At 38.3% G+C, this 72,089-nt stretch overlaps 1 protein-coding gene across 1 annotated transcript; it reads right to left on the reverse strand.

Moving 5' to 3' along the window:
* Positions 1–6,251: 6,251 nt before the first annotated feature.
* LOC105187975 (protein kinase C-binding protein NELL1) lies at positions 6,252–60,083 on the reverse strand. Its single transcript, XM_019843541.2, has 13 exons — positions 59,813–60,083; positions 41,789–41,939; positions 36,544–36,826; positions 35,913–36,068; positions 35,532–35,754; positions 34,641–34,832; positions 31,899–32,018; positions 29,085–29,345; positions 27,016–27,396; positions 25,326–25,585; positions 24,135–24,359; positions 15,627–15,647; positions 6,252–7,372 (listed from the first exon to the last, which is right to left on the reverse strand). Exons 1-13 carry the CDS (start codon positions 60,081–60,083, stop codon positions 6,662–6,664), a joined length of 3,255 nt encoding a protein of 1,084 aa, XP_019699100.1. The 3' UTR covers positions 6,252–6,661.
* Positions 60,084–72,089: the final 12,006 nt, after the last annotated feature.

Here is a 72,089-nt window from a genome sequence, read left to right on the forward strand (position 1 = left end):
GTATATATACAAATACATATGCGTGTGCTTTTCTCATTAGTGCCTACTTATTGTTAGTTGAGGAGGAATGTAGAGTCGTAGTGGTCGTGTCGGGTTGAGCGAGATAAAGAATCGTTCGAGCTAGCTGGCACGTTCGTCGTCCAGGGAGATGTCTGATTGATAACAGGAGGCCCTAATTATGGCACAGCAAGGGAGTCGTAAATCTCCCTATACGTCGTTCAGAGTTTGATGATTATGATAGCTAGGCCCTTCATCGCGAGGCTAAGATGTCCTTCTTTAGATGAATGTGTGTGTGTACGTTGTGTCTATGTATGTGTGTGCGTGTGTGTGTATGGCTACGTGGCATGCTGTGTGGACTCAGTTTATGTTATCGCATTCTCGATCGTCTCTCAGTGTAATTAACATCGTTTAGGCTACTGTCGTTTAGGCGAGATTAAACGCTTAACTTCTGATCTGATCTGATTATTAATAGACTTCGGTGCTATGCTCGGTTTACGAATGCGCTTCGAGTGTCCATCGGGCGGCAGTGGCGTCGATGACCGCACGTGCCATCGGTGATTGCTCCGCGTTCGCGCGCACACGTCCACGTCCTGGAATCGTGGACGTTTGTTCGTTCATTTGTACGCGGTGGGACTTCGACTGGATATATCATCAGGCCTGTCCTTTTGAGTCAAACTAGTTATTTCTAGTGTCGCTCACTGGAACATCATTCCTTTCCCCTTCAACACTAGGCTACACACTAATGTCGCTCTAAAGGCAAAAAGCGCAACTTGGAAAGTGAAACTTGATCCAGCTGAAAAGAACAGACCTCTTATACGTTAATTTCGAAATTCGTGACGACGGTCATACGGTAGTACATTTGCGAGCGAGTCACTGGAAAGAAAGAGGAAAATGCTCAAATAACACACGCTCAAAGGAGAATCGATGCTTGTAATATCTTGACAATATTGACTCGTTATGTTAAATAAATAGCGGTAACAAAACTTAACCTCTTAAGGAGAATACTCATACATCTCACCGACTTCGCGCGCCATCTCGCGACGACGATTCGAATTCACATTTCGCGTTCCGTACTCGGGAAATCGCCCGTCTCGCGTAACTCCAGCTCCGCGAGAACCGACGACTTCTGTAATGACGACTGACCGTCGTTACACAAGTGCATGATGACAATTTTGTAAGCGGATGAAATACCAAGGAACTACCGGATGTGCGCATTTTCGTGATTGTGAATTCGCGCTCTTCGACGTTCACTGAAACTCGAAACTTCCCTAGTAGCACACTTCATTGGCGTTACATTGGCTACGGTGACATGAATTGGGGTTACATTGGCCCAATGTATCCCAATATACAGCCAATATTAGTTAAATATTAAATTACAATATATCACCAATATTGCATAGCATTATTATACCAATATTGACTTACATTTGGGCTACATTGACCCAATGTATCCCAATATACAACTAATATTGGTTAGACATTAAATTACAATATATCGCCAATAGTGCATAGCATTGTTATATCAATATTGACTTACATTGGAGTTACATTGGCCAATATTGGGAGCCCAATTTGTAGCCAATATTGGCCCAACAATATGTGCTATTAGGATCAGCGCTCAGACGGAAGATCGAGATCCGTCGATGTCGTGTGAGATTTCAACAGGTATGTTCGACGATTTCAGCCAATTTATGTGCACGAGGGCGGAGAAGAACGCGAAGCCAAGTCCTTCTCGGTACGACGGCTTTCTAAGTACAATGTACGCACAAAATGTACATCTTCTATACGAAAATACATTCTTCCAACTACCGTTGATTGCGCTCAGTGAAGAGAGACGACTATTGCACACCACTGGAAAATGACACAACGTATCCCGGCGACGTTGATACAAACTGCAATCACTCGGCTATTTCTACCGACCCCGCGGAGCAGAGACGCGCCGAGTACTCTCTAAAATGTATTTCGAGGGAAACTCCGCTCGAAAAACGGAGTGTCGACCGAGTAACTTGAATTCGAGTAATTTTCCGCCTATGCAGAGTGAATTCTTCGCTCTGAATCGTCGAGTGAACATTTCCATCCGAAGTTGAAAGATGAATTTTACACTCGTTTGCAAAACGGTTCCAACATTTTTTCTCCGAATTTTCCATGGGAGAAAAGGAAGTGTTCAAACTGTTTTGTCAATAAGTGTGCAAGCACAAATTCGTTCTATTGCACTGACTTCGTACAATTTGCTCGATTGATAAAAAGGAAAACCATCCACCCACTCGTGTGGATCAAGAATCCACCGCAAGTCTGAATTAAATGTTTACTCTTGCGATTCGGAGAGGTGATATTTTCAATATCGTTTCAAGTGAATTTTCACTGGCTTCGCGCGCGCGAGTGAGATTCGATTTCGCGAAGAAATTTAGAGAGCAGGACACTACTACGCTCTATTATCCGTGATCGTCATGCGTGGTGAATGGCTTCTAAATTCCGCGGCGAAATTCTTCGCGACACGTTGTACCGGCGACATACACACGTACGCGCACATACACACATACACACACATGCACGCACACACATACACGTACGCACGCTCATACGCATGCATACATATACAGACTGTGAGTTTCAAAGTCACTGTGTCCCTCGATAGCGCGGTCCGACGCCTCGTCCGAGCGCCGTGAATCGAGCATAGGTCCTTGCAGGATGGCTGAGGATAACGCGAGGGAACCGGACCGAGCCCAGCCGAGCAGAGCATGAATCCTCGGATCCCCGATGGATCGGAATTCTTCCGGAGGTAAGGTCGTGCCTATATCTTACTACCCTTAAAAGTTATTCTCTCAAGCGTAACTATTTTATCGTCGGACACGCGCTACGATGATTGTATATGCTCCGGGGCTTCACGTCGCTTATATTGTCGCGAGATATGATCCTCCATAATGGCAGATACTTGGTTGCGTCAATGACCGCATTGTCGACCAGCGCTAGCGATCGACAGTCGGGGTATCTGCAGAGATCACCGTTTTGTTGGTGCATTCATGAGAATCATTCGTATATCGTACACGGTAGAATATAATACATACATTCTTTTTTACTTCTATACATATATATATATATATATATATGTATATGTACGTATATATGTATACATACACACACATACGTACGTGTATATATATACTTTGTATATACTTTGTATATACACAGAATGACTCATTTTAATTTATCTACTCAAATATCTCGAGAAATATAAAAGATACGGAGAAAAATTTCAGATAAAAGTTGTTTGGCTTAAAGGAGGACATAAGATAGCGACATCATTTTGTTTATAAATGGCGTCACTTTCGAAATATTTACTGATCATTACTATTCTTAAATGGAAATGTCAATTTCTTATTATATTATCTTTTTTATCAATTAATTTGAACAACTCCTGTGTGAAACATTCTTTTTATTTGTTTAATATTTTTTCAGATGTTTGAGGAAAATTTGGTAACTTTTTTAATATTTGACTTATGATATCTCAGTAATTATTTGTCAGAAGAAATAGTAGTACTAGAGACCTTTTTTACTGTATTTGATCTCAAGAATAAACTGTTGTAATAGTGCATTAACTTTTGTTAACTTGATGATTTTGTAATTTCCAAAGATCAACAAGTTAACAAGAGTTGGAACACTATTGTAACAATATATTTTTGAGACCAAATAGGGTAAAAAAGTTTAGTACCATTTTTCCTTTCGACAAGTAGTTAGCGAGATATCATAAGCTAAATATTGGAAAAGTTACAAAGTTTTCCTTAAATATCAAAAAATATTAGGCAAACAAAAAGATATGTCAGACAAAAATTGTTCAAATTAATTGATAGAGAAAGATGATATAATAAAAAATTGGGGTTTCTATTTAAGGAGAATGATCATCAATGAATATCTAAAAATGGCGCCATCTATAAACAAAATGATATTTTTGCCTTATGTTTCTCTTCAAGTCAAATAACTTTTGTCCGAAACGTTTCTCCGTATTTTTTATATTTTTCGAGATATTTGAGTAGATAAAATAAAATGAGCCACTCCTTACATACATGCGTATACATACATGTGTGTATGTGTATATACATATGTATATGTGTATATATATATATGTATATACATGTGTATGTATATGTATATATGTGTATGTATATACTATATACACATCTATATACATATGTATATATATATATATAGATGTTACAATTTGTATCCTCCCCTAGTCGGGAATCAATTCCTTACGACACATACATATCGCCCCTGCTTCGCCGCCGCTTACGTACAGTACATACAAGTTACGTGTTTAGCGGAACATCAACAATTTATACTTTATAAGGCCCAAATATTGTGCGCTACTTGTTCAATCAAATACGCGAAAGGAGTTCTGCGGAAGCGAATCTGCGTTCTCGGTTCATTCGATCATGCTCGATCCACGGAGGACGCGCGATAATTTCGATCGACAATCGATGCTGAGGAAAGTAGACTCCTTGGCTCAGAATTTCCAAATATCTTATACCAAGCAATTTATCATGCCATCTGCTCCTCGTGGTGTAATCATTCATTGACGAGTCGTATTATTAATTGCACAATTGCATTCGTCGCATTCATCGCACAAGTGTTTGCGATTTTTTTAATTTTCATACCATAGAAGTGTACAGTAAGCTTTATAAATACATTCCTATTCTTTAGCATAGCGGCATTTGAAATTTTTAGTCACGTGCATCATATTTAAATATTTATACGTCATGATTATTGATTATTAATCAATTATTATTAATCAAAAGTAATATATAAATTTTTGAATATGGTGGCCTGACCGATAATTTCAAATGTCTCTACGCTAGAAAATAGAATTACATTGATGTGAAGTTTGATGTACAATCACGTCTGTAAAGTTTGCGACATTATTTTTACGATTTATTTTTACGGGTTTATGAACATGCGAAGTTAATGAGACTACAAAATTGTGCACTGAGAGATTTGAAAGTCGTCACATTTTTAAATATGAGATATACAAAAGCAATTTATAAACAGAAATGTCAAAATATTGTCGCATATTTGATCATTATTACATTATGTGTGAAAGTACCGTCTGTAGTATGTGTAATGTAAATTATTGTGTAATGTAAATTTATTGATTTTATCAAAATATTTACTGGAATGTTACTGGACATTAGAACTAATGCGATAAAATACACAGAATAACAATGAATGTGATAATGAGATTTTTAAAGTCCATGATAATTTCTGTACACCGACATACCGATCGTAAATTATTTTATATTTTCTTTTTAGATAATAACGTTTTTGTTTTCATCACTAAAATGTCTCGTGAATATTGTGCAATAATAATATTATAAACTCGTGTCATAATCACAAAAACATAGCTTTCAACTGTTCGACGCATTATTTCAAATCTACCCTCCAAAAATTCTACGCATATGTATTAAATTGTATAAAGCAACAACCAAATTTTTTCACTGTATACTCGAAGAAGTGGGAAAATGGATCACTCAAAAATCGATATATGAACTATACAATTACAAACAGAAAGGTTATCCGCTATTTTCTGTGTGGATTTCTGAATACATTAATTTAGTCCAATGGGAGATTTCTCCCATTGCATTCTGAAACTCGCATTAAAAATAATAAAACCTTCCTGTCCACATTTATAAACGTATGATAATAAAATGACACTAAAAGTTGGTCTCGAAGTTTCAAGCGCATCTCGTAATTGATAATAAACTTTTAAACTTGCATATATTGACTTTTCCGGATTCAAATTCACTGATCTGAAAAAGTGAGTCGTTTATAAAATACTCAATTCCACCTCGCGATTCAAATCGCATCGCACAATGTGTCGCTTATTATCTTTCTTTCCGTCTTCCTTCCTCCCTCGCAGCGATTGTCTCCCGAAGCGCGATCGGCGTCGCGTCTCGACGCTCTTCTCGCAATGGCGATCAAGGCGCAGATCACCGCAACTCGAGCGAGCGATTCAAGCGGAAAAGCGAACGCATCTGGACGCGCACACACTCACCGTCTTTACAACCGAAAATCAGGCTCGTAAAGCTGCTTAAAGTCCAGACAGATCTCGACGTGCGTCAATTTACAGCGAGTACGTGACCTCGCCCGCGACTCGATCGCAAATGGCGCGAGCTCGACAGCATCGGCGTTCTTGATCTTAGGGGTAATATCTAGAGCCTAGGGACTAGGGCCAAAGTCACAGCGACGATGGTTGGATCTAGCTCCGTCGATGAGGTGATCGTCGCTCCTTGAGGTTACCGGGCACAGGTTCCGGGAAACGAACTCCGGAAGCAGGAACGAGTCTCCCTCGTGGCAGCGTAGCGGACGTCAACCCTCCGCAAGCGTCGATTGTCCTGTCGATTTCTTCCCTCCCCGTTCTCCTCCTCCTCTCGTGCTTCTGCTGCTTCTTCTTCCTCCTTCTCCTCCTCTTACTGCTCCTCCTTGTAAACTGTCGATCTCGCTTCTCACTCTCCCCGCCGACGACACAGACGGACGACGCGCGTCGGGCGACATTGGGAGAGCCGATGGGTCACCCTTATGCGGGACGATATCCCTCTTCCACGCACTCTAGAATGCCTTGCCAAGTGTCGGGTTCTTCCTTTTCTATCTTCCTCTAGATCCACGGCCCTCAAGTGGCGCTGTCGAGGACAACGGACTTCCTGCTACCTTTGCGACGACGGTCAACCAGTTGGCGCACTTGCGCGGCGACGTTCGCAGTTGACAGGCCGGACTCGTCGATCGCCGAAGTGGCCAAGAGCATCGCGAAGGTTGGTGACGACGATGAAGAGGAGAAAGTGTCACCGCGGCGGCCGATGGCGCTCCTTGATTGGCGTCGCGACCTGCCCTTGGTGAACGCCGCGTACGGTGTCCTCGTCGTCGTCGCCGACGTCGCCGAGGACCGCTTTGACGCCGTCGACGACGTCGACGAGTCCCCGACAGACTGCTGGTGTCTCGTGCTTGATGACACTTGTTGCTGCTGATACAACCTGGCGTGATGCTCGTCTCCCTGCTGAACTCGTAGCGTGCCGTACGAGATGTACGAGCTCGCGCGAGCTTTCCTGAGGTTATCGTTGTTGATGCTGGAGGATGACGGGTACGGGAACGACGAGACGGTGGAGGTGGTGCTCGTGGCGGTGGTGTCGGTGGTGCGTGTGGTGCCGGATGTGCCGAGGACCGCTGATAAATCTGTTTCCGGTGCACTGTGGACCAGCGGCAACCCCACAGGGTCCGGTGGATGGCGTACGTAAGACTCAGGAGTAACGACTGGAGAACGTTGTTGCTTGTTGTTGCCCACACCGCTAGCGCAACCGTAATCGTAGCTGCAGCATAGCTGCCCGTCCTACGGAGAGGTTCGTGGGACACTGGGTTAGCCACGGCGGAGGGAACTGGGGGTGCGTTTTGGTTTATGGTCGTCTTGGTTCATCGACTCCGGGTCGAAAAGTCTCGAATGGCATGATATACATGAGAGATACGCGCATCAGCGTGATAAACTCGATCTATATGGCACATTATGGATGAAAATATGCTACGTGAGTGCAATGTCGCTCCTTCGGACGGTGGCAGCTGGTTCGTGATATTGCAAGCTGATACGGAAGAATATTTCTTGATCATCGTTTAACCCCAAAACATGATGGAAGTGTAGCAAATCTTTTTAGCCTTTTGTTCTAAGCCCGAAACTGTAACTTCATTCTTCTTAAAAAGTGTTCCTCACATTGCCAGAAATCGCAATCATTATTTTTATATATTAATTGGACTTTTATACATATTAATTGGAGTACTAACTCTAGAGGATGGGATGATGATGAAGAATAGGCGTAATTTTAGTTTGAATGTGCATAGTACATGCATTATCTGTATGTATTTACGATTACTTTGATCATGAAAATATTGTGTTTTATGTTTTGTTTTATTAAAATCACAGATATTTGTTTTTCATATTTGTTTTCATATTTCGTTTTCTTCTTTTATATACTTTGGATATTGTCTATCGATATATATATACTATTTATTTGATGCTTTCAAATGTTTAATTATATTATGCGTTATATAGAATGTACCAAAAATCTGGAAACGGTAAAATATTTCATAAAATATGCATTTTAGAAAGAAATATTTCAGACAAAAGTTATTTGGTTTGAGAGGGGACATAAGGTGGTATCATTGGATTAACCTTGAATGAATATTCCAAGGTCATACGGAGTTCAACTTTATTTTTCTAAATAGAACTCCCTATTTTTCATTACATATTCTTATAGCTCATCTCGAGAGCTTTCCAAAACACTATAAATAAGTTATGTTTTGTTGAGTATTTTCCGAGTTATGGGGCTTAAAAGTTACCGCCGGCATTAGCCAAGGTGTACCGTGGAGGTTGCACGATCGGATTTACACCTCTTGTGTATGTGTATGTATATGTGTGTCACAGCAAAGATTAGGACCCCACAATTCGTCACTCCCGTAGTATTTAATGACTCCAAATCCTCTCTGCTGTGTGTGTGCGTATGTGTGTGCGCACGTGCGTGCGTGTGTGTATGTGTGTGTAGGGGTGTGTGGTTTAGTTGAGTAAGTGTTCAAATTAACCTCCGTTTGCTGCTTGACAATGGCCTAGCCGTAGATAAAAATTATTTAAAAAATTTCGTCTCATCTCTGCCGAAATAAAATCGACTTGGTGTATTATACGTTCCTTAAGGTCCGCAGGATTGGCAGGTTTTGTTTCATATACATTATTTTTAAGATATCCCCCAAAAAAATAATCGATAGGAGAAAGATCTGATGATCTAGCAAGCCACTCTATTTCACCACGTCTTCCTATCCATTGATTTGGAAAAGTATTATCTAAAAATTACCGTACTGCTACTGCATAATGTGAGCCTGCACCATCTTGTTGGAACCAAATATTTTCTATGTTCCCATCAAACATATTTTCAAGAGCGGGTATGACTTCATTTTGCAATAGCTCCTGATAGATCGCCGCGTTCAAATTCCCATTATGAAGAATGGTCCGACAATACCACGTTCGCAAAAACCCGCTCAAACGTTAAGTTTTTGGAAATACTGCATGCGGATATCATGTATCCATTGAGGATTTTCATCATTCCAAAATCGGCAGTTATGCGGATTTCCTGCTCCATTCAATTCAAAAGAAGCTTCGTCGAAAAAAATTATGTGATCGAAAAAGTTATTATTATCATCTTATCGACATATCATTTCGTCACAGAATTCATTTCTTCGATCAAAATCATCTTCCGATAGCTCCTGAGTGACTTTAATTTTAAAAGGATGCCATTTCTCTTTCACAAAAATACATTGAATGGACATTGTACTAATCTCATGTGCTGCCTTCCTCAAAGCAGAATGAGGATTTTCAACGAATGTTTGTATCACTTCGAAATTCTTATCCAAATTTGTCGCTAATTTTGGTTTGCCAATGCGTTGTCGGTCGTTGACGGATCTTGTTTCAAATCGTCTGACCGTTTTCTGGATTGTAGACTTCGAAATCGGTTCACGATCCAGATAAATATTATATGGTTAAATAAAGCAGCTACTTGTTCACAGAATCTAACGCGGTTACCATTTCCTCGCATCATCAGTAAAGTAATTCTTTCTCTTTCAAACAATACCATTCTGGATGCCACTGAAATTTTACTCAGTTGCTTGATAGTGTGTCGTAATACGAAGAGCTGAATGTATCCAGGATAGGAAAACTTTCGACTACAGGTCAAATCAAGATGATTAATGTAGCAAGGCTTTTATTGGAAAAGAACTATGAAAAGTATAATAATTTCGATATTTGAATCTTCGTCTAGTCTACCGCATTCATTGAATCTTCTGTCGATTCTTTTCAGAAAGAATTATTGCGAATGATACGAGGATATGGTGACCACGTTAGATCCTTTGAACAAGTAGCTGCTTATCTCTGCTGTAACACACACATATACACACACACACACACACACACACACGCACACACACACACACACACACACACACACACTCACATACACAAATACACACACACATACACAAGAGATGTAAATCCGATCGTGCAATCTCCACGCGGTATACCTTGGCTAATGCCGGCAGTATTGTAACTTTCAAACCCCATAACTCGGAAAATGCTCAATAAAACATAACTTATTTATAGTGTTTTGGAAAGCTCTCGAGATAAGCTACAAGAATATGTAATGAAAAATAGGGAGTTCTATTTAAAAAAACAAAGTTGAACTCCGTATGACCTTGGAATGCTCACTCAAGGTCAATCCAGTGACACCATCTTATGTCCCCCCTCGAATCAAATAACTTCTGTCTGAAATATTTCTTTCTAAAATGCATAGTTTATGAAATATTCGACCGTTTCCAAACTTTTGGTACATCCTATATACATATATATATATGTATATACAGGGTGCACGATTTATCTGAAGACATTGAAATATCTCGAGAACTATGCATTGGATAAAAAAAAGTGGTTAATGAAAGTTGTTAATCTCGAAGGGGGACATCCAATGATACCAAACTCGACCTCCCACCCCACTCCCTGGGGGTGGGGGTTGGGGGCAACTTTGAAATCTTAAATGGAAACCCCCATTTTTTATTGCAGATACGGATTCTACGCCAAATACAAAATACATAAATTTTGTCCGAAACTTTTTTTTTGATTCGTGATAGATGGCGCTGTAATCGCAAAAAATTATATTTTCCGCAATTCTCCAGAAATGATCATTGGATTGAGAAATAAAAAATACCTGTTCAATATTTTGAAAGAACATAATAAAAGTTATTCCCCCCCCATCCTCTCGGGGTAGGGTGGGTGATAACGTTCAAATCTCAAATGAGGACCCACATTTTTCATTGCAGAATTAGATTGTACGTGAAATTTTTATTGAAACAATTTTTTTCATTCGTGATAGATAGCGTTGAATTTTTCCGAGAAACTACTTTTAGCGTTACACAGGAACAACGACGAGGACGTAGTAGTTTTATGTTCCCTTCGGGTGCTTTTTTAATGTGAGTCCCCTTGCCTCTCACAGATCGGGGTGCTTTTTTAATGTGAGTCCCCTTGCCTCTCACTGTTCAATTAATTAGAGTAAGTGTTCAAAATTTTTACCTTCAACTTCAATACACTTATTGATCCTTTTTTCAAATGACTGTACACAGGATAGAAGCATATCTGCGGGAGTTTCAGCGCAAGTGTTTCTTATGCGTTCTACCATGTTTTCACGAGTTGTTGGCACTTGTTGATTTAAAAATATTGAACAGGTATTTTTATTTCTCAATCCAATGATCATTTCTGGAGAATTGCGGAAAATATAATTTTTTGCGATTACAGCGCCATCTATCACGAATCAAAAAAAAAGTTTCGGACAAAATTTACGTATTTTGTGACGTAGAATCCATATCTGCAATAAAAAATCGGGGTTTCCATTTAAGATTTCAAAGTTGCCTCCAACCCCCACCCCCAGAGGGTGGGGTGGGAGGTCGAGTTTGGTATCATTGGATGTCCCCCTTCGAGACTAACAACTTTCATTAACCACTTTTTTTTATCCAATGCATAGTTCTCGAGATATTTCAATGTCTTCAGATAAATCGTGCACCCTATATACACATATACAGGGTGTATCATTTTTAATGAGCCAGGCAATAATCTCGAAAAATATGAAAGAAGAAACGTTGATATGAACTAAGAAACGTTTCAGACAAAAATTGTATTCAAGTGAAGCATAAAACAACTATATCATTTACAGATGACCACTTTCAAGATATTCACTGATCATTACTTTTCTTTTTTTCATTATATCATCTTTTTCTAAAAATTAATTGTAGTAACTTTTGTCTAAAGTATTTTTTTATTTGCCCAATATTTTTTTAGATATTTAAGGAAAACTTGATAACTTTTTCAATATTTAACTTACTTTATCTTTAATAGTACTAGACTTTTTGTACTCTATTTAATCTCAAGAATATATTTTACAATAATGCCCTAACTTTTGTTAACTTATCGACCTTTGAAAATTTCAAAATTACCAAATTAACAAAAGTCAAGGCATATCTTAAATATTGTATCTTAAATATCGTAAATTAAATATGGAAAGAGTTTTCAAGTTTTCCTTAAATATCTTAACAAATATTAGGCAAATAAAAAAATGTTTCAAATAAGAGTTGTTGAAATTAATTAGTAGAAAAAAATGATATAATAAAAAATTGGGCTTTCCGTTTAAAAAAAGTAATGATTAGTAAATATCTCGAACGTGGCGTCATCTGTAAACAAAATGATATAGTTTTGTTTTATGTTTTCTTTAAAATATAATCCCACACAGCACACCTTATCTCAAGGATATTCGATGGATATCATTTTGGGATACTGCAATATCTTGGGGATGTCCGCTGATTTAGATATCCTACGGATATTGTTTTTAGTAACTTTTAATTACTTTTTAGAAACTTTTAATTTCTAAAAATTGTTACTAAAAGAGATATCCGTAGGATATATGTAGGATCTAAAATGGAAGACATTTGTACATCCCCAGGATATTGTTGTAGGACATCCTTGGGATAACGTGTATTGTGTGGTGTGTAGTGTGTGGGATATATTCCATACAACTTTTGTCTGAAACGTTTTTCTGTATCTTGTATATTTTTCAAGATTTTTGCCTGGCTCATTTAAAATAGGACACCCTGTATTATGTTATATATATATATATTTTTTTTTTTATTAATTTCAACAGTAATTGTCAGTATGATTTATACATGTATGAGTAAACTCAAAATAATATGACATCTCACATTCTCTCCACTTAGTACACATTATACAAAAAAGACAATAGTCTAGTTAATATATATTCGTAGAAATCTGTAGTAATAATACTTAAAGCTTAGAAATTGCAACGTTTGATGGCGTGAGAAATATCTTTGCCAGAAATTAGGTTATAGTTTCGCGCGAGCTCAGAGAAAAAGGTTAAGGCTTACTATATATTCATTATGTTTCGAGACTTTGCACTAATGGAATGACAGTATGCTCGATGAATCTGTTTTCTACAATGCACGAATGTACAGACTTCAATTGTAATTGAATGGATTTTCCGTAATAACGCTGAACTTCCTCTTTGGCTTTTAACACGACGTTACAGAAGAGTTCTTTAAACGTATCTACTTGGAATAATGACGGGATGTTTTGATTCTTATTTGACAAGTCTTTCCTCAAATATATACCGTGAAATGTCAAGGTCTATGGCGCTCTAATCATTCGGCGATTACGCTCGCGATCGATTATCCAGCACGCCAAGACTTTCCGACCTGCAGTGGAGAGAAGCAGGTACTTGTCCACATAGTATGTAATTCATTGTTTCGTAGAACAATACCGTAATCATTCCGCCGTGGCGATAATAAATCAACGTGCAAATCCGACCCCCCTCACTGTTTTACTTCCCTTGAAACTTCCCTTGCCGGCGTCCCACGTTACGCCCACGTCGGCGGCGACCTTTTCTCTCGGTCAAGAAGACGACTTGTAAGTGGTCATGATCACAATTACAATAACTGTAAGGACACTCATGCTGACATTCGAGGGGGGCAAAACAATGAATTTCCATAGTATGTCTTCCATACCTGGCGACAAATTTCTAAGTTTCTACTACTTTCTTGCTACGATCCTGGCGAGGCTTGTTACATCACGGTGTTTGCTCAATCCCAAAGTTTATATCGCAACTTGTAGCAGTGCGGAACGACGTTTGAACGATGAAACATTCAACCTTGTAGCCGAAGACAACTACAAGCCACAATGAAAAGTTGCCTCGCCAGAATCGTCGCTTGACCAATCGATAGATAGAGAGAGAAAGAAACCATTTGGTGCTTCTATCGAATCTCGAATGCAGATCAGAGGAGGGTGCAGTGGAGGTGCGACAACTCGATTGAAAAGGAAAAAAAAGAAGAAAGAAGAGAAAGACACAAATGTACATAATTGCGAATTAACGGCACACGGTTCGTGTGTCTGTGTTTTCTTTTCCATGTGTGTGCATCTTGCCCATGCTACGTGTACACATGTGCGCGCACGCGTGCGTGACATTTGTGTGTATTTGTGTGTGGCTGTCGCCTCGTACGCCATGCTCCTCGATCGACATCGAGCAGAAGAAAGACCCGCCGGCCGAACGGATCGCCTTCTCTTTTATCTTTTTGCATGAACGACCGTGCGTCTCATAAGTGTGCGTAAATCATAAGATGAATACAAAGGATAGTGCTCAACATGGTCGGGTGGAAAGTGCATAGGAGGAGTACATGAGAGGTGCGTCAACGCATGCGGATTTCAGTCTAACGTGCAATCGGCAGTCACACGGGCGAGTTAACAGAGAACACATAATTGTCTTCTCGTCCGATCGGTCCATGAGTTTCGTATCGGGGTTCACCGCAACATTAAGTGACAAGAAACCCGTAAGGAATTATTTCTCGCGATATCAAGTGCATTCTAAATTCCTTGGAGTGGAATATCACTCGAAACGAGTGAAACACAGCGATAGTTTCACTCGATGCAACAGTAAAAACATTGCCACTCGAAATTGTGAGCGAATGTTTCATTCAATTCAAAGTGGACTTTGAGACTCCACACTGTCGAACGTTTTGTTCGATTAAAGTAGAAATACTTCTTTGACGGTGAAGTATGTATCAGGTCCACTCTTTAACTTTGAATAAAAGTATTCACTCGGCGATTCTGAATGAAGGAATTTATTCCAAGTGAATGGAAGCATCATTCGAATTTGAGAAACTCGGTGGTCACTCCATTTTCTGAATGAGATATCGCTCCAAGAAATTTAAAGAATATCGTGTGCAACGTATTTACTACTTTTATTGACAAAGATATCCGTCTGCTTGAAAGAAAAAAAAGTTAAAATATTGTTTGTACGTTTGGGGTGCGATTATATCATCTTTTTTAATTTATGCTTTTTTATACGCTTAGTTATGTCATTTGTAAGTCCCCTTGTCACTCTTACGTTAAGTCTACATTAAGTTCTCTTAATATTGATGCTTAAAGTTAAAGCAATATAAAACGAATCTTCGAGGGTGAAGCCACTTTTACTCACTTGCCGATATGGTCATGGACGTCACGTCGAGAACACTCCATCTTCGAGTGCGACGTACATGCTCCGTGCTCGCAATACATTTCATATCAATTATCAAAAGAAGAAAGAGAGATTGAGAAAGATGATGAAGCTTCCAGTGACAAAACGTGCAGCGATTAACGTAACGAAAACCAGTCTTGACGTGTAGGTCATCGAAGAGAAAAAATGGGCCGACAAAACTACAATATTGAGCATGTGTGCGATAACTTCGAAAGAGTGAGAGAGAGAAAGAGGAAAAGGTAAGAGGTGAGAAAGAGGGGGGGGGCGGTAAAGAAAAGAAGAGAAAAAAGAGACATCAAGCCGGGACTAAAAAAAGAAGCAGCTGTCTAAAACAGGCAGGATAGGGACGAAGAAAGCACTCGAGCACTCCGTTTAGTCATAATACATTAATCAACAAGAAAGACAGAAGAGAAGAGGCAGGTAGTACAGATTATAGGTGAGGTAGAAGTGACGTGATTACCGATGCACACAACACGCGCTATTGCTCACCAATTGGGCGCAGTACGGCACCTGCAAGGATACCCATTGTTAGGCTATGAGGTTAGTTATCACGGACAAGATGGCGGGATTAATTTACAGCATACGATCACAGGCAGACAATGCTTTCCCCCGTTTATCCTCCTCACTCCTCTCCCACCCACCCCCTGCAGCTCACCCTATCTCTACCTACGTGACCAGGAGCTCCCGCCGTCCTCACCGTCGCGATCCGCGATCGTGTCATGACTTAAAGTAGATTCATCTAATAATTTATTATCTAGCCATAATTTATTCATGTAATGATTCACATAATGATCATCTCATTGGTGCCAACGGAATCAGCCGGACTCGACTACGGTGCTTTCCGGATCAATCGTCGCCCAATGTCATCCGCCGATGAAATCGCGCCACCGGTATTCGGGCGAAATCCATTAGGTGTGCTTTATAGGCTCCAAAGCGGTTTTTATACACGGGATTGAGCGCCATTATTATTAGCTAGAATGAAGCGTGTAATAAATCCTACCCTTGAACTGAACGCTCTTGACGGCATGGCTCTCCAGACAAAGGTCAGGCGATCGGGAAATCGCGGATCGGATCAGATCGGCGGAGTCAAGGCCGCGATGCACGCTCGATCGCTATGAGGTTAGGTATGCTTTCAATTAATTATGCCGTCGCTCGGTGAACATTAATAAAATGATCCATGCAGGGCCGACCCAAAGCACGCGCGATCGTGAGATCTCGTCTCGGTCTCTTGGTTAGGTGTTGTACGAATGTGTCCGGCTACGTCGCACCTTCTTCAGCCGGAGGGCGAAAGATAAAAAAGAGACAAAGGGAGAAAGAAAGAGAGAGAAAAAGAGAGTTCCACGGAGAGAATACCATTTCCAATTTTTCTCATACGAATTTTTTTAATTACTTATTTATTTACTCTATTATTTACAGAGAAAATGTGTTTCCAAGAAAAGTGTAAGATTTTATACGACATACACAATTAATATTTAGTTCCATTATCAAAAATGTTACCATGATTTCTAATGCAATAAATTGACAATAGAGTTTGTCTCGCTGAGAAATATGGTAAATTTTTATAACGGGATATTTCAGTTCTTAAAATAAAGTCCATTCAGTTTTTACCGGGAAATTCTCTCTGTGTACATATGCTTCGGTGGAGATACATAAGAATAAGAGGCTGAAAGTTCTTTAGTTGAAAAGTTCTTTAGTCGATGTCGAGGAAATTTCAATTAAGCGGACATTTAACGTTGAAAGCTAGAACGTCCAAACAAATGCTGGTTTCGGGTTCGATTTATTATTCCACAAAAACGAATTCGGATTGTTCACGGATTGAGAAACGGCGCAGTAAGTAACGAAGAAAACATCCCATTCGACATCCTTCTACCGTCACCCTGATCGTGAATGCGGAAACATTCTTCAGCGTAGCGTAGTTGTATATAAAGGGTGTCCCAAAATTCACGCAAGAAGTAATTTTGATAGAAAGCACAGTTTTATAATTAAAAATTGTAAATTTTTTATTGATTCATAAAGTATACAGTATAGGGTTATGTATGGAATAGCATATCGTGTAAATGGCCTCCACGGCTTTGTTGGCACATATGCACTCTTGTTGAAATTTTCCATGACCGTTTTGCATAAATGTGGCTGAATTTCATTGATACAGCGCTCAATTTCCTCCTTCAAGGCGTGGGTGGTCGTGGACTTGTTGGCATAAATCTTAGACTTCAAAAAACCCCAAAGAAAAAAGTCAAACGGCGTTAAATCGCATGATGGGCGGCCAAATCTAATCACCAAAACGGGAAATTACACGACCAGGAAATGATTCATGTAGTAATTGAATTCTTTCTCGGGCTGTATGGCATGTGGCACCATCTTGTTGAAATCACATGTCGTCCACATCCATATCTTGCAATTTAGGCACAAAAAACTGGATTATCATGTCGCGATAGCGAGCACCATTAACTGTTATTGCCTGACCAGCCGGATTTTCGAAGAAGAATGGTCCGATGATGCCTCCAGCCCAAAATCCGTACCAAACAGTGACACGTTGTGAATGCATTTGTTTCTCAACAATCACTCGTGCATTTTCTGAACCCAAATGCGACAATTTTGTCGATTAACCAAGCCATCAAGATGAAAATGAGCCTCATCGCTGAAGATGATTTTGTTCGAAAAATCAGCATCCACCTGTTGTTGTTCCATAATCCATTCAACGAACTCTCTTCGCTGTGGCCGTTTACCCGATATGCTATTCCATACATAACCCTATACTGTATACTTTATGAATCAGTAAAAGATGTACAATTTTTAATTATAAACCTGTGTTTTCTATCAAAATTACTTCTTGCGTGAATCTTGGGACACCCTTTATTAGGTCATTAAATATGAAATGTCCGATTTCCTTAAGTACTAAGTTCGACAGTCGATATCTCTGACATTTCACCTTTACACCTTTCACCTTTACAGTTTTTGGTCTTTTTTTTTTGTTGTGAAGGTACATCATCATTCTTTCAAATGCATGTTTTGGTTTGTGATTATTTTTCGAATTGTCTTTGTTACAGCAATTTTTGTGTAACCATGGATAAGTTAAAAATTCATGTTATTTTCGATGAGTTCCGTCGTGAAACCAATGCAGCACAGACAACTCGAAATATTAACGAAGTGTTTGGTGAAGATGTGGCTAATGAACGTACAATACGTCGATGGTTTGAGAAGTTTCGTTCTGGCGATTTTAATCTTGAAAATGAGCCACGTTAGTGACCCAAGACCAAGATGGATAATAATGAGCTGAAAGCTGTAGTGGAAGCAGATACATTTCAAACTACGCGTGAATTAGCAGCAAGGTTTAACGTTACTATTCCAACAATATTGGATCACTTGAAACAAATCAACAAGATAAAGAAGCTGGATAAATGGGTTCCGCATAAATTAAACGGGCGTCAGAAGAGAAGTTGTCTCGAAGCTTGCCTTTCTTCACTATCACGACGTAAAAGCGAACCATTTTTACATCGTATTGTTACGTGTGATGAACAGCGGATTCTTTTCGACAATTGCAAGTGTTCGGCACAATTATTGGATATGGAAGTGCCGAAATACAGTCCGAAACCGAATATTCACAGAAGAAAGCTAATAGTGTCTGTTTGATGGTCCAGCGTTGATATTATCCATTACAGCTTCATGAAACCTGGTCAATCGATTACAGCGGATGTCCACTGTAACCAACTAAGCGAAATGATGAAAATACTTGCAATCAAGCAGCCGAGATTGATCAATAATTAGGTTGTCTAAAAAGTATTGATCCTTTGAAGATCAAAATTGACAATACATTTATTGTTATTTGAAAATAACATTATGAAACCACATATGCACCATTTTGTTCGATGACCTTCTGCCATTTTTCCAGCAACACCATAATCTCGTCACTATAAAACTTCTGTGGTTTCTGGTCAAAAAATTGTGACATGTGGTTTTCACAGACCTCTTTTGAAACTATTATAACTTAACACCATTTAAGGAGTTCTGCAGAAACCAAAACAAATGATAGTCTGACGGTGCCAGGTCTGGGCTATACAGTGGATGCATTAAAACCTCCCAGCCAAGTTTTCTCAATTTCTGACGGATCGTTAAAGATGTATGCGGTCTGGCGTTGTCGGTATGGTATAATACACCCTTTTTGTTGACTAGTTCCGGCCGTTTCTTTTGAATTGCTAGGTGCAATCGCGCTAATTGTCGACGGTACAGGTCCGAATCTATCATTCTACCTGGCGGTAGCAGCTTGTGATGCACGATGCCCTTCCAATCTCACCCAACATGTAGCATAACCTTCTTGGGCGTTATTGTGAGCATTTGTGAGTATCACAGACTGTGGAGCTTCTCCTCGCTTCGACCACGATCTTTTTCGCACATTGTTGTCGTAGGCTATCTACTTTTCAACACTCGTGAACAACCGCTTCAAAAATGGCTCGATTTCGTTACGTTTCAGTAGAGATTCGCAGATAGAAATTCGATCGAGTAAATTTTTTTAAGCCGGATCATGTAGCACCCAAACATCGAGCTTCCTTTTGTAGCCAGCTTTCTCCAAATTGTTTAACACTGTTTGGTGATGGATGTATAGGTCATTGGCGATGTCATTACTACTTATGTACCAGTCTTGCTCGGCTTTTGCCAGAATATCATCCGCTTTTTCTGTGATTGGTCGCCCACTGCGAGGAGTATCTTGGACATCGAAATTTCCAAAATGAAAGCGACTAAACCATCTTTTGGCTGTTGCTTTTGATAACGTATCTTGCCCATAAACAGCACAAATTTCTTCACGGGCCTGCGCAGCATTTGCGCCTTTATCGAAATAAAATTGTAAAATTTAGCGCAATTTTGCGGAACGTTCACTCATCTTCACGGCACAATACCTTACGTCTGATTATAAGAATTCCAACACTTTTTGTACGTCTACTAGCTTCAACTGTCAGCTGTCAAATGACGTTAGGCCTGACCTGCGACTCATATACCCTGAAATTTGGGACACTAACGCTATCTCGTGCGCTCAAAAAGGCTCCAATACTTTTTAGACAATCTGATAGACACAGGTAATCCTCTTGCAAAACAACGTTCGACCATGTGGTGGACATGTTGCACAAGCAACGTTGCTCAACTTACAGGAGCTGAGCCTGGAAACTCTCTGTCACCCACCGTATTCACCAGACCTTGTACCAACTGACTATCACTTCTTCCAGGCACTGGACCATTTCTTGCAAGGAAAAATATTCAATTCTCAACAAGCTGTGGAAAACGTCTTCCACAATTTCACCTGCTCTTCAGGCTTCTTCGCTGCTGGCATAAATAAGCTACCGTAAGATGGCAGAACTGTGCCGATAATTTAGGCGCATACTTGGATTAATTGTACTATTTCTAGTTTGAGATATAATAAACCAAACTTTTGATTCGAGATCGGACATTTCATACTTAACGACCTAATATATATGTGCTCCGCGGATAATCCGCGGAGATTCGAGCAGTGAATCTTCTAAGCATTCTAAGTTCGGCTATAGTCCAGTGTCTGACATTCAGAGCTTGCTGATCTTACACTCAGGTGACGATAACAGGATGACGATGATGACAATGAAGCGAAGCGCTTGGCGAAGAAGCGAGACGGACGGCGAGCTCTCTCGGGATTCTCTCTGAAACTCGGTAATACGTACGAGCCGAGATTCTCACGGACGTGGCAGTGTTCGATCGCGTTCTATGCCTACGGTTTCCAGGCAATGTTTTGTTACACAGATCAGGATAGAGGCACGAGTAAACCTTATGAATCATGCTGGGGCTCGTTCGTGAATTCAATTCAACTCTTCTCTCTCTTTCACGCGCACGAGCGCGAGGGAACGACAAGAACGAGCGACAAACACTGCCACGTGCAAGGCAGGCAACGAAAAATAAATAACATCTAGTTTAGGCTAGCTCGGGGACGCCCCTGGATGTATTTGACGGATCAATGCGAGATATGCGCGACCGGAGGTCTTGAGTATATCTTACAATGGTGAATACGCTCTGGGCTTCAAAGAAGTTTGAACACTTTTCTTTGACTACAATCCGAAACGTAATAGATATCCAATGACAGAACTTGAGTTTCACGAATTTTTCTTCAGCAAGAAATCCTCTCATTGGGCTATCGGTTGCGTCCTCAATTGCATCCAGGAAAAGTGCTTATAACGTTTTGAAACTCAGTTTCTACGCAATGGCGGAGAGAAAAGTTGTGCGTCATTTTTCGTGCAAGTTTCGGAAATTATCCAATAAGAGAAATCTCCCATTGGACAAGGCCGATGCGTTCGAAAACTCACATGAAAAATAATCAACAATCTTCCTGTCCGTGATTTTTTAATTGCAATCTCGTCGTGACGAGATTAGCGCAGTGCGCGCCATAGCGCACACCGAGAGAAGACGCGCGCTGAGAATCGGCTGTTATGTTAGTGTTGCATATTAACGTTAATATATTAATTTTGCTACAATAGCGGAAGAGAGAAATGTTCAATTATCATCCAGCAGATTGTTAGGCAAAGCGTCGTGTATCGCTTTGATCTGGCGGCGGTTATGAGATTCTCCGATTCGTGAAAGCGCGAAGATGCATTTCGATGCGTCACGTTTCCCGAAGTGCAATATGTATTTTCTGTCGGAGGGCGGAAATTCTTCTCTCAGCGTACAGTTAATCAAATTTCAGCGTTTAGCTTTGCAGAAGAGACTCGCGTTAGTACACAACGCAGAGACAAACGACATACTGCACGAAAGAAGAAGAAAGAACAGTCAGTATATACCTTGTATTGTTTGAGGACTGTCTACTGATGACGAAACGGAAAGATAGAGAACGGAAGGAGCGAAAGAGACAAATTAATATATATGGATGCTCGTGTATGTGTGATTTTATGCATACATGGCGGATAATTTGATCGGATCCGAAAAACGATGAAGGCTGTCTGTGAGGTATCTGCAGGCAAATATTTTTCACGATTCGGTTGCAATTCCAATAAAATGAACATTTTACATCGCTCCTGAAGAAATCTGTTTGCTTGAAAAAGAAAAAATCTATTCGTTTCAAAGGAAGTTAGTAAACAGCGTTGGTATATGCAACCATATCTACAAGTATCGTATTAAATTTTGATATTCGAGACTTTTGCAGTGTGAAGAAAGAAAATTCGATTCAGCTTCCAAGTTGATAGCACGTTCTTCATGGTTTTTTTTTTCGACGTTTCGCAAACATTTTAGTTTATTTCTTGAGAAAAAGGAATATTTGAAACTGAGTCGCTCCTTGGCAGGAGTCTTCTTTATAAATGCGTAGAGGATGATATAGGTCAGGAGAAGAAAGGATGAGAGAGAGACGAGATAAGGAAATAAAGAGATTTTGAACTTAATCAAGTAAAGATTTTTATAAAACTTTATAAAACCAGGAAGATATATTGCCGAATTAAACTGATTTTAAACTGGAAGTAGACATTAGTTTACGTAATTAAAACTATATGAGGAAAAGTTAATTAATCAATTGATTGATTTTGTGTTTCGCCTTTATATGGTTTTCTGATAGAGTTGTTCTTAGCTCGTCTAATTTTTCCTATGTAACTTTTTACCGCTTGAGCAAAGAATTTTGTAAATTTCTGATGTGTTTAATAAGAGTTTTTTCTTTCTTTTTTTTTGAGAACTTTTTTCATAAAAACCTTTCTTTCTTTCTTTTAGGTTGCTGAGTTGTCCTTATTTTACAGATAGTTCTTATGTTAGATTTATTTAGAATTCTGTCGATTTCATCTGTGACTTATTACTGAGTTATGAGACATTCTGTATAAAAAGAAATCGAGGATGGATCTTTTGTCTATCGGTCGATTTGTGTGTCGGCAACTATTATAGTTTGGTGTTTTAGAATCGTCATGTCTCTCTGTCCGGATATCCATTTAATTGGAACATGTTATTTAATTCTCTACGGTTGTTTTGGAGGCTATTCTGATTGCAAATGATAGAAATTCTATATCTTAGGAAATTAAGAATTGATAATTTTTGGAGTAAGTAACGGTATAATATAGATATCGGCTACATAGAAACATTGAGACTTGGATCATAAATCTTTCCCTATAATGTGAATTCATCAAAAATGAAAACTTTTTTACTTGAAAGCATTTAGAAATTTTCACCTTCTATAAAGTCACACTACAGAAAAAAATTGATGATTATTTCATGATGGCTTGAAGAATAATCCGTTTCTTCTTTTTTCTTTTTTGGGGTAGGACATTCATATATAGGAAAGGAAGTTTACAGTTTTATTTTTGGAAATGTAATTTCTCTTAAAAACCTAACGAAATTTTTTTTATATAAAACTGACAATATCAACAGGATAGTGGAATGAACATTAAATGTCGAACTAAATCGAATGTGAAGCGTTTCATGCGGAAACTAAATTGACTGGCACGATTTTCACCTCGATGCTCCGCCATATATATGTGTGTGTATGTGGATGTGTGTATTTATATATATATATATATCTATCTATCTATCTATCTATCTATCTATCTATCCATCTATCTATCTATCTATTCCGTATACACATTCTGCGATGGACGTTCGTCACACAGCAACTGGTCGTACGTTGGCATCATACAGCAAACGCAATTGAGAGTAGGCACACGACAGATTCATGGCTAAATTGAGACGATATTTCGTTTCACTTACTGACCTTGAGCTATTGAATTCGCGAAAAAAGATGGGCGCGCGATGAGAACGCGAGGTCTCGGTCGGAATGGCCTCGCTTCGCTTCGAGGCGAAAGCGATAACCGTAAAAGAAAGAGAGAGGAAACGATCATTTCCGTTCGTTATTTATACACGACCTCCGTCCACGCATTCTCTCCCTCTTCGTGCCCATGGCGCCGTCCTTTTCTGGCGAAACCCCCCTCTTATCCTATCCATATCCGTCAGGTTTCGCACAGGACCGGGTGAAGGATCGACAATCGCGGATCCTGCGACGTAGTTGATCCTCCTCCTTACCTTGCACTCGCATGTGGTGCACTTGTCCTGCCAAGAGCTGCCTCCGTCGTGGATAATGCCGCCGTAGCTGCACGGCCTAGGAACCGTGAGCGAGGTACCGTTCACTGGCACCTCTCGACCGCAGGGGTCATCCTCGCAGCGCGGGCAACAGTCGCCCTCCTCCGTCACAGGATTTGAGCAGGTCACCGGTGGACACTCCATCTGCCAGCAGTCTATATCGCCGTACTGCAACATTTTGGCAGGTTAGATTTAATCGCGTGACGACCGAGTCAAGAGAATTCGAAGCGATGGAGTCACCGGAGAATAAAAGCGGCGTAACGTTCTCAACATGCGAGAAATTCAAGATTAACCCAAAATCCATAATTATATTTCATAGGCGTTTTCTTAATTGAAGGATCGCTGTATTTTTATCTTCTAGAGGTCTCAGGTTAGTGTTAGAATTATTCTCACTGCTAGCACAAACAGCTATAACTAAAAATTAGATACTGAGGACCAAGATTGGATAAACTTTTGTTTCGACTAAGATAAATTTAAAGTTAAGAAATTATAAAATTAGCTTGTTTAACTTAAAAGCTTAAAAGTTATTTAAGTTAAATGTTACTTAAACGAAACTAATTTAATTATGCAATAAGTTAGAATTAAATTAACTTAACTGATTCGAGTTGAAAGTTAATTACACAAAGCAATATTTCCGCGGATTTTAGTACAATTAACGTTTGAATCGTAGATCAAACAGTGAATTGATTTCATATAAAAAAATATTAATAAGTTAACGTAAATGTATTTTAAAATAACTAACTCAAGTTTAAAAAGTTAGCTCGTTTTAAATCGACCGAATTAAGTTAAAAATGAATTAAGTTAAAAATGATTAACTTTTTAATTCCGCTTTTAATTAACTAGTTATTATTCAACCTTGATGGAAACATGAGGATAAAATTATTCTATCAATCTGATAATTTTTTTTTATTCACAATATAAACTCGTGTCCCATGAGTTGAATGCCGGCTGCTAATGGGTTAAATATCTTTATCTGCCTCGAAGAAGTATGTTTCGCAATGTGATTATGACAAGCATGTGATTTGCAACTCGAAGGATCGAGTTTTCGTTCGAATCGGTTATTATGATCGGTATGTTATCGAGCGGACGACAAACGCGCAATCATCGCACAACCGCTTCGATCGGGCTAATTACCAGGCACTCGCAAGTCTGACACTGGTATATCCAACGTTCTCCGCTTCTGAAAACTAGGTGATGAAGTTCCTGATGCTTGCAGGACGCCTTGGGATTGCACTGAGGACAACACGCGTCACTTTGGCTGTCCGGAGCGCTGCAGTCACATATAGGATCCTTGCAAGTGATCACGCCATCTTGGCATGTGCACCTCCTGCAGGTATTTTCGGCCGGAGTGAAAGTGTCGCCATTGTTGACCTCGCGTCCTTCGAACCAGCAGCCTGTAAAATCACGCGTATATGAAAGAATGCGAATTAACGCAACGGCGTCTCCTTTTTACGCAGTCTTGGAAATTTTTGACGTTTAGTAAACTTATGTATCTCGAAGCAATCATAAACATACTTACGTAGATTTTAGATACAAAATTGTAGCTATATACAGGGAGTATTTTAAATTTTAACGAGACATTTTAATGAGCCATTTTAAATGAGCCAGATAAAAATCTCAAAAAATATGAAAGATACTAAGAAATGTTTCAGATAAAAGTTGTATGGTTTCAAAAGGGATATAAAACAACTATATCATTTTTTTTATAGATGGCGTCATTTTTGAGATACCCACTGATCATTACGTTTCTTAAATGGAAATTCAAATTTTTTATTATATCATCCTTCTCTACAAATTAATCTGAACAACTTTTGTCTAAAATATTTCTTAATATCTTTCATATTTTTCGAGATTTTTGCCTGGCTCATATAAAATGAGACACCCTGTATATAAAACACTTATTATATACTAAATTCATGCATTTTTAACTATATTGGCAGTTCTTCTTAACTCTCTGTTTGTACTTATTATTTATACTAAAGTTAGACAATTGTACATCATAGAATATTTTCCATTAACAATTAATAACAATGATCAACACAAAAATGACCTTTGATTTAAATCATTAATTCTAGTTAATTTAGCGGTGATATTAATCACAAATAGAATAATTTAAAGTTAAGATAAATTCTGACTTCCACAATATAATGAACGACAATCAAAAACGAATTTCTCTTAAAATCATCTTTTTAAAAATTCTTTTTATCATTAGTACGTATGACAGGTTATGAATGAAACATGTTTTTAATTTGTTGTAGGAAAATAGAGACCTTGAATTCTAATCTGTAGTTTTATTTACTTCGAGAGCTTTATAAATAATGATAAAAAAGCTTTAGTTTCTCTGACAGTACGAAATGTAGAAATAAAAAGTTATAGTAAAAATATAGTCTATTGTTTGATTTTGATATTTCGTATCATTAATTTGCAAGATATAAAATACAGCCTATGCTTCTCGATTAAACTAAAGAACTAAGCAATTTTTGCATTGTCACTTTCCGTTTCAACATATAAATATAAACAGAAGGGATTCAAAAAAGATGCAAATTATGTCGCAAAATTTGTTGCAATCGGAGACGATTTAACACGTTCGCTATCAGAGTATATCCGCAGAACTTTCCTCACAGATCAACTTGTACTATTTCGCATAGCTGTATAAAGCGGATATAATTTATCAAAATGCACATAAAAAGACAAAAGATTTCGTTGTCACGCTGATCTCTCGTGAAGGATCGTTGCCTCACACCTGTGGCACGCTGGTAGCGAACGTAAATGTTCATTATGTCCAAGCGACGGTGCCTCAATCGAACGGGAAGAATCAACTCACTAAGTCTGCACTCCTCTCCGGACTCGTTCGACTCCTTCTCCGGCGGGCACACGCACTCATAGCCGCCCTCGGTGTTAACGCACTTGGCGGTATGGTGACACGTGTGCCTCCTCTCGACCGTCTCGTCGTTGCACTCGTCGATGTCGAGACACTGCGTGCCCTGGGTGCTGTCGTGCAGAGCGCTCCTGTAACCGGGCTTGCACCGGCAATAGTACCAACCGGGCATGTTGAAGCACGTGGACGACTGGTGGCAGCGGTGCAACTCGCTCGCGCACTCGTCTAGGTCGAGCTCGCAGCTGTTGCCGATGTAACCGCGCCGACAGGAACACCGGCCGGGTGCCACGCACACCCCACCGTTTTGGCAAGTCTGATTGCACACGGCTATGGGAGAGCAGAATTGGACTTTACTTCGAGTTACGGATGCCCGCGGTGCAGATCGTGCGATGCCCGAGAGTGGCAAGATCAGAATCTGCCGTGAGTCTCGCGAGTGCTGAGAGATTCGTGCCTCTAATGATCCTCCTCGGCCTGCAAGTTCTATCTTGACCCTGCCAACGTCTCCTTTCTGTTTGTGTTTGCGTTTTATGGTGCCGAATCTGAATTTACAGCCCTACCGATGTGCCTCTGGACACGCGATTGCCATCTTTATATTTGCAAATTTTGTCCTCCCGTCCTCTCTGACTTTCTAAATTATCTCGAGATTTACAATGTCGTACGAAACCATAAATTGTAGATAAATAAATTATCCGTAATTAATTAAGTAAATTACATAATAAACCTTTACCGATGCTTTTCTGAGCACGCAATTATTATTTTTACATTCGCAAAATTTTTTTCTTTTCGTCCCTTTCGAATTTCCAAATTCTCTCGAAATTTGCAATACCGATAAGAAAAATAATAAATAGATTATCTGTAATCAAGTAAGTTGCATAAAGAAGGGAACAACTTAGTTTCAAGTTGTTCCTCCTCCTGAAAGAGCGAAATGAAATATTTACGAGATGTCGGAAATAAATCCACGAAAGAAATCCAGATCAAGCATTTCTCCATATCGCGAAAGCTTTAAACATCACAAGTCGCGTAGCATATTGCTTACCGAAAATAATAATAAAAATGGGAAACATAAAATTAAATATCAAACATATAATTAATAATTTAATATAATATTAAAACATATAATTTTAATATATAGAATATAAAACATAGAATATTAACATAGAATATTAACATAAAATATTGAAAACGCAGAATATATTAATAGTTAATATTAATAGTTTTTAAATAAGTCCTACTTTTTTAAGCTTCAACGGTAATAAAACGGCAGTAAGAATCTTCTTGTAGCATCGAAATAACCTGCGCAATGTTACATCTTCAAATTCTCCATCGGTTCTTCAAGTTCGACGGAATTCGCAAGATTAATGTAGATCGAAAAAAAAAGATTCAACTCGAAGCGCCTTTGTGTTTCAAGTTTATGAGATTTATGATTATTATGAGATTTCCATTGTTTTCATTTTTCTCTTTTAATAAGATCTAATTAAGCTCCTCGGTCTATAAACCAACGGTAGTTTGCAGAAGCTACTTCGTCACGCCCAGTTTATTATTTCTGACGATAAAGGGGTCGAGCTTTGAAGAGCGATGAAAGTATTTATCCTTTGCACCTTGTGATCTTCGCGAACGGAACGTCGGAGGAAAATAAACTCCACCCTTAGTAAATCTTCTCTCGCCGCTTTACTTGTCGATACGATAATAGTGTCCGTAGTCGTTACGATCGTTTGTGCACACACTCGTTCGCTCGAGAACAAACGTCCCGATGATGAAATAAGTACGTGCGTAAGAATCGTTTTCTATTTCCATCGTGCGAAATCCTCGTACAAAGTGGCGAATTATACATCAATAATCATTTTACGATCCTCCGTTCTCGGGGTAGAGAGAAATTATTTGCAAAACCGCACACGCGTTTCTCCGCTCGTAACTCCACGCACATTCAAACGGCAGAAACGATTCTCTTGCCGCTTCATCGTCCGCTACTTTAACATCGACGCAACGTCGCGGGGATGAAAGGCGACATTACGTACGTTTGCATGTGTAACCATCGCCGGTGTAACCGTCTTTGCAGACGCAATAGTAGCTGCCGGCGGTGTTGACGCAAGTGGCGTGCTCGTCGCACGTGTGGTGACCGGTCAAGCACTCGTCCAGCTCGGCGCAGTTGAACTTGTCGATTCTGTGGTAACCCGGAAGACACTCGCACGTATAAGAGCCGATCACGTTGACGCACCTCGTGTTCGCGTTGCAATGGTGACCGTCCAATCCACCTTGCTGCTTACACTCGTCAACGTCTGAGTGTGACGAGGTGAGGAAAAAAAAACAGAACAAGTGTCAAGGATCATCCACGAGTATGTTGAGGCATTAGGTCGGTCAAAGAGTTTGATTCGATTTCCAGTGAATCCTGTCGCACACATTCAAGGCTGCTAGACCTTCACCGCCGGACTCTTGAGTGATAACGTCAAACACGAGAGAATATATGCTCAAAATTCTTGCAAAATACGTAGAAATAAAGAAATATATACAGAGTGTCCGAGATCTTTTGGAAACGAAAAATTGTGAAGAGTAATCGGATCAAACTGAGAAGAAAAGTCATTTTGCAAAAATCACAATAGTTATTAACTTATTAATGATTCAAAATGACCACATCTAGAGGCTCTTTTAATTGATAACTTGAAAAATTGTGTGCTTATTTGCAAAATGGTAAAGATATGGTATATTGAACTTTAAACACTGAATCTTGAACCTGTTGCGCAATGTTGCCGTCATATAATTGTAGATTAGGTCATTCTGAACCAAAAACTTCCTTATCATTTTGCAAATAAATACGCAAATTTTCAAGCTATCAATTAAAACAGCCTCTAGATGTTGTCATTTTCAATCATTAATAACTTAATGACTATTACAATTTTTGCAAAATAGTACTTGACTTTTCTTGTTAGTTTGAGCTGATTAATTTTCATAATTTTTCGTTTCCAACAGATCCCAGACCACCCTGTATATTCATAAATAATATTTTTGGAATCGGACAAGCACAGATTTTTATAAACATTTTCTTTTCGTTCAAACAAATAATAAATAACCGTTAAATTAACATGTAACCTACATTTTTAATCCACCTTTTTTATCAAACAGTTATCATATTAATGTTAATTTTATCGTTATTTATTAGGTGTTAGAATAACAAAAGGAGATATTTGGGCCATTTTATCTACTAAGTTAATTCTGCTAAATTGACGTGTCATTTTGTAAACATATCTATATTTCAACGTATTTTTCAAGAATTTTTAAAGTATATTTTCTCGCGTTTGATTTTGAATATATCAAAATGATGCAACAAGAAAATAAACGCCTCAATTGATAATTGATCCATCAAAGTATTTTCTCTCTCTCTCTCTCTCTCTCTCGCTCTCTCTCTCTCTCTCTCTCGCTCTCTCTCTCTCTCTCTCTCTCTCTCTCTCTCTCTCTCTCTCTCTCTCTCTCGCTCTCTCTCTCTCTCTCTCTCTCTCTCTCTCTCTCTCTCTCTCTCTCTCTTTCTCTCAGATATCTTTTTAAATTTTAACAGTATATTAAAATGGAAAAACGCATGCTTGTACAAATAGAAAAAGATTAACCGAAGTTGAAATAATTGTAGTCAAAATTATATATATCGCACATATCAACCGGACGTTATTTTATATCATTCCGATTTTAGTGATCAAATTACCACTATACTTTTAAAAAAAAGTAATACAACAGAACATAGAGCAAAATATAATAAAAGAGATTTATACAAATATTATAAAAAATTACAAGGTCGTATAGTTTTCAAGAAATTGATATGGAAAGTATATCATTTTTTATAATAATTGATGACAGCTATCCTTTCCCTTATTTGTTTAATGCTGTTAATTAGTGCGTGTTTATCAATACATATGACATATAGTATATTTTTGCAAAAAAATACGTAAAAAAAGTAATCTCAGCCAAAAGTATCAAGTGTTAAAAAACAAGACAGATATTTCTTATGGATTTTCAAATACGTAAATTTCATTGATATTATCTTGCGATTATGTCAAAATCATATATCATAAATCATGTTTATAAATATTTGACACACAGAGTTTGTCGGGCTACTTTGTATTGCATTAATTATTAGCAGCTTTCATGGACCAACTACCTTTACAGATAATAATGTTGATAATATTGTCAGAATGTTGGCGATTATAAACGACGATTATTCGGTTGATAAATAATTAGTCTATTGAATGCGATAAGATGAACTTTTACTGAGAAATCAAACTGAACTTTTTGATTGACTTTGTAATATTATAATGATAGAAAAATATGAAAAAAATCCGTGTAGTCTGTGTAATGAAAAGATTGCGATTCTTCTCACTTCGATGAGTTTCCGAAGAGGTGTGCGAAACACGCGATCATTATCGCAACTTTGGTTCATTCCCGATCACGTCGAGAAGAAACACGTTACAATCTTTTCACCGATAGCTAAATATTATTCGAGCGAGCACAGTACTATTTTCTCGCGAGCTTGTTTTCGACGAAACTTTCAAGCTTGAGAAAATCACCTGAGAATCGAGACTTGAATGAAAGTTCGCGCGAGTTGCGACATTGCCGAATGAAGCTAACGAGCACAAATAAGCGGAAATATTTCACGTGCGATTAATCACGCGAGCATAGTTGAAGCAAGTTAGATATGTATGTTAAGCCTTATTTACAATATGCTCTTTACTTTCTGCTTCTTTCTCTTTATCTCTTTTTACCTTAAACCTTCAACGGCTCAAGCCAGAAAGAAATAAGGAATAAGAAACAGCAAGCAGAGAGCACATTGTAGATCAGGCTTTAGGTACCATGACAGTTAACACCATTCCCCTGGAAACCGATATCACAATGGCAGGCGTACGTCGTCTGGAGGTTCAGGCAGGACGCGTTAGCGTGACACTTGTGGCCCTTCGCGCAGTAGTCCACCCCTGGTTAAATTGGGTTAGCCAGGCAAACACAGTTTAATTGTTAGAAAGGATTCGATTAGCGACCGGACGGTTTTAGCGACGTGTGACCATCGCTCCTCGATTTCATCTAACCCTCCCATGCGTAATGAAGATCGAGCTGCTCGTAATTAATAACGGATAGCGGAAATTGCACGTCGCGCAGATCATTTATCAGTGGTTCTTATACGGGATGTCCAGTAATTCGCGCTTACTGTTTTCGTAACGCTATTTTTTATGAAAATTTGATATTTTTTTCTTAGCAGAAGTGACGAGGTATCGATACTTTTCGAGATGCAAGCAATGGAGAATGCAGGGCTCTCCGCAAAATAAGTTTCGGGTGAATAGATGGATAACAAAAGTATTTTCTTCGGTCAAATTCAAGTGAACTTCACTTCAACAAAATTATCAACAAAATCCGAGGTTTAAATTTAAAGATGTGTTATGCTGAAAATTGAAAAGCCTTTATACATAATAATCATTCTCGATATGCTCATTAAGAAGAAATTGTGAAAAATTTTTATAAAAAACAGCGCTGTATAAGTAATGGACATGAATTATCGGATAGATTCGATATATATTAAAACTAAAGTTAATATTAGCGCAACATGCGTCTAGTTGGATCTCATAAATAATTATGCGCGTGATAATTATGTACAACGTATGTGATTGTTTAGTTGACCTCAATACCGTTTCATATTATAACAGCTATTTAGCTTTGTTAATGTAATCGCAACTTTGTGCGAATGCATACACATTGACTTAAAGAGTTGGTGAAAAAGAAATTCCATGCATGAGAGGGTTAATTAAAGTTAATGATGCGCGAGCTACGTGAACATTGCTCCGTTTTTCTCTCTCTTTCTCTCTCTCTCTCTTGCTGTTGCCGATCGCGAAACTCTGTTATCACCTCATGCTTGTCATTCATTCAAGCTGATGTTATACCGCATTGAATATTTATCCGCCACGAATTTTGACTCAATAAAAAAATTTGTAGCGCACGTCAATTGTAATAACATTGATTGTAGTAACGTGATTTGCGTTGAAGAGAAAAAGAATATGCTCGATAAAACTATCGACCGGCTGTCCAGAATTTAAACAAAACTCTCAACCTCCGATATGTAAGATTTTTGCGCTAAAACGAGACGATATAAAAAGTTGTAATTTGTTCAGGGAATGTTTGTCCCAAAACAAAAATGTATCGAAATTTTAAAAGTGTATGTGTAGATTGGAAACAATTTCCTGGAAAGTCATAACACTAAAATCCGAATACCGAGACAATTTTTCGAAATAAAATTTTATCGGAATATTGGGATTGTTTTAGATTTAGTTCTAAAACGGTTTGCACATATTTTTTCCAATAAAATTGCAGCTTTAATTGCAGTTATCAGATTAAAAGTCATTGTTGACAGGAATCGAAGCGACATTAAGTATTAGTTCTTAATGATACTCTTATCTGATAAATAAGAATTTAATAAAGATATTAATATTTTTTTTTTAATTCTTCATTACGGTTATAACGTCAGATGTTATATATCTTCTCAATTTTTACATTGAAAGATTTTTTGGAGGCCTTTCCGCAAATTTTAAAGTCTTCAGTTTAATTCTTCTCTTTCATAATCCCGTAACTCAAAAACTTAAAAAAATCTTATTTTTGCGTCTTCTTTACAAATTTGAAGTTGAAAAATATTGTTACCATAAAAGTATTTTGAAAAATAGACATGTTTTCACAAAAACCCCGCAAAGAATAACTAGAGGAGGACAAAAATATTTTTTTAACTTCAGGTCAATTAAAGGGGTCAATTAAAGGGACATATATAAAGGGTGTAACAATACGTTTTTGAGACTAAATAGAATAAAAAGTTTAGTACTTTTTCTTCCAACAAAGAATTAGCGAGATATCGTAAGTCAAATATTCAAGAAATTATCAAGTTTTCCTCAAATATCTCAAAAGATATTAGGTGAGTAAAAAAATGTTTCAGACAAAGTTGTCAAAATTAAAAAATTGTCAAAAATAATTGGAAAAAAAGGATGTGATAAAAAATTGGGATTTCCATTTAAGAAAAATAATTATCAGTTAATATCTCGAAAGTGGCGCCATGTTTGCGTCTGTAAACAAAATGATGTAGTTGTTTTATGTCTTTCTTAAAGCTATACAACTTTATTGTCTGAAACATTTTTTTCTAAAATGCTTAATTTTCGAGACATTTCACCGTCTCGGTACTTTTTATACACCCTGTATATAAGTATAATTTATTTCTATCAACTTCAAACCAGTCGAGAGAAAATCCTTCTGAGAAGGTGTTTCTAAACACTCTACACAATCGAGTATATTAGTATCTATTCATTTAAGTATAGCAAAAATATATTTAAATGGGTAGATGAATAGGAACCATTATATGCTTTGGGAAAATTGTATTTCGGAATATTATCTCGGTATTCGAATTCCAGTAAAACACAATTTCCCGGAAGATTGTTCTGGTTTCCAAATATCGGGATTTCCATGTTCCGGAGCGGTGTGTGTCCATCGGAATTTCCCCTGCGATAGATTCTAAAGATGTTAAAAAATTTGCCATCCGCGTCCGGTCCGCCGAGCGAGAATCAACCCACCTGGGCAAAATTTGCAGCACTCCTCCGCAACGCTGATCTGCTCGCTGGGTGGACACGGCAGTGGTGGGCACCTGGTTGTGTTGTCGTATCTTTTGCAGACGAAGCTACCGTCCTGGCAGTCGCAGTCAGTGCATTGTTTCGGCGAGACCTTCTCGCCGTGATCGTATATTACGTTGTGCAATAAACACTGTCCTGAAGGCGAATGTAAACGAGGAAATAAATAACGCGCGACACGGGAGACAGGCGGTCGATGGGACGACAAGAAAGATGCTATGTCGTCGACTAATCAGCCAGCCGCGTGCGCAAAAGCCAAAGGACCGGATAATATCGCATGATAAATCGCGCGATGTTGCAACGCTCGAGCAACAACGATTATCTCCTCGTCGAAGACTTCCGTAACGCAACGCGCTTTTATAAGCCAATAACTACGCAACGTTCAAAAGCCAAAACATATGGGACATGAATGATTTGACACACTATTCTCGGCGAAAAAACCATACTTCTAAACATCATAGAATTATCCTCCTGTTTTATCAAGTGTTTTCAAAATCATGACTTGGAATTGACAATGGAAAATTCACATTAAGAGTTCTAAGATTAAGATTTAAATATAAGAACAATAAGAGCCAAATTACAGATATTAAGGAAAAAAAATATTTTTCAATCACGTATAAGCAAGTGCAATTCAAAAAAAGATTCTGTTGCACTTAACAACTGTAAGCTGGTTCTTATCATCTTCATATTTTGGCGACTTCAACTTTGGTAGAAAAAAAATAAAGAGCTTCTTTTTCTGTGGAGGAATTACAATCGGTGCGCGGCGATTACTAATAGGAACCGACATCAAATGTGGAAAGATAAGAATAGAAGCTAGAAAGGTGATGCTCCACTTACTGAGACAAATTGGACAACACTGTCCCTCAGGAAGGATAGGGTGCTTGCAGTTGGTCGGGGCGCAGGGTATCGGCTTGCAGTTGATCTCACCGTGGACGCAAGAGCACTGCTGGCAGTCCTCCTGCCACGTCGCGCCGTCCTCGTGGACAGTGCCGTTCACCCTACATGACTTTTGGCACTCGCACTCCTCCACTTTGCTTATTCTGCCCTCTGCAGCGGCTAGCTGAAAGGAAGAACGTCTATGAACAAAGGGTAGTTACCGATTTAAGCGTGACATTTACAAGCGTAAACTCTCGATAAATACACAGCGATTTGTAATTCTGAATCGTGTTTGGGACCTCATCGCACCCTTGGTGACCGTTAAATCGTCCAATTACTCACCCTACGAGTCAACTCGTTGAGATTGTACATCAGTTGCTCCACGGTGTTCTGTAATATCGAAAATTGACCGCACGTTGGACAGGACGAATCGAGCTGGGGACACTGAGAGAGATAGCCGTGTGGTCCTGGTATCAGCTTGACGTCCTGCAAAGCACCCTGCGGCGCGACAATCATACAGTAAACTTCAAACGGCCGAGTTTTTCCGCAAAGTTTTTTGGTAATAACGAAAAATATAGTTTTTACGAGCAGAGATTTGAAAAAGGCAGAAATTGAAAGAATAGGAATTAAAAATATTAAAAATTATCAATTAAGTAGAGAATTAGTTAAAGGAAGAATTCCAAAAGAATTAAACAAGATCAAACATTCGATTAAATTTAAATCCGTAAAATATTTATTTCCCCTACAAAGGCGATGTTTACCGGAGGAGAATGAAGAAAGACATTAGAAGAAGGAGGAAATTAAAAAAATTAGTAATAATAATAATAATAATTAATAATTAAATAAAGCCATTAGGAGACGAATTAAAAAAGAAACAAAGGAGACCAAATATTCTCTCAATTGAATTTGGATCGATCACATATCTTTTTGTTGGTGAGAAAGAGACAAGGTGAACATTGAGAAGGCGCCTCACCTTGAAAAGAAAATGCCTGGCGTTCCTTTGTCCGACCCAGAGCTGGAGTTGCGGCAAAGTGAAGTTAGTGTCGGGTGGACCAGGCCTCAGCAGTCGCCTATACAAGGGGTGACAGTCGACTAGCAGCTCGACCTGCGAGCCGCTTATACTTAAGGCGACTCTGTGCCAGTCGCCGTCGGCCACTCGAAAAGGGAATGCCTCGACGTGTACGATTCCGTCTCGGCGTGATAAGTAATGAAGTCGAAGCTCGTCCTTGCGACCGCTGCTCTGCAGCTCCAAGTACCTGGCAAGCACCGTTGTTATTCGCAATCATTTATTGTTTACTGAACAATAAATTCGTGTAATTTATTCCACGATTTCACATATTAGAGACTCGTGTAGTTCTGTCAATTTTATGCAACATGTTCCGTAAACAACAAGGACGAAATGTCATCTTCTTATGTAAGAAAGACAATACAGATTAAAAATTTGAAACAGGCCTGTCACTGAGATATATAAGTATAAAATGACGAAACTTTGCTAAATTTTAAGATAAATTTATTTTAATAAATGAGGTTTAATCGCGCATCTAAATGTCAGACAAGCGAGTTTTCCACTAAGAAAAACATGTTTGTAATCGTAATTGTATAATGAGTTAATTATATTCGAGAAAGGCGTTTTTGTAATATACAACGTGTTATTTCCAAAACCTGACATCAGCAATGATGAGTGATAGATGTCGCATAGAATGTATAATATATTGCAATAGAGAGATTTTAGTGCCTATTATGCAGTCGAGTGTTTGAGTGTAATTAGCCAACTGTTATTTCATCGATGCCGTCAGCTCGATTCGTTTATCATGTAAACGTCATTGTTTGTTGATATGTTAACAATACAATCATAGCGAAATTCATCGAAACATTCAATCGCGAATCATTTCCCGTTTGATCAAGAATGACATTACTCGCATCACGAGTTGAGGACGGTTGAAGACGAAAGGATCAAGGCAGATGATTCGTGACGTGTAGTACTATTGAAAAGATAATAGTTAATATATAACACGAAGAAATTTACCTCCGTCTAGTTTTCACTTTCGAAAATACAATAATCAACTTATAATTATTTTATCATTACTTATAGTTCAACTTATAATTATATAACAATCTTATAATTATTTTATAATATTTTCACAAGACCCTCGTTTATCGCTTTCTAGTTTTTCACTAAAAGTGCAAGAGCAGAAAATTAAAAACGTGATATTGTTCACACCTACAATAAATATAAAGCGAATGCCAAATAGCGATCAAATAACTCCGCCGTAAAAATAAATTAATAAATAAATAACGTATGTATTAAGCTAAAGTATATCAAATTAATTTTATTGGAAAACACTTGAAAGTCTTAATTACATTTTTCTAATTTGTTAAAAGATTTTAATTGATATTTCTAATATTTTCTCAGATTTTAATATATTTGATAAATAGATATATTTGATAAATAGACACTTGATATTAACTATCAATTTCTCTCTCTCTCTCTCTCTCCCTCTCCCTCTCCCTCTCTCCCTCCCTCTCTCTCTCTCTCTCTCTCTCTCTCTCTCTCTCTCTCCTCCCTCCCTCTCTCTTTTTCCCACTCTCTCTGTCTTTCTCTCTCCCTCACATGTGATTTATCAGCTGATTGATTAAAGAAAACAAATGAGAGATATTTGAGGAAAACTTGGTAATTTTTTCAATATTTGACTTACATCTCGCTAACTATTTGTCGAAAGAAAAAATAGTACTCGACATTCTTACTCTATTTAGTCTCAAAAATATATTATTACAATAGTACTCTAACTTTTGTTAACTTTTCGATCTTTGGAAATTTCAAAATCATCAAATTAACAAAAGTCATGGCGCTATTGTAACATTATATTCTTAATTAATTTCATTAATCGGTTAAATTATTTTGGACAGCTAAGATTTTAATCAATTATCAATTAATGCCCGAACTCGTACAGTCAGCTGATTAAAGATTGCAACTTTTCTTCGATGAGTTTTACAATGCGTATCCAATATGACAATTTGTTTTTTAATAATCTTCAGGATCTTCTTTCAATAATCTTTTTAATAATTTTCAGAAAACACGTTCTTCTATTGAATGCGAAAGGCGCCAAGTGAAAATAATTTTAACGTAAGGCCGAAATACCAAACGCTTGTACTACATAGGTGCGTAACTAAGTTTCCGGGTTTCACACATGGATGGCGCTAACGACACATGTAGTCGACATACATGTCTGAATTTGTGTTTTTTTTATAGCTTGGACATCTGTTAACAATAACCAGTCGTAATACCAACACATATCGCAACGCAAAAATTTTTTTTCTAACAGCAAAGATGTCGAATTTTGTGCCAAATAAACAGCATTTGCGGGAAGCTTTGCTTTTCTACTTTAACTTGAAAAAAAGTGCAGCTGAAGCACGTCGTTTGCTTGAGGAGGTCTACGGCGGACATGCACCATCGAAAACTACCTGTGAAGATTGGTTTAAACGCTTCAGAAGTGGCGATTTCAACACTGAGGACAAGGAGCGCTCCGGAAGACCAATTGAGGAGACCAAAAACAATTGAGGACGCCGATCTGCAAGCGTTATTGGATGAAGATGATACGCAAACACAAGATCAACTTGCAGAGCGGCATTAAACATGACTCGCCAAGGTATTTCCAAACGTTTACATGCCATGGGAAAAATTCAAAAGGAAGGAAAATGGGTGCCGTATGAGTTGACTGAGAGACAGATGGAAAATCGAAGAGCCACTTCCGAAATTTTGCTTTTGCGGCATGAAAGAAAGAGTTTCCTGCATCGAATTGTTACTGGCATGAGAAGTGGATATATTTCGAGAATCCCAAATGCAAAAAATCGTGGCTTTCACCTGGCGAAGCATCAACATCGACGACACGGCCAAATCGCTTCGGAAAGGAGACAATGCTCTGCGTTTGGTGGGACCAGAAAGGAATCGTGTACTATGAACTGCTGAAACCGGGCGAAACTGTCAATGGGCATCGCTACCGACAACAACTGATCAATTTGGACCATGCATTGCTCGAAAAACGGCCAGAATAGGACACGAGACACGAACGAGTGATATTGCTCCGTGCCATCACATTTTCATCATCCAGGATACCATCAAAACGCTGAAATGGGATCTGCTACCACACCCGCCGTATTCGCCAAACCTGGCCCCTTCCGATTATCACTTGTTCCGGTCGATGGCGTATGGTTTGGCTGGGCAACACTTGGCCAATTTCGAAGAAGTGCAAAATTGGTTGGATGAATGGTTTCGGTCCAAAGACGCGTCGTTTTATCGTCGCGGTATTCATGTATTGCCAGAGAGATGGCAAAAATGTGTAGCTAGTGAGGGACGATACTTTGAATAAACCATTTTTTGTATTTCTCTTGGAATATTCCATTTTTCATTGATCAAAAGAACCCGGAAACTTAGTTGCGCACCTAGTAATAATATACACACGAAACAATCGTTGCGTGTTACTCCACCGCGAGCAGTGGTGCTTCACCGTCGCGTGCAGAATAACCTGTTATATTATTCTGACATGATTAAAGCTGATGTGACACTAAAATTGTCGCGTTGCACGCGTAATATCGGGACTGGGTGACAGTGTGAAGCACGAAAGTACGAAATGTTCAGCGGTCGTTTACGCAAGGTTTACGCTCTATAGAAATGGCTTTACACCCGTGAAATTCTGATGATGGTTCGTGGAAAACGTAACATCGATCTTTTTACATCGTACAAACATAATAATAATAATAAATATAATAATAATAATAATAACTTTATTGTGTTTAAAAATTACATAAAAATCGTAAATAAATACGGAAATGTCAAATAACTAATAAATAAACGCGTATGTGGTAGGCGAGGCATCGGCAAGATTATTGCTCTAATCGCTTAATCTGTAATCAAGGTCACATAAGTTATGATACTTTCCGAAGGTAATTTATTGCTATTATCGTTATTCGGAAAACAAAACTAATCGTTACAGTTGCCATTGCTTCTTTATCAAGTTCTGAAGATACTTTTACGAGAGAGAGGGAGAGAGAGAGAGAGAGAGAGAGAGAGAGAGAGAAAGAGAGAGAGGGAGAGATAGAGAGAGAGAGAGATAGAGAGAGAGAGAGAGAGAGAGAGAGAGAGAGAGAGAGAGAGAGAGAGAGAGAAAGAAATAATTGCTGTCACCCATTTGTACGTTTTACGTGTGTAAAATAACAAAGTAACAATTATATTCGTTATCATTAACCGAAAAATATCGTTACTAATAAAATTACTAATAAAAATATAACATGGTTGTCAAGTCGTTAGTAAAAAAATTAACTTTTATAACAATTTATAATAACGACGTCACAAATAACGCGTTAAAAATTTTTAACTTCGCCAGTAATATCCTTCATAAAGCACACTGAGAAAAAATATTTAGTTTTTGTTTGCAACTGTAATCGCATAATAAAAGAACAATTGTCAAGAGAACCATCTTTTAGTAATTGTTACTATAGTATTCATGGTAATAACTTTATGTACATAGTGCTAATATTAGCTTTTTATTAAAACAACCAGGAAATATAGTTGATAGATATAATAGATGAAATATAGTAGAAATATGGTAGATGAAAACGACTATAATTTAAGATTAACTATTCCTTTTTTCAATGTACGAACAAAAACATAAAAATTTGCGAATTCAAGCATTATTTTTATACACATCAGCGTGCAATTTGATTAAAGAGTTCATTTCATGCGTTTTTTCACACTTTTTAAGACAACATTTAACACATTTAAATGTATTAAATTGCATGATTTAATATTCTCCTATAACTATTTAATCTGTAATAAGAGTTGCGAAAATTATTTTTCCGAAGGCAATCTGTTGTCATTATCATTATTCAAAGAAAAAAGAGAAATTTACCCTATTATTTTTAAAGATCTTTCTTTTACGGGAAAAACCCGGCCCATTTTTTTAATTATAATTGAATACGTTTAAACGTGTGTTAATTGAGATGATTTAAAACGGCAAGAATCGCGCAGAGAGAGAGCCTTAATCAAAATATCTTAGATTTGGGATATAAAGTGTTTCTTGGTTGCGATCTGCGTCATTCAACGGTATTCGAAATAGGTCACAGGCTCTTCAGCCTCCATTCCGAGCGCCGAATTCCCATGCGGTGTTTCTAAGGGACGCAAGATAGGGTAGGCGAGCAGAAATTTTTCGCTATTTTCGTACCTATTACTCCCGTGCGAAAAGGCGACGATCGTCCCGGAATTGGCCTTCTCCTGGCGCAGCGCGGCGGCTATAGTGAATTCCGGAACCCGCCGGAGTAACGTGGCCGCCCGTTCGAAACTCGCCTCGTTCAGTCGGAGCTCCCTCTCCTCGCCTGAAGTAGTAAAACACAATGATTGGTGCGGCAGGATGAAGAGCGCAGCCGACCGACCGCGTTCTGCAGTCTTTGACTATATTTTTACGAAATGTCACGGCAAACGGTACCTCACCGTGGTGCTGGCCTCGTAATCCGCGCAATGAACACATTTCAGACTCCTGGTCCCTTACTTTGGAACTTTTAGTGACGTCAAAAGCGAGAAAATACGCGTTACAATTTTTTTTGCAAAATATGTTAAAATAAAAAAATATATCCATGAAATGAATCGATTTGCAGTCGGTCGAGTGGATCTACGAAATAATGACATTTTCCTCTTGCTCTAGCAAGCAATAGATAATCGTAAAATTAACGTCTGTCTTCTCCCGTAATTCTGTGTTAATTGGACACTTATTTATTGTTAGAGCAGAAGGAAAGTATTTGCACTATTCTACAGATCTGCTCGATTTACTGCAAGCGTCATTTTGCGAACATGTTTGTTTTTTATTCCAACGTATTTTGCAAGAATATTTAGAGAATATTGTCCAGCTTCTGACGTCGTAAATCAAGATAGCCGCGGCGAAGAAAAGGGAATTTTAAGGTTTATGGCAAGTAATAAAAGTGGTAAATAAATTGACCAATTACAAATAATTATTCTTTTTACGGTCTAAGAATATCGTGTGCGCCACAGGACTAACTTTTTTCGCTTCAAACATAAACGTAAAGGTCTCAACATTTCCTTCAAAAAACTCAAAAAAAGTGAATTTTCAGCTTGATAAGTTTAAAACAAAATTTGAAGCTCGAAAGACGCCGCCGCAGCAACACCTTTTTCCAAAATTTTATTTGGAATTTGAGATGACGCCGCGGCGGTGCTCTTTAAAGGTGAAGAGTTGGAACTGTCTCCCGACAGTTTACGTTTTTATTTTGTATGATCGAAATGGAGAAACTAATGTCGATGTGAGACAGAGACTCGAAAGTATAATGCACTATTTTCTCGGTGTTATCAGCGGTTATTGGTTACGGATAGCGAGAATGGGATGTTGAATTCAGGCCCAAAGTACAGCTTAGACGAGCCTCACGAGTACTGGGAGAAAGGCTCGTGCCGCATGCCGTGTATGAAATCGATGCGGAGCCACACCGGCTTGATTTGAATTTTTAACCCGGCCGCCTTCCAGGTAAGGTTGAACCCGCCCGCCCCCGGAAAGCGCTTCGGTTAGAATTTAGAGCACAATGGACGACCATTATTTATGTAGCAATCTTTCGGCTCGCGGCAGCGGGGAGAGATATGTTTCACCAAGGAAATGATATTGAGATTTAATAATACAAATGTCAAATCGAGCGCACGCGGATTCGCGGAAAACGACTGCTTAAGTGGCGCTGCATATCTTCATGCCCGTTATTATTAACGGACTCCAGAACTCGCCGGGGAAGTACTTGCATTATTTATGCTGTCTGGAAAGTGGTCGACGTTAGCATTTGACGGTATCATTTTAAACGCACGTCTTTTTAAGAGGAAGCTCGTAATAAACTAGAGGTAATATTATTTGATATATTCGAAGCTTTGTTTAATTCGACTTGACTCGAAAACTTCGAATCTTTGAATACTACATGAATATTCGAAACATCGAATATTCGTGTATTCAATAGGACTAACTGTGAGAAGTGCAATAAAATGCTACATGATCGCTATTATACGAATATGTAAAATTATTATTATCTAACGATATATTTATACTTAGATAAGGCATCATGAATTAGAAGTAACACTGTTTAGTATATGTGAAGTTTTGAAGTTGCGATATAATTCGACATTTGAGATCAAAGTTCAAAGTTTCAAATAATTCGATTTGGAAGCTCTGAATTTTCAAGCGATGAAAATTTTGTTATTCGAATATAATGTTTCAAAGCTTCAGAAATTCAAAGCTTCGAAACTTAGGAAAACCTTATGAAGCTTCAAATATAATTTATAGCCTTGTAAAAACCAATTCAGTCAATTCATACAATTCAGTCATTATATATTATATATATATATATATATATATATATATAGAGTATCCCATTTTAAAGGAACCACTCAAATATCTCAGAAACACTGCGTTAAATTGAAAAATGCTTAAGACAAAAGCTTTTTAACCTGAAGGGGGACATAGGACAGCGATAGCATTTTGTTTATAGATGGCTCCATTTTCGAGATATTTACTGATTATCAATTTTCTTAAATGGAAATCCAAATTTTTTATTATATCATCTTTTTCTACCAATTAATTTAAACAACTTTTGTCTGAAATATTTTTTTATTTGCTTAATATATTTTGAGATATTTTAAGGAAAACTTGGTAACTTTTCCAACGTTTACCTTACGATATCTCGCTAACTATTCATCAAAAAAAAAATAGTATTAGACTTTTTTACTTTATTTACTATTAAGAATATATTACTATAATAGTACCCTAACTTTTATTAATTTAATAATTTTGAAATTTCCAAAGGTCGATAAACTAATAAAAGTTAGGGCACTATTATAGTAATATATTCTTGATAGTAAATAAAGTAAAAAAGTTTAATACTATTTTTTCTTTCGACGAATAGTTAGCGAGATATCGTAAGATAAATGTTGGAAAAGTTACCAAGTTTTCCTTAAATATCTCAATATATATTAAGCAAATAATAAAATCTTTCAGACAAAAGTTGCTCAAATTAATTAGTAGAAAAGGATGATATAATAAAAAACTGGGATTTCCATTTAAGAAAATTGATAATTAGTGAATATCTTGAAAGTGGCGTCATCTATGAACAAAATACTATCGCTGTCCTATGTCCCCCTTCCCCAAACTAAACAACTTTTGTCTTAAGCATTTTTCGATTTAACACAGTGTTTCTGAGATATTTGAGTGAGTCCTTTAAAATGGGACACCCTGTATATATACGTACACATTTATATATATATATATATATACACATATATAATTACCATTTAGTTACTAATTAACCAACACTTACAATAATCTTTTTTGTGTGACCCATAAACATGTAAGAAACTTTGTTTTATTGGGTTTCTACGTCGGTCGTTCATATATTTTATGAGAAAACAAGGGGACAATCAGTGAAAACAGTGAACTCCGCGCCAACGTCGCGCCATGTTTGTTTTATCGTCGATGTGGGAGCAAACAAGCAGTAAAAAGATTCGATATCGCTCCGAAATAACAACACTTTCGCGTTACATAAAGCGCTGTACGTTAAACAGAAAACAGGTGAATTGACAGTTATCTACTAGCTGCGGTATTATGCGAGAAACTGACTATCAACTTAGAGGATAAACAATTTTCAAAAAGCAACAATGCATGTCAACCCGAAATTTTTGTCGCTCTTCAGTCATGAATTTTTTATATAGCTCTTCCGGACTCAAACTATTGGCGAAACATCAAAATCAACGCGGCCTGAACTTTAATTACAATTAACGAAATTAAATAAACTAAATAATAGATTTGTATAATTGTTGTTGAATAATAGATAGATAGATCATGTTCATAATTAATATGCGATGTTAAAATTTTTAAACAACTCACAACAATCCATGTCTATTTTCATCTTCCACGAATGGAAATTTTTGTTTTACATAATTTCTGCAAATTCCGTTATATTTAAAAGATCAAAAGATTTCAATATTAAAATATAAGATAACGGTTCCAATTTTATATATACATCAAGTTTGAATTTTAAATTAAATTTAAAAAAGAACACATTATAATGAAAACATGAAAGACAAACTTCTTTTTACATCCTTTAGTTATTTTACTATTATTATATTTTAAGGTTACGTTTACATATACATTACATAAACATTATTAATATTTAAGAAAAAAATTTAGAATTTTATTTGCTACCTACATCATATTTAATTAATATTCTCATCATATTTAATTCATATTTAATTCATATTAATATTCATATCATATTATCATACTTAATGAAATTAGTTTTTAGAATTAAAAAAATCTGTATTTCTTCAAAGATCTTATATCATATATTTAACATGTCATTTTTTTCTATTGATTCAGAATCAAACATAATATGATTTTATAGAGATTCGAAATAATTAGCTGATCTACAATTGAGACTTACACATAAACATTTCCAATTACATTCTTCCTATTTAGAATAAATTAATTATAGTCATCATTTTGTTTTAAGACGATAATGTGTTTGTTGCTTATATTAGTATTAAGAATTCTTTTTAACGTTCGATCGACAAATTTGTAGAAATTAGTAAAAGTTTTCTAACCTCAAATTTCAAATTCCAACCTCAAATGGCTTATAATTTACAGACTTTCACAGGCTATTGCTTTTTGATGCTACAAATTACTACTGCTAAGTCTTTAATCTTAAGTAATTATTTATTTAAGATTCATTTAATATTCGATTATCTCGATAGCCTGTCTGTGCCAGAAATACACAAGAAGCTCGACGGACGCGATGATTATCCGACAAACCCACAGTAGAAACATCCGTGCTGTGACAGACCGTTGCTCGTTTCCCCTACTTCGTCGCCTACGATACGAATCACTCCTGTTCGCTATCGTACCGAATATCGCACGCTATACAAATCGATCGCAGCCATACTTTGTGCATATTCAATTAACACGTCGCTTCGAAATGGTGGCTATTTGTCCGAATAGGATAGGTAGGTATCCATTAGACAGATTAATACGGCCATTTGGCAAATTACACCGCAACTAAGCCGTGGCAATCGACAATCTTGCTGTCCGTCTATCGCGGTTTCGATATCATCGTCATTAAGCGGCCCGTGTAATGTGTCATGTGCAAACGAGAAATCCCACATCTGTGCAATTACGCTGCGTGTGCGCGTGTGTATGTGTGTATGCACGCACATGTGCATACAATAGATAAAATTATGCCCTTTGAGGTTGAAGTTGCAGATTTATTTATCGCATTCATCGATCGACCTGTTTTATTTCACGCTGAACTTGCAAATTTCGACAAGCATGAAAAACCAATGAAAAACCTCAAAGTATGATTCTATATTAACTGCTGCGCAAGCTAGTCTCTTTTTACGCTAGAACGGTTACTGTTATTTTTTAGCCTTATAAAGAAAAAATTATTCAGTAATTATTTAATATTTGATTATCTCGATAGGTAACGTGCGCGCAACGAATAATTTGATAATTTAAACGCATCGTAGATTTGGAACATTTTACATTAACTAAATTCATACATTCGCAAATTACAATATATAGGACAGTAAGTACATTCTCAAGATCCGTTGTTTTTTTGGTTTACAGTACTTTATCTGAATTTAAATGTTCTTTAATTTTTATATTTATTTATTTTATTTACTTTACTGTTTCTTTATAGCTTATCTAATATCGAATTTATTTTTTTTTTATGATTATTTCTTTTTCTGTGATTATATCAATTTATCATATATACACACTAAAGAGTCTCTGTTAATAACGATCGTTGTTATTAAGTCTTAAGAGGACTGAGAATAGAAGTAGTATTATTTGACACATTCGAGGAATCGAAATGTGCCGAAGCTCTTAATAAAACTAATTCTAAAGAGAACAATATGACTCCGTGCAATTAATATTATTTGGGTATTCGCATATTAGAATATTCACTCTTCGAAATTTCATTATCCGGATATAATACTACGAAATTTCAAAGTTCGAAACTGTGAAGGTCCGAAGCTTCAAGCATAATTTAAAGCTCTAGCGCTGATGTTTGTAACTTTTCAGTCGTCAAAAGTGTTCGTCATTGATTGATCAGCGATGACAGTTCGCGGGATTAGCGGGAAATGACTTTGTCTCTTCGCTTCGTCAGTGACTGAATCATTCTGTACATGTCTAGAATTAACGAGCGACACACATAACACAACGCGGTGTGCATGTATCAGTATGTTTTATATCCCATCATACGATTAAAATATTTCATCGACTACTGCAAACGTAATCGAGTTGTTGTCGACATCGCGTTAATTAATATTTCTCCGATCAAATCGTATCCACAGTGAGTGTCAGTGTATACAGAACTCCAATAATGTCTTCCACTTTCGGCACAAATTTTAGAACAAGAGATTTCAGCACAACTATATCGTATCTCTGTATATTTTTGTATCATATATGACTACCAGGTCTGTAAATATGAAACCGGAATTTGCTCATAGATAGCCCTAGCTGTTAATGTAGTTACCGTCAAACCGCGTCATTGGCGCCATTTCCATTTGTTGACATCTGACAAAGATTTCCAACTCACAACAATACAAGTTTCATACAACAGCATAGTTTGTAATAGCGTTGAACATGTCGAATTTTGTGCCTGGAAGCTACGATTTGCGGACAGCATTGATTCTGTTACCATTTGAAGAAAACTGCTGCAGAATCGTATCGAATGCTTGTCGAAGCTTACGGTGAGCATGCTCTTGGTAAACCACAGTGCTTTGAGTGGTTTAAAAAATTCAAACGTGGCGATTTTGACGTGAGAAACGAAGAACGTGGAAGACCACCGAAAAAGTTTGAAGAGCGAATTGCAAGCGTTGTTAGATGAGAATGACGCTCAAACGCAACAACAACTCGCGAATCAATTAAATGTGACACGAGAAGCCGTCTCCATACGTTTGAAAGCCATGGGAAAGATCCAGAAGATGGGAAAATGGGTTCCGCATGAACTGAATGCAAGACAGCAGGAAAACCGAAAAACCACTTGCGAAATGCTGCTCGTCAGGTACAAAAGAAAGTAATTTCTCCATCGAATTGTGACTGGCGATGAAAAGTGGATATATTTTGAGAATCCTAAGCGTAAAAGATCATGGGTAACTCCAGGCGAACCATCGACATCGACTTTAAGGCCAAATCGCTGTGGACGGAAAGCAATGCTCTGTGTTTGGTGGGATCAGAAGGGTGTGATCTATTATGAGCTGTTAAAACCTGGCGAAACCGTTCATACTGAACGCTACCGACAACAAATGATCGATTTGAATCAAGCTTTGCGTGAGAAATGACCAGAATATCAAAAAAGGCAACACAAAGTGATTTTACTTCATGATAATGCACCATCACACACAGCAAAACTGGTGAAGGAAACGATTGAGGCGTTTAGTTGGGAAATACTTTCGCATGCAGCCTACTCACCAGACTTGGCTCCGTCCGATTACTACTTATTTGCATCGATGGGACACGCACTTGCTGAGCAGCGCTTCACTTCTTACGAAAATGTACGAAAATGGCTCGATGACTGGTTTGCCTCAAAAGAGCAATAGTTTTTTTGGCGTGGCATCCACAAATTGTCAGATAGGTGGGAAAAATGTATAGCTAGCGATGGGCAATACTTCGAATAAAATATTTTTCATCATTTTCATACAATAAACGTATATTTTCTATACAAAAATTCCGGTTTTACATTTACATACCTGGTATAATATAGTACTATTTGATATAATCGAAGCTTCAAAGTTTCTCGATATAATTCGACCTCAAAACTTCGAATCTTCAAACGCTATTCGGAATTCGAAATATCGCAGTTCTTGATAAGACTAATATTGAAGAATACAAAAAAATTCTATACAATTAGAATCGTTCGAGTATTCGAGTGTTCAAAAATTCACACTCAGAAATTTCGCGATTTAACCCTTTAACTGCTGAGATATTAAACCAGTACGACCCTCTTTGCTGAGTTATTTTTACAATTATAAAATATTTAAAATTTGCTGATGATCCAGATTTTCACAAATTCACATTTTTAAATTTTGAAAAAATACCACACGCAATACCGCACACATTGAAAGTCCAAATCGAGTAAACTCGATCGTAGCAAGGCCGTCATTTTTTTCCACACTCGAGTTATCTCGACCGTAGCAGTTAAAGAGTTAAACATAATTTCTCTTTAGGAATTTCAAGCTTCAAAGAACCGAAACTTCAAGTGTAACTTACAGCTTTAATCGTGACTATCGTTTTTGAGAATAATCAGCAAGTGTCTCAATCACGTTAAATGCAAATAATAGTTGAACAAGGTCAGTTTTAACTCAAAATAAATGACGTCACGGCGGTATTCGAAAGTGGTTTGATAGTTGTTCAATAACGTTCATTAGTGGTTCACTTGAAGTTTGAAAGTAATTCAATAATGATTCGGTGTTGGTTCATTGCGACATGAGATTGGCTCGATTGCGGTTCATTACAAAATAATAGTGGTTTGATAGTGATATATGTCACGAGGCTATGACGTCATATATCACTATTAAACCATTGTTACACTGCAATCAACCACTGTCGTATCTCAATAAATTGCTGACAAACGTCATCGGACAACTATGGAACCATTTTCGGACATCAGTCGAATAATTAACATTATTCTGCGCAAAGAATCAAATTTAAAACAGTCATAAGGTTCTCAAATATATAAGGTGTTTAAAAAAAAGGGCTTAAAACTTTAAGAGTAGATAATAGTCACAAAGTAGAGGGAAAAAAATCCTGATAAACATGGTTCAAAAAATTAATGGTAAGAATTATGTACAATTATTTATTTTGATTATGGTCGGACTATATTATGAACAATTGTTTATTTTAAATTAAAGCAGGTGACTCATTTGCACCCGGTGATTCCCTGATGTAATTTGTTTATGTCATTTATCGGTGAAGAGAGCACTATATTTTAAAGAAATCCCTAAAAAGAATCTCGTTCTTGCTCAAAATATAAACAAATTTCTATTTTCTTCCCATTTATACATAAGCAAGCAATTGTTAGTCGTATATTCTCAGGAACAATGAACAATAGAGAACTATCGCATAGTTTTTACAAGACGGTAAGAACGACATCATATTACTCTAATCAAGAAATAGCAGAAAGTCACTTGTGTCAATTAAAATAAATAATTATTCATAACTCCGACAACATTAATTTCTCGACTCATATTTGTCAGAACTGTTTACCTCCGTTTTGTGACTACTATCTGCCCTTAAAGCCTTGAACTCTTTTTTTTAAACACCCTGTATAATCAACAGACATGAAGAGCCAATAAGAACCAACGATTTTCTTTTTCATCGGCTTTCGTATTTATCGATCGAATAAAATTGGCACCACCGTATCCTCCAAATTGCTTTCACGAAATTAGCGACTGCCATAGAAAATGGAGAAGGATCATCGTCCAAATAAGGGACACCTCATTACGTAGCTGCCGCGTGCAAAATGCGGCGTACTACCGCTGGAGGGCTTCTCGCGCAAAGTGCGCCTCGAATTTCAGGCGCACCGGCGGTGCGTGCGCAAAGAATAACCGGACACCTGGCCGATAATAAAGCGTCGGTGCCTTTTACGCAAGCCCGCACCACCTACGACGTCGAGGGCCGTCGTCAATCGGCTACGACGTCGTCGAGCAATTACGTACGCGCAACGCTTAATTATAACGTAATACCGGCGGTCTCGTCTGGTGCGGTAGGACGCGAAGGAAGGTCGGCCGAGCAGCGAGAAAAGCAACCCTTCGACAAGCTGCTCGCTCGTCTCGAAGGGAATCGTTACGCGCGAATTCACGCGCACGAGCCGCCAACCCCTTGCGCTTCGTGCTGATGCGGGCAGAAACCATAATTTGACCGTGAAATTTTGTTTTCGCTACACGAAGGCGAGCCGTACCATCGAACATTGGAGAAACGATCGTTTCCTGTGGGGTGGTTGAGCAGGGTTAAGGTTGTTCACCCTCCTGTGCGCGTAATGCATTATGGAAATAAGAAGAGAGTTTTCAACGATCTCTCTTCCTCTCTCCCTTTCTTCTTTAACCTTGAGGAAACGGGGCGAATTGGTCGTATAAGAAAGGGAGAGAGGAAGGGAGAGAGAGAAAGTAATTTTAACTATAAATCATGTTTGAAGCTTCAGCTCCTCGAAGCTTCGAGTTTATAAATTTTCAAGACATTGTGCTCGAATGATGAAGTTTTGACGGACGAGTATTCGATTATTTGGACATTTGAATAGTCGAAACTTCGAGAACTCGAGAGTACATACAATTAAATAATTGCAAAATTCCTCCTTCTTATCTTCAGAATAAATTTTTAAAGCATGTCAGTTTCTGCACGAGTAATCTTGTGCCGATTATATGAAAATGATATTATGAATCTCTTTTATTTTACAGTTAGACTTATTTACACTATAGGATAAGAAACTCACACATATTAAATTCTTGTTCTTATTTAAGATCTTGAAAGGCTCGATTGATTGTCCTGATATTCTATATAACTATAATAATTACTTTTAATATTCCGTTAAGATCTCTCAAAAATCTACCTTTCTTTATTAGAAAACATTGTACTCATATAAAATGTTTAAATCATTTAACCGTTAATATTTGCAAATTCTTTTAACGATTCTTCTTATATATACCTCCTGTCAATAGCAATCTATAAAAATGCTATCATTAATGACCTAACGAGTTTGATATAATTATAGCTTGTTTCTTCTCTCTTTTGTAAATTTCCTTTTTTTGTTATTGTGTGAAGCATGTTTCGTATCTTATTTATTTTTCTGTATTATATGCTTATGTTTAATTTCCACAATTTTGCCTTTACTTTTTCTTTCTACATTTTGCATTGCTTTATAAATATTTGAAAATCAGATACTGCGTATTGTATCAAACGGATAACTTTTCATTAATAATATAAATTAAATTAAAAATAAAAAAGATAAAATTAATTTATTAAAAGCTATATAAAGTCTTCGCAAAGTCGGGAAATTTGCAGCTTTAAATTTTAACTTTGAACGTCGAATTATAGCGAAAAGTCCGAAGCAAACAGTCAACATATCAAACATATCAAACAGTGATACTTCCAGTTGTAATGATTTTTTTCTTTTATTTCCGAGAAATTTCAAGGTTATAAATTGAAATCACCATACCATTTTAATGTTGTCTTGACGATTATTTTTCTTGTCGTTAAGTTTAGCTGCGTAACAGCGATAGGCGCTAATTTTCATCGTTCGCCATTCAAAAATGACATGGATTATAGATATTTAGTTTCATAACCCTGCACGCCAAGATCTCGATAACCGTCGGCATATCAGCATCGCCGCTGCGCGCATCCGAGCGTCCCATGAGAATTATACGGTCGATAACAGATATCTCGTCTATACGCAGCGAGAGCGGCCGCTCGTGGTGTATATCGATCCGATTAATTTATTATATCATCGTAAAATATTTATAGGACGATTCAATCAGCGTTCACGCTGAGCTACGAGAACGAAGCGCGGACTTCAAACAAACGACAATTCCATTCCAATGCCGAAGAAAAGGAAACAGAAAATTGCTTTCATGCGAGATATCGTAGGGAATAATTAATAGAACACCGCCGAGCTCGGCCATAAATAAAATGCGAATATTCGTCGTCGTGCTTAGAACCCCGGCTGATGCTTTCGTCCGAGTCGCCGAAATCGTCGGAGATTGTACATCACCCCTCCGCGCCCTCCTCGAAAACGAACACAAAGGGGATCACGGCTGGGATCCCATTTTCCACGTTCAGAGAAAACTCCGACACGTGTCGCTGTATATCATTCTCATTCTTTGTCCACGACCGCGGGTGCGCGCGCGAGCGCGTTAAGATTCAACGGTTCATACGCGAGATAAATCTAATCCCAAAGAAGCTCTCAGTGTGTCCAGGGTGAGCGAGGATGGAGGGATGTGCGGCCTAAATAAGGAAGATACGTGTGGCAGATAGGGATGTCAAGGAGAATAAACTGTAGCGAGCGTACAAATATCTCTCTATTGCGATCGGATTTGGTCGTGAACTGATAAAACAACGGTCTTCCTCTCGACGCCGCTCGAATCTCCGTAGACGAGTCTTGGGATTGAAGGAACGTCTTGCGACTTTGAGTTCGGAATTATAACGGAACTTTCGGTTTCTCCGTCTTATAGAGATTAGCATCGCAATTGCGAAAGAAATTAAAATGGACCTTTCGGTTTCTCGGCTTTAATCCTTTTAATAGGCGCGTGCGTCTTTTCATCTCGCTTTAGGCGCTCGATTCACCATTGTAAGCCACGAGGCCACGAGGTTCAGTTCCCATAAATGAGGTTAATTTTTATCTCGCACAAAAAAGAATCCCGATAGTATAATTAAATTAATTATATTTCGCGTATTAATTGAATTTTCTTTTGTTTGAGACCGGACGAAAATTCGGTTGCAGGAAGAGAAAAATTTCTATGGAATTTTTGTAGCAAAATATGGTCGTTTCTCGATCAATTGCTCATTCAACTGGCTCAATTGTCGACTGTATAATCCCGCGGTGATAGTCTGAGATGGTTTTAACAGCTCATAATACAGCACTCCTTGCATGTCCCGCCAGATACACAGAACAGGACCTTATGATCATGGATATTTCGTTTTGGCTGTAATGTGGAGGATTCTCCGGGATTTACCCACAATCTTTTGCGATTGGGATTGTCGTAATAAATCCATTTCTCACCTCCGGTCACAATTCGATACAAAAAGACTTGTGTTTGTGTCTATTGAGCAGCGAAAAGCAAATGATGACTCGACTGGCAATAGCATTCTCGGATAACTCATGAGAAATCCATTTTCCTTCCTTCAGAATTTTCTCCGCTTCATGCAAGTGTCGAAATACAATGCTCTGATTAACATATAACCTTTTCGCAAGTTTTACACTCGATGGAGTCGAATCTTCTTGCAATAACGCTTCCAAGTCATCCGAACTCATCTCTTGGGATCGCCCGGCACGCTCCTTGTCTTTCAAGTCAAAATTGCCATTTTTAAAGCACCGAAGCCACTGACGACATCTTGAACTTTTAACTATCGTTCCCTCGCTATAAGTTTCGCAAATGATTCTGGTTGCTTCGGTAGCTGTTTTACGTTAATGAAATAAAAGAAAACATACAATGACGAATATGCGTCTTATCGACTTCCATCTTCATACAAATTAATTAAAATGGTTATGTCAATGAATATGACTTATTTATGAATATGACATCATGTAGATTCCATATGTAGATTAACTAATACTGACACAATCTAACAAAAATACGTCGCAACTTTTTCATGTAAATAATTGACGATGCCATCTATACGTGAACGATGAAAACTTTTGCATACTTCTAGTAAATACCGCGAAAATATCGGACATTTGAAATGTGAAGCTATATCTAACGGAGGGTTAATACTATTTATTATTCAGACGAATGTTTTCAGTTATGATAACAGAAATATATTTCGTCGTCAAGTTTCCATCTGGTCCCCATATTCCGACACACGAAAAACCGAGATTTGTTTCCATGTACTTTCAAAACGGCTGTATAAAGCAGGCCCGCGAGATTGATCGCAGGATGCGGCATTGACTGATCCGCCCTTTCCTCGTTAGAAAGAGAATATTGAAGAGAGGAGGGATTAAATCTCACTTGGACAAAAATGGCAACGTCGCAGAGTGAGTGCTGATCTATAGCCGTAGGCCACACGCCCACCAGAGAGTTAAAAAGAAGAAACTGATTTGTTTCCCGACGAGGATACAACGGTATAGGAGCACTCTCCGAGTTGCGATTGAGGCGCTCGTTTGCCACGGCTATTAAATCGGTAGACGCGTAGAAAATTACCCGGACCCCAGAATCCCGCCCTTTTGGCTTTCGAATCTGCCGTCCAATCTTCCGTATCAATCTCAACGCGTTCATTAGCCGTAGGGGTTACAGCACCCCGCACGCTCCGACCGCGACTTGTAAACACTCGCCATTCACGCGCGCTGTCTTCCAAGTCAACCGGCGAGAACTCGACAAAATTAAAGCAAACATTTGCGTAGGCACGGAGAAGAAACTGTATTACGATTACTACATCTGTCACTCCTTCCCCTCCCCCCTCCCTCCGCTCTCACCCTTTCTCTTTTAATACGAGGGAAACTCACGCGCGCGTGCGCGCACGAGAAAGAGAGGGAAAGAGGGGGAGGGGGAGGTTGGAGGAGCGTCAGGAGCAAGAGCGTCAAGGATCCACGATGAGAAGAGGAGCGGAAAAAAAGGGAGGCACCCCCGACGTTCCCGATGTTGCGAGAGCACATGACAGGAAGAGCCTTCACCTTCGAAAGCTCCCACGAAAGAGCGCCCTCGAGAATGCAGCCCGAGGAAGAAGGGCGTCGGTGTAATTGAAATTTCTTTCGGGGAAACTTCATTCCCCCGACTTCTAATTTATCCCCCCGTTTCCTTGTCCCTTCACGCACTCACCCTCTCCCCTCCTCTTCCTCCTCCACCTCCTCCACCTCCTCCTACCGCCTTCCAAGCCCGCTTTCCGCTCGCGGCCGTTGCACCGCCGCCTACACAATACATATATACACGCACCCACCCACGTGGCTCGTACACCAGTCGCCGTCTCGAGGGGAACGCGGGGGTGCCCCCGGTATAATTGGATACACCATGTTGAACGGGGTTGAATAGACGCCACGCGCTCGCCGGCGCGACGAGTCGGCCGTTTAACGGGAATATCGTTTAACTCTTTGGAGCGCGATCGATTTTCAGGAGGCGCGTGCGTGACATCGTGTGCAGAAATGGAGTGTAAAATTCGATAAGCATGTTATAATGCGAAGCGTCGCCTCACCTTCGCCGGGGCCGGCTGGCCGAAGTGGGGCGGGCAAAGGGGACGGGAGGGGTTGATTTTCAATGAAACCAATATCAGGGCGTCGCGTCGTCGTGTCCATCGGCCGTTAAAAGCGTCGCGCGAGCGGCCTAACGAAAGGAGAGAAGGGCCACTTCACGAAATTCGAGAGAACAATCGATATTCGCCACGGGGGAATACCCTCGGCGACGTCTGCGAACGGAGACGACGATGACGACGACGACGACGACGACGACGACGACGACGACGACGAGAAAGACGGTGACGCGTAGGCGGTGTGCTATCGAACTGACCTTTCGCAATATCGATTAATCACACGTTGCATAACCGGCGTCGGCTGTAATGAGAGGCACATGTATTCGTCAAACGCCACCGGTAATGTAATTTTAGCTGGCTACGTGGTCCTTCGGGAAACCAATTTTATCGCGACGTGCACCGCCGTACGCGCATTAAATTCTGCTAAATTGATCGTTTGATACGTAAATATCGTGACGTCACGCGGCTGCGACGTTGTACCACACGGGAGACAAGATTGCTTGAGTTAACATGACGATGAACAGGCAAAAGGCGTTTTCGCTGAAAGAAACGAAATATCTGAACGAGTGTCAGAACCGGAGAACCATGTCGCGTATTAGAATTGGGAAGTAACTCGTCACTTGTAACGAAGTTACAGTTGCTGTTATTCCTTTTGATAATTAAAACTTAACTTCGTTCCGTTTTTTCCATCTATAACTGTAACTTAACTTAGTTACATTTGTTTGATAACTGATTTAGTAACTGATTTAATAGTTACTTTAATAGTTACTTTACATGTTTCAAACTCAAGTTTCTAGCAGACTAGCGCGATAACGCGATGCTTGATATCCAATAAGCATACAGTTATTCCGGCATTCTGCATTCGGAAAATGCGCTATTGCATCATCTATCTTTATCGTTCATTAGATGTAAAACAAGGATAAAATGACGCAATAGCGCTGATAATCTCTTCTCCGAACGCAACTTGTATTTCTTTCAAAAAAAATTGTACGCCTATTGAACATTTCCGTCGCGCGTCGCCAGTCCTTATTTGTTAACATAACCTGCGTTCAACGTGAAGTACGCTGCATGGTTTCAGTTATATAAAAAATTCGAACAATATATAAAACATCACAATCTTCGGAGAAGGATTGTAAAATGCCACGACCGTCATATGCAGAAATATTCGAGTTACAACAAAAATTTAGAAACGAGAACAACTAGGTATTTCTGTTCCCAGTTGTTATTAATAGTCTTAAGGAATAAATATGAATTGCTTATCTAAATTAATGAATCTAATTTGTTAAAATTATATACAATATGCAGAATATATAATAATCAACAAACCACTTTTATACATAAAATTGAAGGAATTTACACAATTAGGAAATTTAAATTAATAGCACAATTATTGTAAAAAGTAACTGAAAAGTAACAACTCGTTATTTTCTAAATAACTATAACTGTAACATGTTATTTTTGAAGGTCAGTAATTTGTAACTATAACTTATTTTTATTAAAGTTACTTTTTCAGTGAAAAAACTGTAACTTTACGAAGTAACTTTCCCAATCTTGCATATTAATTGGTTAAAATTTCGCCGACTAAAACAATCAGCAAGTCAATTGTTAAAGTTAATCGTCACATGTGTAATTATGGATAATTTTGTCAATCAATAAAGTTAATTATTAATCAGCACACAATCAATCAAATCAGAATAATCGACGGTGACGATCATTACATGCAATTTGCTCAATGTTGACCTTTTGATTATTTTAATCACAAATTTCAACCGATACTGGAACTCCATTTCCCTCCCAAGGAAAAAAACGCGTTTAGTTCATTTATTATCGCGTTAATTCAGCCATGATTCTTTTTCTCCGTGTGAAATTACATCGATTAAACCGTAAACTTCCTCAACGAGAATTTTCACCTCAAGACGATTTATTCGAGAAATTTCTCTCTCTCTCTCTCTCTCTCTCTCTCTCTCTCTCTCTTCCTCTCTCTCTCTCTCTCCGCTCTATTTCTTTTTCTTTATCTCCTGTGTCCCGATTTAACTCTCCAAGAACGAATATCCGCGTTAGCGCCGTGTAAGTTTCGTGCGCTGTAACTCATGAAACATAATCATCGTCTTTACGGAAGGTAATAATTGCAGCTCACGCTGCACGAGGAACGGGGATAGGATAGCTCGCGCAAAGAATGACCCAGCGGTATGCAAATTAAGGGAGTATCCAGGTTAAGAGAGCATTATCGAAGTGGTAGCTTCGTGCACGAGCCGCGCGATTTATAGCGCAGCATATATATGTGTATCTCGCTTCCAAAAGGCGTGAATCATATAACGAACTCCATTTCCTGTCGTGTCCGTGTTAATATAAGAGACGCATGTTGCGAATGTGTATTTATCATTTAATTCAATTCGTTTTCTGTCGCTACGTGTGTGATGTATCGTCCTCCTCGATACTCGATAACCATCGCGATACGTGTGATGAATTTTAGGCAACAATGTTTGCATTAATCGATTAAAATCTTAGTTGACTGAAATAATCAGCAAATCAGTAATGAAAATTAATCAGTGAGCATGTAATTATGAATAATTCAATTGATGAAATTAATTAGTAATCAGCGTATAATCGACTAGATCAAAGTGACCGGTTGAGATCATTATTGCGTGTTATCATTATGATTTACCCGATATTAATTTTGATTATTTTAGTCGGCCAAAATTGCGATCGATTGATACCCAGCACTGTCATTTTTAATATACTGCAAATCCAAATGTATTATTTTTATACGCATAAGCGTGTAATTCGGATGAAGATTTTTCTATACGTTTCTTGCCGTCTTAAACCACGTTCTCTAATATTTTTAGTTTATAAATAATTTTTATATTAATAATTTTTAATTTAAATTATGTGATTTTTCTACGACGGTGAGAAACATATAAAAAAAGAGCTGCCAAGATATTCAGCACGCTCAAATTTAGAATGAATTTTTTATTACCGATTGAAATATTAAACATCACACTTTGCGAAATATTAAACCACATTATTTCTTTGCGAAAATTACTCACCGCTTAATTGTGCCAAAAGTTATCGATAAAGTTAAGGCTTTCGGTATGATTAGGAATTACTCACGCTATCTTTTCTAAAGTTAAAGCCGATGGCATTATTTCATATATCCTAAGAGAATTCTTTTTTCGTACTTATTCTTAGCTAGTTGGCGTTATTAAAGGTCTCGATAATGTCTCGGACGAGAAACGAGCGAGCCGAAAATGCCGGACAAAGTTGACTCACCCTGAAGATAATAGGCTGGTTTCAACCTAACCAGACCCGGCACCTGCGAGACGCCCTGCCGAGTAGTATTGTGCAACTGCAGGGCTGCCAGTAGATCTATACTTCCTCCAGGATCGCTTTCTGTCCTGATTCTTGCGCCCAGAAGCACGGCGCCATCCTCTGTGACCGGAATCACCGCCGTCTCTTCCTCTTCCTTACTCGTCGTACCAGAAACTGAAACACAATCGAATAATTTTGCTTGATCGTTCAACCGAAAATTACATCCACACATTTCCACAGTCGCAGTCGCGCGTCAATATCTCAAAAGTAATTTTGAAAAACAATAGTGAAAGCAGCATATATATCATTGATGATATTCTCAGACGTCCGGAAATTATTAAAAAAGAGAAAGCAAATCGCTAAGCTTTCAATAAGACGACCAACTGTGTGTTGAGGCTAGCAATGCCAGCCGGGTCTCGAGAATATGCGCGTTCACGCTGTGTCGATCAAACAATTCCATATTCTTCCGGTCCAATGCACGAGACTTGTCTCTGCACAATAACCGGGACTCGGGATTTGTTTCGTTCGCCGAACAATTACGGCGCTCCACATTTCCTCCGCCGATTCGATTTCACCTCCGATTACACCCGTCGGTAAGGAAAGATCTTCCGGCGGGTTGACCCACAAATAAGCGAAGCCGAAGGGGATAAAATCCCTCGTCGGCCTGGATCAAAAGAACCGCGACACACGAGGACGACGAAGACCACGTGCGAAAGGGGATGCGGAGGAGGAAAACGATCGCGAGCGACGTGGACTTCTCGAAACGGCGCTGTATTGATCGACTCTTCACAACTCGACGCTCGTTATCGGCGTCCCGCGCTTTTCCCTGTTCCATGAAGCCTTCAACCCCTTCCGCGAAAGCGGCTGTGCGCCTCGTAAACAGCTTGTTTTATCTATCGCATCGCCCAGCGTCTGTGTACGCTTCTACGTGAAATCCATTCTGCCTCTGTCGCGCGCCGATTTCACGTTATAATGATTGAAGTCCGCGGAGAAAAGCTCTCCACCCCTCTCATTCACTCTTTTTCTTTCTCTCTCTCTCTCTCTCTCTCTCTCTCTCTCACTTCGCTCTCAGTGTCACTCGACCTCTCCCGTTCTTTCGTTTTCCTCTCTTTTCTCTCTTCCTCTCTGCGGACATCCCCTCAACGGAATTGGCTGGCTACGCTTTCGCAACGAGCGACAACTCTTGACATTCGGTTACGTGAGACGCGAAAAGCCGGTTTCCCTTTTAACGTGCGCCGCGTCCCCGATTGGTCGACCGTCGAAGCGGAAGATCGATGGGCGAGTAGAAGCAACGCGACGTATTATATTATCTCTGTAATTGAGTTCTTTACGTAATTCATTCGTTTGAACTTGCGAGGTAACGACGAGCGCTCGAAGCGAGCAGATAAAATTTCGCACGATCGATCGGACATTAATGGCAATGAGAAGACGCGGTATTCCAATCGCGCGCATGTTGAAGGCGGTCCGATTATAAATCACTTCCAACAGCTGAAAAATTAAAGAGCCGCGTCCCTGCTGGATAATGAAAGCGAATGAATAAAGGAAGCGACGCGACATCGTGCGATGGCGATCGGCGGCGCGAGCACTGCCGATCGATTGGATTCTCCGCGTGATAATATCGAGGAGGGCTGACGGACGGGGTGGCGAACGCGAGTGCAAAAGTGAGTCAATGAATAAATCAGCATGTAAACAGTGCCGGCAGAGTCGTTCGCCAATGGAAAGGCGCGTGTCCAGCGGCGACTCGCTTGGATGCAGTCACCGAAATCTAAATTGATATTTTTAGCCCGCGCCGAGAAAACACCGTCGAGCGGATTCATGTCGATCATTTTCACGTTCTCAGAGTTTATTTGCGCACATGTTCACCACTCCGAGAGCGCCGGAGAGGTCAACCTGCGAAGTATAAACACACCGGCACGTCGCACGCCGATGTACCCGCATAGAAAAATTTCTGGGATCTGATTGAATTGAGTGTGTGTGTGTGTGTGTGTGTGTATGTGTTCCGGTTTCCCGGAGAAAAATAATGAGTTCTATTCGGATCAAAAGAGTGTAATGTTTCAAAAATGCGATTCTAAATGGGAAACTCGAATAGATTCCATTCTCTCTGCCGAGCGTTCTACCAAAGCTTCCTTCTTTTCGACTTCTATTTCATATTTATGTTATGAATAAGATATTTTTCAACATAAATGCCTCCTAGTTCGATAATCATCCCAATCTTTAGCATTAAAAAATTCCTAATGCTATATGAAAAATTTTTTACTGATAAATTCACTCTCAACAATGTATACGTATTAATCTAAAAAAATATGTAAAAACACGAAAATAATATTTCGTGTTTTTGTACGGTAAATATTTCAGTGTGATATTGAATGTATCTCTTTTTTTTTATAAATGTCAGTTAATTTAAAAGCTATTCTGTTCACATATTTCTTTTTATGATTATAAATTGTAAAACTGGATTTCTCTAGAATATTTTTCTTAACATCGCGTGGACATACACATACTTTTTGTAAGATTGTTATACATATTGATAAACCGATACAAGCAATTTCTCATACATTCAATTGGTTAAATAAAAAAAAAATTAATTTTATACATAATAAAACCTGTGTCTAAGGACAATTTGTATATTTTAAACGTACAAATTTTTCTGACATTTTACGATTATTCAAAGTTGTATCATTAATTCCATTGGCATTTCCACACCAAAGTCTTTGACCGGAATAAAAATATCCATGTTACTATTATATATATTTTAATTGGCGAACGCAGTAATGAAGGCCTCCGAGATATTTTTTTCATTTGAAATTACATTTTCCATGTTTTTTAACATGTGGCTTTGAATAAAATTTTCACATATTCAGAAGTATAATAATATTTGTTTCATACTTTAATATATATAAATTTAATATATATAATAATATTAAAATTATAATAATCATAATATATGTTATTAATGAAATGTGATAATAAATTACGATATATTAATTTCAACGTAATAAACATTTTGATAAATATGATATGAGCATTTTTATGACTTGCTTAACAATGTCGATTCATTTATAATTTTATCGATATTAACATACCAGTGAGTCAATATTTTTAGAAGAGCTTATAGAATGTATGTAATCATCAACAGTATTTGCTATTTTTTAATTTATTTCATTGTGAAATATTTACTTTGATGAACAAATAATTTTAATAATTTTAATAGCTCGCGTATCAAAATGGAATTCCTTATTTAATACTATAAAAAATATTTCTGTTTCGATTTTTTAGACAGAAAACCTACGTTTTTAGGATAAAAATAGGATTTTCAATTAGCGTTGTAATCGAATAATTAATTTTTAAACAAATTTGAAAATTCTAAAAGGGATCTAGAAAAATCCTGAAAAATTTCGATGTAGGATCTATTAATCGATGAAGCATGTTATTATGTTCAAATAAAAAGAAATCTATCGGGAAGAACGAAGATGAAAAAGTAATAGACTTGTGATAGTATTAATAATAAAACTAATGAATTCTGGAGGAATCTCCGATATCCGTGCCCTTACGATAATTAGAATTAATTTTCTGAAATATTCGAACATCGCAATTACGAAAAATGTGTCAACTCGCCTCGATCTCCTCTGTATGCACTTGCCATACGTGTCCCACATGGAACATTTCTTGAGATCTAATTGGGATGTAATCTAATTTGCTGAAGTCTACGCCAATATAATACCTTAAACACAATTCTAGGTAAGAAACCCAAGTCTTTCCGCTATTCTTCCTGGTTTTTATTTTTATTTTATGCTAGAAGTTTATTCTCACGTAAATATGCAATTTAAGTTAGAATCCTATCTTGAACCTGCGTAGAATTGGACTAGATTCCAATTACATTCCAAAAAAATTTCCGCACAGCTGCCAAAGATTTTCTCTTTTTCGTGTCGCATCAAGGGAGACAATAGCTTGTACTTGTCATAAGTATAAGCGGGATATCCGTATCGATGCAAACGACATAATTAATCACGAAGCAACCGGCATATCGCGTATCGAGGATTTAATGCGGGCTTCGCTTCGTAGCTTATAGCCGATTATTCCAATTAACAGCGATTACATACACCGCGATGCTCGGGCGCTAATTAATTTTGAGTTTAAATGCATCAATAGCCGTATCGGTTTCTCCTGATTATGCGATGCACGCACAAGGGGAATCCTCAGGAGCCAGCTATTTAGTCTCCTTCCTCCCTCCTCTTCGTCCTCCCGTCTTCCTGAGGGAAATAGACGAAATGAGCGAGAAAGAGAGGAGGGACACACGTCCCTCCTCACGTCCCTCCTCACGACATCACGTTATCCCAGATCACAGGACTTTGGCGACACTAAACGGGCTAAATCGTCCGACAAATGAATGGCTTCGCAGACTCGGTCTCTCCATCCAAAGTGTTCGCCTCTCTCTGCCAGCGTATGCCTAACTATATACTGACTTTCATTCATAGGCGCCGTCCTCGTCGCATCTCGAATTTCTTGCTGTCTTTTAATGGGGATCTAATATAGTAGCGATTGATAGAGCCCGATTTCAAATCGCGTGTCATCTACTTATTTCCCAATCCGCGAAAATTCATTTGTATTTGCCTGCTTGCGGCGAATAAATTTTTGTGGTTTGGCTCTGCAAATAAACTGTCGCAACCGTACCATTGTAATCGCTCTTTAAATCTTACAAGTTCAATTTTAATCGCTCTTTAACTTCATTCGGATTTCACGTCACGATCTTTTTTAGCAACATCGTGTTACTAAAAATCGTTATCTGCAATTTGGTTGAAAGACCGTGGCTGGTGTTTGCGATGCCTATGCGACTCGCTGTATGCTCGTACATGGACGCACACGTGAGATTTCGTATTGTCAACGGGCAGAAAACGCGTAAGTGTTCCGAGGATGACGTCGGACGAAACGAGATAGAACGGGACGGTGGCAGACTGCCGGGCGTCGCGACGCCTGGTATCGAACCGTACGCGGTGTTATCGCGAAATTCACGGAGAGAGAAGGGGAGAGAGAGAGAGAGAGGGAGGGAAAAAGAAAGAACGAGAAAGTCATGCTCGTGTTACGTGGTGTCCCTCCTGGCACAACTGTCTCCGTCACATTTTCTGGTATCCGTGGCTATCGACGTGATTATATCGACAAATACATTAATCAAAGATACCGCTTTCAACCCTCCGAATGCACTTTAATGATCGTACCATGACCTTGTATATCTAAACATCTTAATTGCATTAATTTATTAAATTTTCATTTTACGCTATATTTATTCAACAATGCCACGCTTGGGTGACATAACAATTTCGTTATTATATTAAAGACATGCTATAATTTGAAGGGAGAGATAGAGAGAGAGAGAGAGAGAGAGAGAGAGAGAGAGAGGGAGAGAGAGAGAGCCGCAACATTTAATATTGTTTAATACGAAAGAATTGCGATATAAAATGTAATATATATGACTAAATGTAAAAACTTAGTATTATTAATATTCGAGGATTAAGACAACGGGGTAACTACATTTTTTATTATAGATGTCAAATGCCATAAAAACGTACCCCTATTTAAAAGAAATTTCTTCTTAAACCACTCTTAAACTATATACTCGAGTCATACCCAATTTCAATTTTTCAATTAAGTCCCAATCAAATTGTCCGAGTATCGAATTGACTGTCAATTTTCATCCGCTCAATCGTATCATATCTCAGCTGAAATACGATTGTATGAATTATAAAAGGATGAGCATTAGATTTCATGTTATCTAACAGTTATCATAAATAGATCTGATAAATCAGTGTTATGAAATGGTCGTGATATAAATAGATATTTGCAATAAACGGATTTAAATAAATCGATATGCAAGAGAATTAGCAACGAAATTCCTAGAATATCGAAGAATGATTTATTCAGCATAATATTCAGAGAAATAAAAATAAAATCTTTCTCTAATCTTTCTTAAATTGTGTCATACACAATTAATTAGAAGTAAGTTATAAACGACTAGTTTAGCAGCGTTTCTCATTCAGCTAATACAAAATGATCTAACTAGAAGTGCAGGATTGGTTTTGTGAATGAAACAAAATTATCTGTAAATTATCATTTTTATTACACTAATGTATTCGTTGGGAATAGGAATTACGTGTGAAAAACAACATTATGTAAATGACCGCCTCTACTCTTTCACAAATTACTACTCGTTTAATAAAGTTTTCAATAATTTTTTGCAACGTAAAAAGTTGAATTTCGTCAATTTCTCGTTGAGTATTTTCCTTTGAGCGTAGCTTCAGGATTATCGGTGTAAACTCGCTCCTTCAAATAACCCCAAAAAGAATAGTCCAGAGACGTCACGTCGCAAGATCTTGAAGGCCAATTGGCGTCATCATTCCGCGAGATAACGCGACCAGGAAATGTACAGGGTGTAACAGCAACATACAGGTCAATATGACGGATTGCTTGCCCCTATTCGGATGATAATGCAGAGATTGCCGAAAAAGTCACTCGTTGACTTTATTGATGATGATATTTGCAGTTATGAAAAATGCAACTAACTTTGCATCGTGATCGTTGTGACAGTTTATCGACCGTCTACCGACAGGACTCGAGCCTCATTGAATTAAAAAAGATGTTTAAAAAATGAAACTGAGAAATAAATATTATGGAATAAAGCAGAATAAACAAGAGTAATACGTAAAGAGATAAATAATACAACATATTTCCTGGTTTTGCATAATTTCTTAATTGTGTTCTCACGTTGAAAAGTTTGATAGAAATTGAAGATTAGAAAGAACGACATAAAAATATTTAAAGGTTTTACATACTGTATTTCATTCATGTTTCTACAAAAGATCGCTTCTGCAAAAGTATGAATGGACTAGAAATATTGGTTGCAATTTAATCGACCGCAACTATCAAGCGACACATTTTCGGTACATTATAGTCTTGTATCTTGGCATCGAAAATAAAGCCTTTTATAGTCTATAAGGCCATTATAGTCTTGTATATTTTATCGAAAAGGTCCTGTTTTTTGAAATTTTTTGCAGCTTGATAGTTGCGGTCGATTAAATTGCAACCAATATGTATATTGCGTTTGTAGTCTATTCATATTTTTGCAGGAGCGATTTTTTGTAGAAACATGGATGAAATACAGTATGTAAGACTTTTAAATATTTCTGTATCGTTCTTCCTAATCTCCAATTTCTATCGAACTTTCCAACGTGAGAAAACAATTAAGAAATTATGCGAAACCAGAAAATATGTTGTATTATTTATCTCTTTAAATATTACTCTTATTTATTCTGCTTTATTCCGTAATATTTATTTCTCTGTTTCATTTTCTAATTCAATAAGGCTTGACTCCTGTCGATAAACGGCCGATAAACTGTCATAATAAACAAGGTGCAAAGTTAGTTGCATTTGTCTTAACTGGGAATACGGCAAATATCATTATGAACAAAGTCAACGACATTTTTCGGAAACCTATGCATTATCATCCGGATAGGGGCAAGCAACTGTCATACTGACCAGTATGTTGCTGTTACACCCTGTGTATGATCTATCGGCTTTAATTCTTGAGTCAGTGAAATTTTGTGTACGTGCAATTGCAAATCCTTTGTTAAAATTCGTTGCGTAGTGCCGTACAAAAAGTTAACTTATTGCAAACGACATCGAATTAATATTTGCGGAGCATTCCCCATATTTTCATCAACGGCCGCAATGTTTTCTATCGAACGAGCATTACGGCATCGTATAAGCACAGGTTTATCGCAAACTAAATCTTCGTTCTCAAATTCCTTAATTAACTTACGAATTGTATTGTCAGATGAGAAATGTTTTTTTTCAAAAAAGTCGCCAAGTTTATGTTTCGTTATCGAACGCTGATTTTCATAAAAACACTGTACGTGTTGTGTACGATACGCACACGCTGCTGCACCGTGCACAACACTCCATTATTCCCTAACCTCGAATAAACACAGCAGACGAAGAATCGCGACACTGCAGTGCACACTACGATAACGGCAGCAATTTCAAATCCTGCATCTTTTGTTGAATCACCCTGTAGTTCCTCCTCTTGTTCTTTCCTCCTTAGCTTCCAGTGCAGACCTCAATCCCTAATATCTAAGCTGGGTTGAATTGCTCAAGCCTCAACTCCCTCTTTCGAATGTTCATTCGCAATCTTTTTTTTCGTCGCTATCCTCACACGTCCCTACGCACATGTTACACTCGGAAAAAGAGCCTTATCATTACTTCGAGCGAAATTGCCCCGTCGCCAGTCGGCATCGAATGGAAAAATACTGCGTAATGCAAACGATACAAATATGAGAAACATCAGCTAAAAAATCAAGAGAAGAGAATCAAAGATGAGAGGCGCAACATCGCCGAAAACTCGAAATTTCACCGCTCGTCCGACGATCCCCACCTCGGCACCGACGCACTGTGGGATATTTGGCCTGAAAAACTGGCCAAAAGTCAATTTTCTTAAAATCATTTCAGCCCTACATGAGTGACTGTCTTAGATAGTTGAATATCCGTGGAATAATGGGCCGCTATGCTTTTGTTCGTCCGCGATAACATGAAGCGGTTTGGTTAGTCGGAATTTCGATGTTATTCGTATTGCATGCATCAATTCTCAGCGTTTTATCACATACGATCTTCGATCAGAATTTTAAGGTTCTTAGAAGTGACAGCGCGAAATTTTTCATCATGGGTTGTTTCGAGAAAGATATGAAGAAACGTTTTAGACTATATTTATTACAATTAAATTGTTATTCACGTAGATATACACGATTTTGCAAGAGCTTTTGCAAGAGATTTTGCAAGAGATTTTGCAAGAGATTTTGCAAAGAGCATTCAATAATATATTTTTTGCGTTCTCGATATCAAACTCGAAAGATTTAGTTATACTTCAGGGTCTATCCCTGTTACGTTTCTCAGATGAAATGAAAGAGTAATCTCTCCGGATAAAATACCAGAAAGAATTAGCCGCGGAAAACCACGGATATAATTTTAGTAATTACTTTCGTTTTCCTAAACGTAAATTAGGTTCTGTCCAAAAGTTATTTAGACATGAAGTTTCCTTCTGTTTCTTTTTGTCCTTTTTTTTTTGTTTCCTTCTGTAATATGGACATAATCAACAGACTTCTACTAAGTTCTGACCTGTTACTAACAAATATGAGACCCGTACCAAGAAAGAAATCTAAACTATTTTTAAAGGAAACATTGAATATGCTTCTTCTCACTGGCCCCGCGAGGTTAAAAACGAGAGATATTAATGAAAACGATGTTGATTCTGAGGATGGAATACACTCATTAGATAAAGAAATTTGGAGCTTGTCCAGTTGAATACTTATTGATGTGCAATATTATGCTTTCTTAATTATTAAAATATTTTTACATATACCATATATTTGCGCTTTATTTCATGAAAAAACTTATACGAAATCTTTATAATGATCATATATATATATAATTGGTAGCACGTTTTAAACCGAAATTTGTCGAAAAATAATTTTGGTCAACTTTTTGGTACAAACATGTCCCACTGTGCGTCGCCAAAAACTCAGAATTTCACCGCTCGTCCGACCGTCCCCACCTCGGCAGCCTCGTGCCAAACGCGATCTCCGTTGCGCTACTCGTGCCGTTCAGCGGGTCGGGTCGTTAAATCGCAACGGCCGATCGTCGCATGTCGTGTCTTTCATTCACGACGATGAAGCGAGGCGGTACCGAATGCCAGGGACTGTGTGGTTCTACCGAATCGATAACACGCGACGGTCATGCCGCGCGCGGAAACCCGTCCTCGTGGCGTACGACTCATCGATCGACACCTTCTGTTTCTCCGCGACCTCCGGCCCCTCGGCGCGATCGCGGCTACTCCTCGAGAGGGTCGCAGCCCCCGGAAACCTGAAGCCGGCCGATGATGAATTTTGTCAGATACGCACGAAGCGTTCTTTCTTCCGTGCTCGATGTGCATTACGAGACTCGACGTGAACGCGAACGCTCCTTTTCGCCAAGCGTCACTGAAACACTCCTCGCTCTCTCGGTCCCTCTTTTCCTCCCGCCACCCGGAGCATCACTGGACGACGAAATCTTCCGCCTTTTGTTCGACTTGCGCGGTAGTAACGGCCAACGTAAAAATGGAGCAGCAATGTGAAATTCGTGTTCATGTGAAATCGATGGAGAAATTAGATTCGTCAGCGAGACTCCACGATGTGCTTAAATTTATCGGCCGGAAAGAGAATTTAATTCCTAATTGAGAATAAATCGAAAGGTCGGAGTAAGAACTAATATTTCGCATAACTTTTAATCAGTAGGTATATGCAATAAAATAATAACAAAAAAAACTATTATTATTATTATTATAACGTCTCATTGGATTAAATTAAATTGTTTATACAACTAATAGATGACGTAAAAGCAGTACAAGGTTAAGTAATAGTTAAGACGACGAAAATACACGACGGCAACTTTGCAGCTGATATCAGTTATGCCTTCGATCAAACAAATTGTGCATTTTTAGTTAGAAATATTTAAACAACAATGACACGTGGTAATAATGACGAGTGACGAAAGCCTAGCGTGTACTTGAGGAGATTCGATGCAAATCGCGTGTTAACGTTCGTGGGTCACAATTTCGATGAGATCGAATGGAAAAGTACGACTCCGATTGTTCAATTATTGCGATCACAAGAATGAAGGAGCACCGAAATAACATCGTCCTAACTCGCGTACCATTTCCGCGAGCCCAAACTGTCAGCATCGATAACGACCGGTCAGCGGCGATAGCGCGCGAGTGAGCGCCGCTGATAGCAGCGAATCAAGCGGAAATTCGACCATTTCTCCTACCAGGGGACTCCGCGATCGGCCGGCGATGGGGATCCCCTGACCTGATCGCGCGACCATCGTGAGGCCCGAAGAATCGGCCGAGCCAGACGACAGGAATTTCGCGGCGTCAGCTGAAATTTCACGTCTGACCCTTCCGACATCGAGTCGCGAACGCGTCCGCCCGCCGTTCGATTTTCCCGACGGTGGATCGTCGAATTTCACCGGCGCGACATGTGCGACCGCCTCGTTCGATCACCAAACGGTCAAGGTCGGGGCTCTAGTGGTTAGTCGACTCACTCGCCTCACATTAGAGTAACCTCCTTTCTCTCAGTATTTTTTCCCCTTTTCCTTCGCGCCAGCCGTGTCCGAGGAAGAGGCGAAAATGCGGAAAGGCGAGCGCCGTAGAGTCTCGCTTCAGACGCGGCGATCGGTTTTCATCGTTTCTCAAGCAGTCTTTCACTTTTTTTCGGACATATTCTACATTTCTTACATATTCTGCGCTTGATTATCAATCCGCCGTGGTAATAAAACTCAGTTTCTCATTGAACATATCAAGTTTCGCTGGGGAATTCTCAGCAACTGTGACCGCGTCGTCAACGAGTCCATCACCGTCTCTAATAAGAGCAATCCCGCGGTAATCTTCTTCGCAGTCTCATAAAGACCACACCGAGTCGTATAAAAGCTAATTTCTTCCTCAATCGCAACCCACACACGTAGTTGGCTCGATCGATTCCTGTGTCGAATAAAAGCGATTATTTTCGATTCATCGTACGCTTGCTATTACAATACGATTCATTTTTCAAACATCAAGTCTCTTCTATTAAATTCCGCAAGATAACATCTCAATCAACAGGAACGAAAATTTTATTCCACTTTTCGTAGGCACAAGAGTGAATATTTAACTTAGAGGTGTTTAATAAGATCTTACATTTAAGATCATCTTCGGATATTTCTATGCAATTGGCTTTATTGGCAATATCTGAGGATGAATGTAAGATGATCTTTAATATAAGACTTTAATATATTGTAAGATTGGACTACCAATTTTAAAGCGGATTCTTAACCCTTCAGTAGATACGTACATTTTTTCCCTTATTATAGGTGTTTACCTCTTAAATATAAATATAATATTTCAGTCTGTATAGGTGAAATTAATTTTATCCTACTTTCAAAACAACTGCATAAGTTATTGAATGAAAGTCTTTCAATGTCATGACGCATATTTTCTTCGAAAATACATATAATTTAAACGATCGACCATGGTACAAAGAATAATATATCTTTGGTTAGTGATATACATTCTTACATTCTATATCCGTCAGCCACGTGCGTAGTGAACGGTTAATCTACACTAATAAATGTTTCACTTATCGTTTAAAATCTTTATGTAACACTGTTTATAACTGTCCTTATA

This window comes from Harpegnathos saltator, unplaced genomic scaffold, assembly GCF_003227715.2.
Source record: "Harpegnathos saltator strain DR-91 unplaced genomic scaffold, Hsal_v8.6 scaffold67, whole genome shotgun sequence".
In the NCBI taxonomy this organism is placed as follows: Eukaryota; Metazoa; Arthropoda; class Insecta; order Hymenoptera; family Formicidae; genus Harpegnathos; species Harpegnathos saltator.

What these genes read in the sequence shown, in the direction of transcription:
- LOC105187975 (XM_019843541.2), bottom strand. Translation starts at nt 60,083, where the DNA reads ATGTGTGGATGTAATTTTCGGTTGAACGATCAAGCAAAATTATTCGAT. An exon ending in ACCAGCCTATTATCTTCAGG is followed by an intron (nt 41,940 to 59,812) that starts GTGAGTCAACTT and finishes TTACTACTTCAG; the next exon opens with GCGAGGAGAGGGAGCTCCGA. An exon ending in GTGTTGTCCAATTTGTCTCA is followed by an intron (nt 34,833 to 35,531) that starts GTAAGTGGAGCA and finishes ATTCGCCTTCAG; the next exon opens with GACAGTGTTTATTGCACAAC.